At 39.2% G+C, this 72,089-nt stretch overlaps 1 protein-coding gene across 1 annotated transcript; it reads right to left on the bottom strand.

Moving 5' to 3' along the window:
- Positions 1–48,285: 48,285 nt before the first annotated feature.
- LOC306903024 (leukemia inhibitory factor receptor-like) lies at positions 48,286–58,328 on the bottom strand (the record flags this gene model as incomplete). The annotated part of the gene is made up of 17 exons (XM_079471943.1): positions 48,286–48,342; positions 49,974–50,270; positions 50,364–50,436; positions 50,564–50,645; positions 51,741–51,893; positions 52,035–52,193; positions 52,610–52,711; positions 53,136–53,312; positions 53,406–53,610; positions 53,685–53,761; positions 54,187–54,337; positions 54,549–54,682; positions 55,630–55,790; positions 56,099–56,228; positions 56,488–56,751; positions 58,008–58,146; positions 58,233–58,328. The coding sequence occupies 17 exons, from the start codon at positions 58,326–58,328 to the stop codon at positions 48,286–48,288; spliced, it is 2,457 nt and encodes an 818-aa protein (XP_079328069.1).
- Positions 58,329–72,089: the final 13,761 nt, after the last annotated feature.

Below are 72,089 nucleotides of genomic sequence, written 5' to 3'. Positions count from 1 at the left end.
GCATACAAAAGTAGACATTTTTGTTGTTGTATGGAGTGTGATTGTAATGGTTGCATGGTGTTTTCGTACGTGCTTGTAGGATTTACACATCCAGCTTGTAGCAGTGAGAAGACTCTTTAGAACCTTGTTTGTTGCAGTGGTGCTGTTTCTTATTATGCACTGGAACGCCTGCATCCAGTTTTTCCTCTCCGGGCTGGGTGAATTTCCACCTGATAGCTGGGTCACACAAGAACACCTCCTGGTAAATGGTACATGGTTTTTAATATGGTGAGAAGTCACGTGAATTGAATGCCTGTTTTATTCTTTTTTTGACACATTACGTAGAATGCCTCAATTGGAGAGAAGTACTCATCTTCTTTCTTTCGTGCATTCTGCCAAATGACCGGGACACTATGTGGAGCTTCTGACCCTCCGACACGTACGTCACACTTCCAACATGCATTCGAAATACTTAAATTCAGCGATGCTTGCATTTAGACGAACTCAGGGCTTTGACCAAATCCTTAACAATAAAACTTACCACAACCTAGTAAAAGCAAGCAGCACTCAAAAAGGATGTAAAAAGATGCAATAATGGCGTTTGCATGGATGTGTTTCTCTGATTTGTAGGTATTGAAGAACAATGGGCCGCCATCATAAGTACTGTGATTGGCCAATCGATGTTTATGGCACTTGTTGCATGGCAGATAGCAACATTTGCAGCTAGCAATGCGAACGTAAAAGAGGTGCTCTTTTGTAACATTTGCTCATTTTTATTAAATGAACTGAAGGTACGTCAGATAATATAATGGCATATTTGATATGTTACATCTGTAGCTGAAAAACTTCGAACATCTGCCCAAGGCATTGCGCAAGCGTGCCATTGCAGGCTACAGATGGCAACAGAAAAGGAGCTGTCTTGGCCTCCTGCAAGAATCGCTAAAAAAGGTTTGTCAAATTGAGAAAGTTAGATTTTTTAAAATATGAACTGATGTGTGCAGTTATACCATTTTGTCAAATGTTGTCACTGACCGATCAAAAGAGTGTAAATGTGTATACCTTCTAAACGTTTATTTTGTTCATGTGTAGGAGCAAATTAGCATATTCATGAGCTCAAAGCTAAAAGACATTCATGTTTCGTACTGTAGGATGTTATGAAAGTCATGTGCCCAAACTTGATGAAGGGATGGCTGTTTGCTAGTGGCGATGTCACGCTGATCGAGGCCGTTCTGATGAAGCTGGAGTGCGAAATCTTCCAGACAGGCGACATCATCATCCAACGGAACGGTCCTGCTGACAGGATGTTCTTCATCGAGCGTGGACGGGTACACGAGGAGATCAAGTCTTTCCAGCAGGAGCTCTTGTCTGGAGAGTACTTTGGAGGTGGTGTATGAGAAACTTGCTTTAATTCAGTTTGAACTTTACAGAGACACACATCATATCATTTTTACCAAGAACTTCCTACTTTTGACAGGAAGCTGGTAGAATGTGTGAAAGAATTCAGACATAATTCGGACAACTTGGAAAACGACCGAAAAACCTTTAAGTGTGCCATTGGTATATTTAAAAGAAAATATACATACAGTATATACTGTACCGCCAGTCTACTTTTTATGTTGACTTACTGTAGATCTACTTGTTTTCATCATTTGATGGAGAAATGCCGTACTCTATAAAAGTGTTATGACGTATTTGGCTTGTAGTTAAGTTTCTTGCTTATATATTGAATGTTTTTTCTATTTGGATTTCTCTGTTATGTCTTTGCAGAGATCAGTTTGCTCTTGGGAGGACAGCAGCCTGCTCAACTTCGTGCCTTAAGTTCCTGCACACTTTTTTCCTTGTCTGTGGACAAGCTGCAGGAACTTGAGAGGAGCTTTCCTGATGTGATCGCTGATCTGCGGGAAGCGGCTCATCAGCACCTTTCAGATATCGAGCGTACGAAGCCTTTTCAAAGCAGTCAGACTGGGTGTAGTGGCTTTAAAAAAAGTCTTTATGTTGAAAAAACAATGCGAGTGACGTTACAGTCCATTTAGCAATGCTCAAAACAAAGCTCAGAAGTTCAGCTTATGTTGGTGTATTATGTGTGCATTAACTCTCTGCTAAAGTGTTTTGTTTGTGTGCTTTACAGAAGGTGCTGCGGAGGATGAAAATGAAGATCAAGTGTGAAGAAGACGGAGTGCTTATTAATTAAAACTAAGAAACGTTCACACACTTGTCTCTGATTTTTTGGGCTTCGTTGGTTCTTGTCAATACTAGTGTTAACATATGGAAACATTTAGTGGTTTGCCCTTTAGTGCTCAAGTCACAGTTTTGGCCATCTTATCTTTTAATTTGACATTATTTGAAGATGAAAATACCTTTGCAGTAGTGTAATGCTATGGAGGAAGGAGAAAGTAAGCGGGATTATAAATCCACATTTGGTGGTTATGACCTAAATCAGCTTTAAAGAGATCCTGGTTAAGGCCTTTGGTCCTAAAGCGGCTTCTTCAAATGCTCCAGAGACTCAGCTTGAGGCCGGACCAAGGAGACCAGGTTGTCCAGCAACCTTTACCAGAATCATCTTCTCCACTGGGAGCCCACTCACAAGCCCCAGAAGCTTCTGAATATCAGAAGGCGTGAAATAAGATGCTGTTCTCAATGATGTTTATGAGTCTTTCGTGATTTTATTGCAATCAAAACATCTTGATGAATTATATGACAATACCTAAATGATTCTGTGAATCACAAACCTGAGGAAAAGAACTGTGATATAGAAAGGTCTCAGATTGAAAAAATACAGACTACTTATTTCCAGAGGTTCTTATAAATATATTTTACGGTAATACTTAGATTAAAACTAACATGTTTCTAAACTTCAATTTGATGATCCACTGATTCCGTCATACAGTAAGCATGCACAATAACTGTAACTGCAAAGTCATGGTCTTCAGTTTCAGGCACACCGTTGAATGAAAAAGATTCAACACTATTGCATATATCACACAAGCAGCCACACTAACACACAGATCAGTCCTTCATTGTCATATATTAATGTGCTTGGAAAACATGAAATAAATATTGAAAGGACCACAACATTTCTGATCTTCCAAAGCGACACACTAAGGCACTGCTGCTCCTTAAGGAAATGGGTGAACTTCAAGAAAAAAAACATGTCCAGGCCACCGTATACAACTTATATTTTTCTTAAATAAATAATTTTTGCGATTGTGACATTGTGACCTACTTTAAGTACATTAATCAAAAAAACTCATTGTTATGGGTCCTGTATAGGAGGTTTCAATAATTCTCATTATTCTAAATGGTGATTCTCATACTGTAATACAGTACGTAATATAAATAAAATAAGCATAAATTAAAGCCAGTACAACAAATTCTACAACATGGTACTTGTCAAATTAAGTATTACAAGAAAAAAATAAGCCTTATTTCCCCAATACAACACTGAGACATTGGGTAAATGTATGTGCTTACTTATAAAATAATGTCACAATGTAAAAATGTATTAAACATCAGCTCTCTTTGAGCGAAATATTGTCTTATTTCTGGTAGAGAGAAAGATGAGCACAACATGTCCTTTTTCTGAGTTTCACCCAGTTTAACTTTAAAAACTGTCCTAGTTACAACACCGCTGCAATCTGGTATGTTGTTGCACACATTTGATACTCTGCTTCCATTCCAATAACTGAACTTCTTTTTGTTTTAACAAGTCAGTCTGTAAATGTACTGAAATGTGCACCGCATATAAATTAATTAGGCTTTAAAATTAAAACATAAAATTGAAATGTAAAACATAAAAGAGAACTTTGGGTTTCTAGGCAGGATCGTGCACAGTGTCGCTGTTTAGACGGAGATAGAGCCCTCCCTGAAGTTGGTTTTCCCAATCAGAACGTTTAACAGAATGGCTTTTCGCTCTCTTCTTTCCTTCTGTGCCTTTTTAATGATGTCATCAAGTTGTGACTCATCCTGTCGCCCAACCAGGTAACCCTTGCCCCCATAGCCATCAGCTACGATGTGATAATCTGCAAGCAGAAAACAAGAAAAAAACGAATTCATACTTTTGTATCCAAATACAGTATAGAAGAAAGTCAAATGTCAGTGCTGCTGTATTCCTTGAGTGTACAACTGCTGGACACTATGCAATCCTATAATGTCACAGGTGCTACGGAAGACTCAACAATAAATTACTAAATAACAAAAATGGTAAATAACTGTGACCTAGACTTCTCTTTTAAAGCGATTTTACACGTAGTTGAACTGTACGGTACAACAACATTCAAGTAAATAATTTCCCTGGTTAGTAATATGACATCACAGGTCAAAGAACATACATGCAACAATATCCTTTTTCTGAAAAACATCTTGATCCACATATTTTTTTGAAGACTCGGGAGGTGTACTGTAAACTTCAAACTCGTGCTAAATCCTACATTTATGACAACATTTTGAAAATATTATTAGAGTAAACCATCTCACCTGTGAAGGCGAGACCACAGGCTACATTGCTCCCGAGCAAAGGCACTTGTTCTCTGGAGATCTGACTCCAGCAGGCATCATTTCCGACCAGAGCGATCACTGGTGTCTGACATGACGTGAAAAAACAGCTCATTTACAATCGTTCTGGCTTATATACTGCATTTATGCATTATGCACTTACAATATAAGTCTATGGGGACAATCACATAACATGCTTCATCTGCTGTTGATCGCATATGGAAAGGGTTAAAAATGTTATGATTTTTTAATTCATTTGTAAATAAATCAAATGTAATCCAAAACCCTATTACGCCCTGTCCTGTCTTTTAAATAGATATGTAAACTATTTATATGTGAGGTTTGGCCGTGTTTTCCCCACCTTGTGGCGTGTAAAGGTATCAAATTCAGCTACACTGTATCCAAGGGAACCATCACCGTAAATGATCCAAACCTGTAACACACACATCGCACCACGTGGGAAAAGCTGTTTCAATAACTGGGGCAAATGTCACTACAGTCAGGTCAGCTAGGTCCTCTGGTCAAACAGAGATCAATATCAAAGCATTCAATACAATTTAACTTCTTTACAGTCTTACCTCAGAGTCAGGTCGACAGAGCTTGGCCCCCAGAGCAAAACCTCCTCCAACACCCAGAGTCCCAAAAGCTCCTGGAGTGAATAGCAGAAAACAGAATCATCAATTCCTTCAAAACGGTGCTTTAGATGTTCACAAACAGGTCAAAAAATATCGATAGTCCTGCTAACCTGGGTCTAGCCAGCGCAGCGGGCCCCGCGGCCTCATGATATAAGCAGCACTGCCGACAAAATCTCCCCCGGCGGCCACTATGATGCTGTCCTCATTCAAAAGCTCATCCACCCGGTGCAGAACATTCAGAGGATTCAGATGCATCTCTGTCTTCTCATCTGCTTTGGCTCTGAGATAAACAAATAGGCAGCGAGATGAAACTGAAGGGAGTTATAGGTCATAGGTTTACACATTCAGTCTCCTGAGACAAAGCTGACATGCAAGCAAGAATAGAAAAGGTGGGGAAAGTTCACCTCTTAGTTTTCTCTTTGACGTAATCTCCTTCTTTCAGACTTTGAGGCCATTCCTCTGGGCATCTGTGTCCCTTGAGGGCTTTAGAGAGACGCAGGAGGAAAGAGCCAGCATCGCCTGAAACATTTGGAAAACAAATTGTCAGTGTAGAACCCCTTTTTTAGTAGTGTATATGTACTGTATGTATACACAGGTTATAACTTAAATTATACAAATATGATGTAGCTGTAATCCGCTGAGCGGCTAAACTGGGAGTGCTGTATTTGTGACGCATCAAAAAGGACATCATACATACAAAAAACAGAAAGCTTTCCAATACTCCAATTATTACTCCACAAACATGTTGCAAAAATAAATTGCTGGTCAACAAAGAGTACACTTACTCCCCATTCACCCCCTCCTGACCCACAACAGGTGAGCAGGTGCCCGATAACCACTTCCTACATATCTCACGACCCCTCCCAAATCATGTGACGCATTTACCATTTCATGTCCACTACAGATGGATTTTGATTCTAGTTTATTTAGTGCAGAGCTTTTTAAACTTCAAAAGGTCCCAAAAGATGTCCCATGTGCTTTAAGACCACACATTTTATATACATATAATATACACAATAAAGTACAGTCTCTTTACAAAACATTGATCACAAGATTGTAAGTGTGTAATGTAAATGATGTGCCCAAATGATAAAATACTGTAGTAGAGTATACTATAATATTTACTATAGTAAACTGTAGTAAAATGTCAAGATACTCCGGTATAGGGTGTTCAATTAAGTATAGGCCTATTACAGTTAATGAATTAAAACTAGTTAGATACTATAGTTAATACTATAGTACAGAGAATTTTATTTTCATTAATGTATTATACATTATGTATTCAGGAAAGAAATTAAACTGCACTTCTTCACCTTGAATGGCCACTGTTGGTTTCCAGAACATGTCCGAGTTCTTCAATAGCTGACTTCTGTCTCTGTTAACTGCAATGATTTTACTCCGTCGGTTCAGCACCCTTCCATAACCCAATCTGAAGTCACACACTGTGCCTACAAACCAAAACAAATCATGTATTGACATCTAGAAAAAGAATAGCTTAGTTTTCTAAGCATTCCGAACAGTATAAAACCATAGAAAATAAAAAGACACTAGATGGCGCTGTTACTCACCTGCCAGCAGCACAAGATCAGCATCTTTCAAGGCATCTCTCCTGTTCTGTCTGATGTGCAGTGGACTGTTCTTTCCCAGCATGCCCCGAGACATCCCACCCAGGAAGCAAGGAATGCCTAAAGACTCTAGGGCCTTTCTGTAAGACACACATCCAAAAAGAGAGTTCAAACTTCAACCATGAGTTACATGTCCGGGTGCTATAAATCAATAATTGTTGCCGTTTTTGGCTCATGCTTACACAACTAAAGCATTATTCTATATGATCAATTTATTCAATACATACAGTAACTGTGTTGGTTGCATATGGAGCATAAAAACACTTTGGACCTAAAGCAGTGGTTCTCGAACTGGGGGCCCCAAGATTGATCCAGGGGGACACGGAATTTGTATCATACTTTTCACGCAATCAAACACTAGAAAAATAACCAAAATTATTTATGTTTCAGCATTGTATAACTGAATATGTTTTTGGTTTCTTAAAATTCTAGTTTAGGATTATGCGACTTTATTTTGGGGAGGGTCGAAAATGCACTGTACAACAAGGAAAACGTTTGAGAACTACGGACCTAAAGGGATAGTTCACACCAAGATTTAAACTCTTTTTTTGTAAGAAAAATAAATATTTGTTCTGCAGAATACAAAAGAAGATATTTGTTGGTAGCCAAACAACACCGCCCCATTGACTTGGCCCCAAAATGATTTCTCAACATATTTTCTTTTCCACATAAAAATGAACCAGAAGTTTTGAACCACATGAGAATATAATTTTTTGAGAATTTTTTTTTTGAGTGTTATTTTATACTTCTAATGCCCTTTATTGCAAAGAAAAATAAATAGTAAGCAGGTCTAAAGTAGCAGAACGGGTTTTTTCACGATATGATTTAAAAAAATGTAAAGGTGTCAACCAGTATATGTCAATATTAAATGTTTAATGTTTACTGTTTAATGAAGGAGGGGTGTCTTTAAATATCTAGACTGGCACCACAAAGACAATAGGTTTAATATCCAGAAGGGGATTGATGAACTACTCCATGAACGAGTATGACACAAACTAGGTAAAGACAGAATGGCTAAATGACCTGACATCATCTGCAGGTGTAGGCGGCAAGGTTGCTTGGCTGCCCAACAGTATGACGGGTTTCTTGGCTCGGCTCACCAGTTCCACACATCTTTGAATCTGGAAATGAATGAAACAACTTGAATACCGAGTCATGTAAATAAGATCTAATCTGCCGTGTCTGAAGTAAAAGTCACAGCTTTCTAGATCATTTCATTCTGCCCTGTTATGGTTCATGTTAAAGATGATGAGAATCAAATGAGATCTAATGTGACGCAACCATAAAAGCAATTAATAATACATCTCAAATGGCCATTAAATGATTGACAGGTCTCACCTCATCCTCTGTGGCCTGCGGGATGTGAACGGGAAGTGGGGAGGGATCACGGTTTTCCCAAGCTCCAGCAAATAAGTTAGATAAGTGATTTTTAAGATACCTGGCGGATAACAAACAAAAACACTTTCAACGTAAAAGTGATTGCCTTTCCTTTAATAATGAAATAAAGCGTAAGAAAATTGGAGGAAATAAAAAGTGAGAAATGTTTGACCATGCAGTGATTTTGCCCATAAGACCTTTGGGAGTGTTTTTAGGGGCAAACTCTTTTTCCACCACATGGAAAGGGTACAGCGTGTCTATGGGAAGCTCGATAAACACTGGGCCTGTGAAATTGTTATACACATCAAACTGTACTTATGCACACAGAGTCAGGTCATGTACTCTCTAAAAAGTGTGATTCACTATATCTTAACTTAAAAGTGACATGTTTCAATCACTCACAAAAATGATAAATGATTAAATGAAAAAATGGTCATTCGCAGCATTACCTGGTGTGCCAGACTGTGCCACGGCCAATGCTTTTCTCACAGTAGGAACGATTTCTCTCACTGTTCTCACTGAAGCACAGAACTTACAGAGGGGTTTAAAGAGAGACATCTGGTCAATATCCTTCAGGGCTCCTCTACCCTAAAAAACACAAAAATCGAATGTCAAGAGGAAGAGTGGTGGGTTATTCTTGTACAAATTGTAGATTTTCATATTTATAACAGATCACAAAACCATCACATATATGACACACACTTAAAATATTACTGTTCGCTGTATTAACATAAACAATGAATGTCTTAAGCTAGGATCTCTTCTACGTTACACACACGACTCAACAGAATGTTCATATCAAATGTATTTTACAGTAAGATATACTATGTCTGCAACTTTTCAGCACCAATGAGAATTTATGGGATCAGATTGACAAAACATTCTTAGGAGGACAATACTCACATATTTATATCCACATCCTAATTTTATTTAAAAAAAGGAGTTTTATGTTCTTGCCATAAAGATCATCAGAAGTTAGAATAGCTTCACAGATGTTTTATACATGGGTCGAAATAAATTGATAAAGTGATTTTGTGTCCATAGAAAGCACATTAAATATAAGTAAAATGTCTTTTTACTTACAACGTAAAGTTTCTTGGACAATAAAGTCACAATTTGGTTGAAATACTGTTACATTGTCATTCAGCGTAACACAATATGTACAAATTCAGAATTTTACTTATTAAAATATATAAAATAATTAGGGGAGCATTTACATTTAATGTGCTTTAAATATGTAAAAAAGATTATTGACCATTGGCCGAATTTTTTTTTTTTACAAATCATTAGCATTTAGTGTGAAAGTAACTATTCTCTTTTTATATGTGATAAATAGATTTTTGTGATAAATAGACTTATTTATTTTATGCTTAAACCCTTTTTCGTCAAAAATATAAATTATTTTAGCAGTGCGGAATTTCATTTGAATATAATGATGATGATATAATGACATTCTTGTTCAGAGCAAGTCGAAACATTGAATGTCACAAGTATTCCGACAAATATAAAGTAACGACTTTATAATACAAGAATAAGTGTTCACAACATCATAATGCTAGCTAACAGTTTACTTTTAATAGCTTATTGTTTGGCATCATACGTCTTCCAGAAGGAAATATTATGCGCAAACAATGGTGTCAGAGACTCCTCTATATTAAATTATGAGCGAAAGAATCCCTCCACAATAATTGATCATTAATGTCACTCAACACTTCGTGTTAATATATACATGAGAATGCGATGTGCTTGTTACACTGAAAGGTTTGATAGATAAGTATACTGTAAGCTCTTGACCGGGCAAGTAGAAACAAAGCATGTCATTTTATTCTTAAGAAAAAATGAAGCAAACATTGAAGTTTCTTCTTTAGCTCCGTTCCTTAAGCTTCATCCCTGTACACCTGTTCTTCTGTTCATACTGAAATGAGATCATTTGCTTTGTTATTTTCTTTCTAGTGCGTTTCTTCTCTTCAACATGCTTCGTAAGATCCCGGGTAGAGCGGTTCAATAATAATATAAAAGTAATTGCTGACTTATTTGCTCTCTGTGTGTACACTTGTACTGGGCGGGAGGAACCAGGAGAGTTAAGATAAGCCTTGAGGTGAGGTGATGAATACACATCCAGTTTACTGTGTCAGAGATACATGGAGATAAAACCCTGTAATTTCATCACTACCACAATCTCATGAGTGCAGAGAAAGCATGTTAAGCATTCTTATACACACAGTTGTTGACAGACTCAATATTAAACTCACAACTTGCGCATGAAATGTTATATTCAAGTTTTAGAATTAAATTCATAAAATGATTTCTACTTTCAGAGCCTCACTGTTGCGGTCAGGGGGTTACCTCTGTGACGGACAGTTACCTGATATAATCTCACACCAATAGCGATATGAGGAACAGATAAGGCAGAGGTGTTCCAGCACGCCAGGCTGAGCAGAGAGTATGTAAAGTGCACCTTGAAGTAACTTTCTGACCTGCAGTAGAGTAGCAGCTGCACCACCGATAAGAAGCAGAGGAGATTCGGCCATCTGAGCGTTCTTCACCGCAGTGACAGTGTTGGTCAGTCCAGGTCCGGCCGTGACTGCAGCCACACCCACTGTGCCTACAGGGGCAAAACACTAGATTATCACCATCTAACATCCTCATGCAACACGAAGGACCCTCTTGCTTTCTTAGATTTGTTCTTACCGGAAAGTCTCGCCACGGCATCGGCTGCAAACACAGCCGTGGCCTCGTGCCGCGTGTCGACGATGCGGATGCCCAGTTTCTCACAGGCCACCAGGATGGGCGAGATGTGTCCTCCCACCAACGTAAAGACGAATTTGACCCCGTGAGCCCGCAGGACCTCCGCCACGCTCTCTCCTCCATGCCGGGGACTCTTACTTTCTGTCTGGGTGTCACAGACGTTGACAGTTAGAATAACATTCCCTGGTGTATAATGCAACAATCTTTGTCACTGCGAGGGGAGGAGAATACGCCTCAAGAGAATAGAATAATAGACACATTGTCGGATTGTGGGAGTGGTGTTTCCCTGTCCTGATTTATGGATATCTGCCAAAACAGGTGTTCTGCACGAACGTGTTTACATGCAATGTTGCAGTAAAAACTTGCAGTGTTGGCAATACAACAAGAATGCTTAAGTGTCAAATAGGCGCATGAGATCAAAGACAGCAAGGCTTGTGATGCAGTGAGCTGCGCGTGCACACCTTTCTGCCATCCCCTGGGATCCAACCCACAACCTTGCGATGTTTACACAATATCTTCCTCTTACCACTGAGATACAGGAAAGCTAGATGCAGCGAAACCAGTTTACCGGTTTAGTCACGTGACATTGGACATATACCCTAACATTAGAAAACCAAATGCCAAGTGCTGCTGTGAATAGAGATTTCCCTCTTCTCCCTAACTTTTGTCTGTCTATCACCATCTATGTTAGAAACTAAATGTTTAACCGGCTGACACGAGAGAGCGTGAATGGCTGAGGTACAGACTCAGGTTTACCGGGAATGTCTTGGCTTCTCTCATGATAGATCCGACTATATGCTTGCAGATCTTATAGATCCAAACTCCAGTTTGGCTAGTTCTCTCTTCGTCAGGAAATGACTAAATCAGAAAATATGAATACTGTGAACGAACCACCAGGTAGATACAGAGATGAAGGGAAGAACAGCAGGCAGGAGATAATGTGATGTGGAATAAAATGAAAATGATTTATTTAATAATCTCAGTTGTGCTCAGTCTCTGACTGCACAAAGATTCAATAGGTATTATTATATGAACCTAATGTATGTATGTTTCTACTCAGACCTGTCACTCACCTGAGCCAGAAGAGGAACTTCACACCATGGAAGCACATTCAGTTCCTAGACCATCACTACTGGCACCAAGTACAGGGGCAGCTACACCTCACTGAAAGACAAACCTGCTACTTCGTTGTGTGGACCACAAAAGACCACGTCATTATACCCGTAGCCCGAGATGACGCTTGGATGTCAAACCTGCAGGTCCTGGAAAACTTCTTTAAAACCAAGATGCTTCCAAAGATGATGTGAGAAAAGTCATTTTATAATAAATATATAGTTTAGAAAGAGTCCCCGTTATTAGAGAGTTGACTCAAATATGATTATCATAAAAATGTATGTAAGGTAATGTTATTTGGGATATAAGATGGTTATTGTTAATAGTTGGTGGGTGGAGTCTCCTGTTTGTGTTGTTGTGTAATCCATTTTGTTAAGATTAAAAAAAACATTTAAAAAAATCTGAATAAAAAAGCTGTTGAATGATAAATACACAATGTTTACTCCCCTGTTGAAAAATGGTGAAAAATAAAAGATGTGAAATCAGAATTCAGCTGTCAATCTCAATATTATAGTGGTTCAGTTGTGCAGTAATATGCTGTAAAGCATTTTCTTATATATTATCATGCAGTTTGATGACCAGTCACAAACCAAATCATAGTTTTTCTCTAAAATATTCATAATAACTTTTAACCTTAAACCTTGATGGAAAATACACATAGTGTTATGCTTTAGCTGGCCACGTGACATGCGTGTGAATTTCAGCGCTCAAGTGTGAACGGATCACATGTGTTTGGTGTTTGTCTTTAGTTCTGTTGTGTTTTAAGAGTTGACTGAGGTTCTGTAAGACTGAACCTCTCTTCACATGTTCTACAACATGACCTTTGACCTCACACACATACACCGGTTTCATGGTGTCTTTACGTAACCTTAGTTTTTATCATCATTAATAATCTTCAGAGAAAGTAAAATAAAGGTCCCCATCACATGCTTTTAACCATGATTTTTCCAATAGTACACAATGCACCAAAAAACATGGTTCATTTCCGTAAGGTTTTAAAACATTTAGTCATTCTCTTTCATAAAAACAGACCAAAAGGCTTCAATGCATCATCGCGCACAACACACATTTCTGCACCACAGAATGAAAATGTCCCTTATGAACGTCACGTACCTCTGAACAACCTCAACAGAGACATACGGAGACAACAGAGCATTAAGGTTCTGAGCTTCCGCTGCTGTAGTAAAACTACATTTATCACAGATGTTTCACAATCTCTGTATCCGTTGCCACTTGGTTGGAGATGCATTTGTGCTTGTGTTCTGTATTTTTATTGTTATGTGATTCACTACTATGGTCCGTCATGACTCTTATATCGTCCGTGTGATGGTTTCCAGCGCTATCTAGTGGTGTAGCTCATGATGGGCTGCGGTAACGTGTCTGAATCTGAACGTTTCTAAAAACAAACACAACATATGTGCTCGCTGTAGTGAAATATTCCCTAAAGTGGTACAAATGTTCAACCAATGTGTCATCTACAATACTGTATATTGACTGCGCACGTACGAGGTGTTTATCACTGTAAACACTTAGCAACTCAAACATGCACTGAATTTTTACAGATACTGAAACTATGTCAGAGATGTATAAACATGTAAATAGAGTCTTGACGATATTTCCAAATATATGAATGATCAATATACACTACCCGTCCAAAAAAAGTCTTATGACCACATCACCCCTATTATGAAGGCCCTTCACTGGCTGCCCATCCAACACCGAAGAGTTTTTTAAATCCCTTTATATGTCTATAAGCCCCCAGTTATTTGTCAGAGCCGCTGCATTCCTACATGCCTCAGGAACTTGAATCTCCTTACGGTCCCCCAGTCCAGACTTAAATGCAGAGGAGACCGAGCATCTTCTGTAGCTGGCCCTATGCTTTGGAACACTAGAGGTCAGAGTGACCCCCTCTTTTTTCATTTTCATATCACGTCTAAAAACGTATTTATTCGATCTGGCCCACCATTAAGGATGTTGATTTTTAGTTTTTTTATTGTATTTGCTTTTATTGCTGTTTTTTAGTCTGAGGTCTAGACTGACTTTGGTCAGTCGTGTGCTCTATAAATAAATGAACTGATAGAAATATATGAGTATACTCTTTATGCACATTGAGAATGTTTAAAAACACGTTTAGAAAAACAAAGATAACGTTATTGTTAGATTGAAGATTTCATAAAGCTTTGCAGAATGAATGGAGTATATGAGGCACCTCACAGAAACATGCAGCGCAGTGGCAGATATCACGAGGATCAAACTGAACATCTGATGGCATTACACATGTGCTGGACTGCTTTACATGTTAAACTAGTGCTGTTAATTCAATCTGTTTATGTAGTTTAGTATATTGATATATTTGTTCAAAACTACCACCTATAATGTCATAAAAATACTTTAAGTAAACAAACAATAAATTCTTCTTCTAAAGCAAATGTTATAATGCGATTATTTCATTGCCTCAGATTGAACTTTATGAAAGGTTTGTACAGCTCTGGTTGAAGTGATCACATTATAAATGTTTCAGAATGCTTCAGATGTGACGTAATCACTTATAAACACAGAGTTCTTGGCCTCCTGCACTTTTTCATCCGTCTCAAACATCTTATCAGATAAATCCTGCTGTTCAGAAGACACATAAGTGAAGTTTGTGAGATCTGTGTTCTGACTGTCCCATGTTCCTGTAGTGAGCTGGTGGGAGGACGTTACTGTGACTTTATGAGAAATGAACAGATGATTCAGATCCTCAGTGTCGGTCAGCCGTGTGTTCTGTATCATGGTGCTGTGATGGGCGTCTAAAACCTCAACATCACACCAATGACACTCCTCTATACTGAATGTACGGATCTTTTCACTCGCCTTGAAAAAAACAACAACATGGCAACAGCGACATTGAAGCTTAGAAATAACAAGCATGAGTTACATTAAAATATGTTTATAGTAATGAATTACGTCATAAAGATCTTCATCCAGGTCCAGCGCTTTTATGTGCAGAAATCTGAATTCTTCATGAATTTCTCTCAGTCTGGAAAAGATGAAACATTGAAACGTCAACATGATGAAGAGAAGAAAACAATAGTAAGTGCTGCATTCAATCGCAGGACATGTGATGATATTCAAATGATGTTCTTTAAATATATTAGAAGACTCACTTTTTCTGGCAATAACACAGACAAATGCAACAGCCGACCAACACCAGGAGCGAAACTAAAATCTTAGCTGACAGCAGATAATCTGTTGACAGAAGAATTATCACACAAATATAGACATATTTACACTAAACCAGGAGTCTCATTTATCAACAGTGAGTAGAAAAGGTTTTATATTTTGTCCTACGAATGAAAATTACAATGTGCCTACGTACAAAAAAAACTGTATTTATCAAATTTGCTTGCGTGGTTCTTACGCACACCCGTAATGAATCATTGATGATAAATCCCACATGTTCTTAAAGTCCCAGTGAAATAAAAAATGACAATTTCAATTTTCCACAAAATATTGCAGCTTTTATAGTAAAAGGTTTATCAATGTGGGTCATTCTCTTTTAAAATTCATCATCTTTCATCATCATCGTTCAATATCAAAATGCACTTCCGTCCTGTAGTGACTATTCATCTTAAATGACGTATGTTAGACTGCTTGGGTGGAGCATCCGTTAACTCCTCCCCTTTCACTGTCAATCTGCTGCCATTTCCAAATGCAAAGGCGGTTTTTAAACATCCAATGAAATCGCAGAGAAAGATAAAAGACGCAGACACTATTTTTCTTGTTTCTTGTGACAAAAATGTCAACATACGGAAGTAAAATGATCTCAACTTCTGGTTCACGGGGACTTTAAGCACCGTGCTCCTTCACGTTCATTTGCATTAGGAAACGGCTCCAATAAAGCTTATATGGTGATGACACCTCCCTTTATAAATCTCCATAACATGTTCTGTGCTCTCACCAAACAGATCAACTCGCTCTTTGAAAACTTTTTTGGCGCAATGCATGGTTTGCTCAGTTTGGTTTTTATTGTTTATTTCATAATATTTCATAATAATTCTCCAAAAAATAAAATGGTCGGAAAAGAAATCAAATAAGCAGTTATTTTGGTGGAATTGCAATGTTAATATGATTTTGGGCTTTATATCTGCGGAATGATGCAGGTGATAATTGTTAATGTAGTTTGTCTCGTGTCACACGAGACTTGAGATCAACGGTGTAGTTTAAAACTCAATATAGTCTGTCACCATTATAAACATTTTAAACCCAGACAGAATCTTTAAGTGTTCATCCGAAACCAGTTCATCAGATTGAATGTGATTTTTCTACAGAGGTTAAGCTCACAGTTTGTTCTGGTTGTGATGGTGGTGGAGGTCTCTGGTCCACAGCCCGCCGATGAACACGCAGACAGATGAAACGTGTACGACCGGTCTTCCTTAAGATCACTGAATGTAAAAGATTTACTGTGGGGTTTATTTATCATCTGTCTGTGAGAACCTGCGATAACACAAAACAGTAATATAACAACTTTGACAGCACAGTTGCATCAATCTTACCTATAAAGTTTCTATATATAATAGATCAGTTTATAAAGCTAAGAACATAACAGAAACTGGTTGAGTCATTTTGAACACTTACTCCGGGAAATATCACCATCTAACTCATCATGTACTGTAATCTCATATCCTGTGATGAATGCGGTGTGAGTCGGGTCGTCCTCATTGAAACTCCATCTTAGAGTCACAGAAGACCACGTTACGCTTGGATGAGGGTCCAGTGTGGGGCCCTGCGTGGGCTCTTCACCCGTCAGAAAGACAAATCACAGATTAATCTCTCGTTTATTTCTCCTGCAGAAATCCCTGAGATCAAATGGAGAGCAAACTTTTGTTAAGTCTCATCTGTGTCTCAGATATTTCTCTTGAAAAAAAGAGTCAGAATGTCTCTGTCATTAGAGTTTGAGAAGAGATGTCAAACTGAGCTCAGATTTGTCAAGTCTGTAACCCAAAGTCATTATTATTGAATATCTCAATATGAACTTAAACATTTCTCATCAGATTTACCCAAATCCAGATTTCATTCATTTTACACCTCTGAACTTTCTCTGGCCACCAAATAAAAAGCTTCTCTGAGGTCGCACATGTTGAGCAATGTTTCAGTGACATTTCTTAACACAATGTGCTGAACAGGAAAAGGAGGATGTGTGTGTTTCTTACTTTGTTCTTCCAAGTATCCGATGAGTTTCTCGTGAGGTCTGTGTCCTTCTGCGTTACACCAGTAGACAGTAAAAGCGTATCTAACACCGGGTCTGAAATACTCTAGAAAAACAATCTTATTGTACAGTCATCTTGAACAATCATGGAAATTAATAAACATTTAACATGTGATTTCAATGACTTGTAGTTGTGATGCCAAACTTTTATTTTGTCTTTCTTGCGTGAAGTTTAAATAAGGAGAATTTAGATTTGATGGCGGCAGAGGAAAGACAAAAATCTTAAAGGATTTCAAATGTATATTGGAGTCTAAAAACAAACCTCAGGTAGAAAACAAAAGTTAGAAAGGGCAGATGGATGGTGCCAAGTTTGGTGGAGACAGTTTGAAGAATCAAAAGATTTACGGTCATTTTACGGTACAAAAATGTCTGTAGACGTTGACAGAATGTTGAGATTGTGTTGTGACTTGTGTCGTGATGGTGTTCGTACGGATGTGTACTATGAGACATCACATGAAAACACATCTAACCTGCTTCGAGTGATAAGTAAGTCTGGTTAACCGGGACTTTTCTCCACTGTAAGGAGCAAGCGACTCCCAGCATGCACCACTCTACGATGTAGTCGCACGTGGAGGCCGATCTCCTCGTCCAGTAGAGCTGAAATCCCTCTGCGTTACCCACAATCCTCTTCTCATTCATCACAGCCTCTGCAGGAACAGCATGTTTGGGATGCACAAAATGAACTACAGATTGTACCTTAAACGCTGTATGATAACGTAAAGAAAGAAACGTATGTTTACCTGTATACGCTGAAGGAATAGTTATCTGTGATGGTACAGATAAACCCGTCTGAGAGACCGCCCGCACCGTGAGGTCACACACGTGGACATCAACGGGTAAATCCACACGTGTCTGTGTGACATTGATGCACTTATCGCTCTGTGGATCTGTGTGGTTTTCACAAACCTCATAGGCCTCAATATACACTTCTGGATTGCTTTGGACCTGAGAAACATGAAGTTGAGTGCGTGATAATGTCAGTGTATGTTGGGTTCAAAGGTTAAGAAACAGAAACATACAGTGCGCCAGAGAAGTGTGACGGTGCGAACCGGACCGTTTCTGATTTTCCTCCACACGTCCACCGTCACCAAAGGCCCTGTCCAGAAACTAGATTTACATGCTTGTGTAAAACATACAGCGCTGGTTCTTGAAGCGATGAGGTCATCATGTCGGAGGTCGGGTCAAGGTTTCACAATCTGGGATATTGTTTGGGTCGTTCAAGTTAACACATCAGTGGTTTTGATCCGTTTATGAACAGTAATAAAAGTAATGCCGAGTCAATATTATAAATGATAGAGACTCAGTGTTAATAATGTTTTTATTTCTGCTTTTTCAAATGTGTTTATAATGTTTTGGTCGTTTGAATGTCAATTCCATTCATATTTGTCTCTACAGGGCATCTTACAATTGTTATAAGTGGTGTGTTTCTATCATATTGTGACTCTAGTATTATATATTGTATTGAATTGTGACCGCAGTGTATTTTTACAGACCTAAGTAACAGTGCTTCATGACTTCTACCTGTAAGAAAGGCTCTGGAAGGTGTCCATCGGCCCCAGTCATTGTCCTGTGTGGCGCAGCGACCCCTAGCGTTGTATCTCACGCTGGGCTGCAGTTTCTGTATCTCGAATGTGAAATGCTGAAGCGAATCTGAACCTTTCATCTGTAACTCCTGTTGGTACAGAACAAAGAACACATCATTGGACCGCTGACACTGGACGTTACTAGAGACGTACAAAACAAACGGGGGGAAAAAGGTTCATTTTTGCTCTGAGGTTTGGTTTTCACAAGAGGTTTCACACGCTCAGCCGAACAGGAAACTGCTTCCTGTCGTAATTTTGATGAGAATGATATGACGGTCAACACACGATGAGATGTTTTACCTGTGTCATCCCTCCTGGCTCCACTTCAATCTGACAAGTAATGGAGAGACCTTTAAAGCTTCCGTTCAACTGTAAGTCCATCACAGCATCCAACACACCGGCCGTCACTTCAGAACGCTCAGGGAATGGAAAAACTGGAACACATTTATATTCATAAATTATATTTTTTGATACCTTTGATACTTCTCATATGAATAGAAACCTGCGTTCTTTCAAACTATCAAGCTAAACATGTTCCTTGATAAGAAACGAGGAGATTCATTCAACTGAGAAAAGCTGTGAAAACATCATTCTTTTACATTTTACATACACTGTGACTGTGAATAATATTATATTGTGTATGTCGGGGAGACTTTCCTGTATCTCAGTGGTCAGAGCATGGTGCTAAAGGTCATGGGTTCATCCCACGGATTGCACGTCCTCAGAAACACATGTATAGTATCATGCAATGTAAGTGGCTTTGGATAAAAGCGTCTGCCAAATGCATAAATGTAAATGTGATGTAAACGACAAGGGACGGTTACTGCACGGTTTATTCCTCCGGTCAGGAATGAGCTGGTGTATGATGCTCATGGTTTGTTACTCTTTACTTTATAGAGTCAATTGAACTCTTCACACACGAACAAAAAAACAGAGTTCAGTTCAGTGCGCACAAGTATTTCAGTACATTTTCAGTATCTTGTTCTTTTATTTAAAATATTTTGCCAGTTTCACTTTTTAAAGACCCTGTTTGTTCACAAATAAAATAAAGAAATATCAAAATGATGTTATACAATAGTTTTATTACATATTAATGAATGTTGCAACCGTCCCCTGTTATGGGTCAGTTGACTTTGTATAAAGTGTATAAAGTGTGCGTATATTATCCTACATACACATGTTACAGAAGTGTAGGCGGATAGCTGACAGATGTGGGTTTAACAAATGATCGGCTTTCTACTAAAAACAGTCTCATAGAAACTGAAGGAAATACAAACACGTCCCCGGTCCGATGTGTATCACAATATCCACATTTCATGAATTTATAAGAATATCAGTGCCGGATCATGAACAGTTTGGATGAAGTTAAAATCATATTCACCTGTGTCTGTGATGTTGAATATGTAGTGTTCACTCTCTCGCCCCAAACTGTTTGTGACACATAAAGTGATGCTGTAAGTGACCTGCTGTTGGATGACTGGAAAACTGCAGGAGACCAGAAGATGACTGTTCTCCAGACTACACGTGACAACCTCAGAGTCCCTGTTCTCAAAAACAAAGTCATAGATAATAACCATTATTGGACTGAAGCTCGAGCAGCATTAAGGTTGTGGGGTTGATTCACACACGTACTGATGAATATATAACTTACTCAGTCGTCACTTTAGGTAAAAGCGTTTGCCAAGTGCATACATGTAAAAGACTAACTCGAAATGATTCATTTTACAGCCTTGCACGCTCTTTTAAATGATTCATATCTATCATGATGAAAAACAACAGATAACTGGATCAGGGTGCGTTTCGTCTTTGCTAGAATGTGTTTTTGTGAACCGTGATGAAATCTGAGTCACCTGATAAGTAATCTGTACTTCCTTTTGCGGCTTCCGCCGAGGTTTGGAGCTCTGCGTACTTTCCATGTGCAGGTGATGTTTCTCATGTCTGTGGTCTCACATCGAATACGATGAGGTTTCTCAGGAGGGACTAAAGAAGGAAATAAAAGTCAAGTGAAGTGTTTCGTAAATGCAGTGAGCACAAAAGTTACTGCACATTCAGTGACACTTCAAAACGCATGAATGCTGTTGCATTAGATAAGAAATTATTAAACCAGTTGTTAAAAAAAGTGAAGACAAAACCTTTCTTACTGTAAAGGTAATGGTTAGATGTTAACGTGTCTACATATATTTAGGCGTTTACGAGGAATAATATCATTTTTATATGATTTATTTAAAAAGGTACTTACAGGTGACAAAGTTCAAAGCGACCCCAGAACTCTCTTTACTGCAGTTAAAACTGACACCGTACAGGTTTGTGGCGTTGATGTTTTCCACTCGAATGGCTTTGACCCGTGAGCTTATGTTGATGACTTTGTATTGGGTTTTGTTGAAAAAGATATCCGTGATGTGAGCATCTTCTGAATAAACACAGCAGAACAGCAAAGTGGATCCTTCTTTCAGCACCTGGTGCTTTGGATACATCTTGACATCTCGAGACAAGTTCTCATCCCCTACAACACAAGCCAATAGAAAAGAACTACTGTAGGATAAACCACAGACATGAACTCATCACATCTTTTTAATATCTCAATTCTTTCTCATTGATGTGAATAGGATTTAATGGAAAGCAAATGGAAAATGTTGCTTAAAACTCATCTGCATCTCATATGTTTCTCCTGAGAAAATCTCACAAATGTCTCCATCAGAAGAGATCTCAATAATGTCTCAAACTGAGCTCAATAGTACTATTGAAGTTTTACTAAACTGACTCTCAATAGGCCTGTTAGGAGCTCAAGGTGTATCTGATAGCTCACGGGATCATTGTGTGATTCTAACAATCTAAAAAGACAACCAGCTTAGTTTTGTGTGAGGCGGGTCGACAAAAAAAGCTTATTCATCCCTGACAGTTGAGAGGCTCACAACAGACATGAACCATGTAAATGACAAAAAGAAGAAGTTCATATCCTACAACGTTACATCAGAAGTCAAATATGGTTTAGTGCTAAAAAAGTCTGGTTTGTTTGAACCCTTTGGGTAAAATATGGTTTATGGACATTTACATTTAGCCGACGCTTTTATCCAAAGCGACTTACAGACGGGTAAACAACGGAAGCAATTGGAACAAAATAAGGAAAACAAAAAGCACAAGTGCAATATAAAAGCTGGTCTCGCCTACCACAGTATACAGAGAAAAGACAGAAGTATTATTGTTTTTGTTTTAAAGAGTAAAAAAGAGATTGAAGTCAGAACTGATCGGTCAGGTGTTGGTGGAAGAGAATCTACAGATCTTGTAGCAGCGGGCAGATCCGATCCAGAGAAGGTACGTGAGAGAGATTAGAAAATGAACATTGAAAATGTCTGTATTTGACCCAAACTCGGTTTGAAACAACCCAACCTTTTTTTAAGCGTATTAATAATACTAAAAATATATTATTTATATACAATATATACAAAAACATATCAAATGTAGTTAACACGGATTCCATTTCAAACACCATTATGAACCATCAGTTGTTTACCATTAAAACCAGAACAACATTTCTTAATGTAATATGTGTTTTATTCCTGTAGGATTCAATGGTGTTGATAGGTTCTCATCCACCCAATAAAATCCCACCAATAGAACACAACACACTACCAGTAGAGACCCCCAGATACCATTAAAGCTTCCTTTAAAACCAATACAGCTCTCACTGTGAACATTTTTTTCAGCTGGGATGTGACGCACATTATTATCAGCACAGAAAACTGATTTTAAATTCCCCACCATAGTGAGTTTTCCATGCGCTCCAGGATCCAAGTGTTGAGTTATCAGAGATGCGTCTTATTCTCACAGAATGATCTGTGCAGTTCAGCGGTATCTGTGACGTCCAGATCACTGTGTCAGCAACAGCATTCAATGACATCTGTCAATGCACAGAAAATCATTACTGTCCATACGAATAAAAACACAAAACTCTGTGTCAGGAGGCAGTGGGACGGTTAAACTCACTCTGTCGATAGTTTCCATGTTTTTTGTGCGACCAACTTGTATTTTATACGTCTGATTTCTATGTTCTTCACTCGTCTTCATCTCCAGTCTCCACATGTCCAAAGCCCGAAGTTTGATGATGTTCGGCACAGTGATGTCATCTACAAGAATATCATCGAAATATGTAACATAAATAATGCTTTACATCGCTAGTCCTGGGTGCTTTACATATTTAGTGTGAATGTAAACATTAATACAAACAATGTTTGAAGAAAAGCAACTTGACAACAGAACTAAAATGAGTATTTTTTAAGCAGAATGGACATAAGAAAAACAAATGATATAAAACAGCAATAAATTCATCTGACCTGAAGAATCACATCTCTTAACATGTTGAAAGATGATGATGAACATAAGTATGTTTGTCCAAGAGTAAATCATCTCGGTGGATGTACAAGACCTCATGTTGGATTCATCTCTGCTCTTCTGTTCAATGTGTCACTTTCTCCGCCTCCTGCTGTCTGCTCTTTACATTAAAGCCATAATGCCTGTGGAATCACATTGATATCACTTTGTATGAGTCAGAAAGTGTTTCAATGATGTTTATTGTTTGGTGTTGAATGTTATTATATTCTGGTGTCGATCATTGATATGCTTTTAAACTCAACGCTATTATATGGATCCTTTATATAAACGAAGAGCTCCATCCACCGGTCATTAATGGAAATGCGTTTGAAGAATATTAATACATCATCCATTAAACTCATGAAAATACCAACAAACAACCCACAGATCTCACGAATGAACAAAGTTAAAGGTTTACATTTTACCTTAATTATTAAATCAATTATTTGATCATTCATAATGTATCTAATTGTTTAATTATACGTTTAGATTTGAATGTGTCACTAAATATGTTTGAATAAAAAACATAGTTTATAAAACTAAATACATAAAACATGTAAATACTTATTAGGTAAATTCGGCGAAATAGCAAAGGCTCATAAACATGCTCATCCCATTCTTCTGTTATGTACTCGATACTGGTGACACAAACATTATAAATTGTTATTATTATTTTTGTTTGTCTGTATTGAATTTTTTAACTTAACTTTAAACGCTTTATTTTCTTTAACCTTTATTTTGATGTCGGAAGAAACGTCAATGGCGTCGGTCACGTGATTTTCGGCGCCATGTTTGAATATGCGCATGCGCGACCAATTTGAGCTTCATCGCTTAACGTCAAAAGTGTGTCTGGTTAAACTGAAAGTGGCCATTATAAGAGACATTACAGATACTTAGCCGATTGCAGAGACTTTAGTATGACCCGGGTCAGATAACATCCTCCCAGAACACCTTAGCAACGCCTTAGCAACACTCTGCAGGTGCGGGCGGATTATTGTAGGGGTTTCTATTAATAACACAATAAATGATGATCATATTTATTAATAAACTTTTTTAGTACCAAACCAGCGATTCTCTCCAGTTAACTAAAGCCTCACATCTTCCACCTGTTTTTTTAACAGGGCCTAAAACACTCTTAGCTGTTATAAATACACTTGTAGCCCACTGCTTCTTAGGGCTTATTGCAAAGAAGCGGTTATTCCATATGCTTAGCAAGGTTTCATGAAATAAAGTAAATAAGTGATATTTAGGCTATGTAATGCAGCCAGCATTTATTAATCTGGATATTTTATAACAGCTCATAACACTCTGCTCAGCCAATCAGAATAAAGGACCAGAACTGACCGTTTTATCATTTTGTTTTAGAAGCCCCTAATGGACAAAACACTGGACACAGTTCCCCCCAAAATTTATCTCATATTGGGAATAGCCTTCGTTCAATGTAGACTGTTTTACAAAAACTTTTCAAGTGTGCATCTTGTAACAAATCAATGGCTCTGGTATATTTTAAGATATATTATTTTAAGGTAAGGTTTGTCATGTGTATCTATATGATTGTGTGTGTTAGACTTTGGTTCTCTTGTTCTTTGTGTCAGAACACATTACATGTTTCCTAACCATGTGTTCACATCTATCACCATCTATAACCAAGTCAACACACACACACACACACACACACACACACACACACACACACACACACGACACAGGACAATTCTGAAAATAGACTCAATGTCATGAAACCTGAGGAAAAACACCCCAAAAGAAATTATGTAAATATGTTTTTGTTTTACAGAAAACTGAATCAAATTGTATACGGTATACGACTTAATGATCTGTATGTGAAATAAAACATCTAAACAACGGAAACAGGAAGTGCTTTGGTACTAGTGTTGTTTACGTCTTGTGAAATGCTCTATAGGAATGAAGAAGCTGTTTTTTGGTTGGAGGGGGCTTTGCGTTTTTAATAATAAAGTATATTTCAAAACGGTAAAGAAAAACTTGTTCTATTAAAAGCAACTTCATCTCTTTAAGTGGAATGACCTTTAGTGATAACACGTCATCAAAATGATTGTGGATTGAAGGAGAAATGCAGCTCATGTTTGTGTTCAGTCATTCTGTTTGTTCAACCATCATATTTAGAGAACAGATGTGACCCATTGATCTAAACACACACGGCTCTGAGAGGATATTGATTTGTTGACCTCTTTTAGTGGATTTATTTGCATTTTGGATTCTTTTCTCCCGCAGAAGTATTGTGGATGATGCACGATTGTAAATTAAATGCGTTTCTTTGACTGTAAACAACACTATTATCATGACCATCAGAGAGCATTTCAGGATTTATTGCTGTGAGACTGTCAGATTGTAAGTCAGCGTAGTATGACGTATCCAACACGAGGAAAGTGAATATGCCTTTATGGGAAAAGGACTCAAGTAACAGTTTTAAAGTTGCTGATGTACTTCATGTACAGTGTTATTTGAAGCACGGTGAAGTGAACAGTATAAATGATTATAGTGATGGTAATGGCAGGGTGCAGGTCTTTTAGCGTGCCGATATGACTACAGGTAGGAATTCTGGTCCATAGCCTTTGACTTCAATAATCAAATGTAATCTTTTAGCCTTTATCTTGTTCAGATGTCGTGTGTGGGATGGGTTCTCCTCCGCAGTAGATATTTCTCATTTGATAGGAAACATCTACTGGTTTAAACTTTTGCTTTACCTTTTCAGGAGTGACATGCCAAGTCTGTTCGCCGTTGAACATGGTGAACCTCAGGACTTCTCGCCCGAGGCTTTATAATATCTGCTGTGAGAGTTTGAGACAGGAATGAGTTTGTCTAGTGTTGAATGAGATAAGAGACGGACAGAGATAACACTTTCATCAGGAGACAAGATGACTTTGAAGAAAAGAGTCTAATGTGGGCCAATCTGAATCTAGGAGTTGCTCTCAGTTCATGCACATCTCAGCTTCCATCGGAGTTATTTCTTTGTGATTTGATGACAGAACAGTGATATTGAGTATAGATTGTGAAAATCAGTGATGAATCAGATTCTGTGTGTTTTGATTGTCATGTCATGAGTGTTTGTAGGTAAAGCTGGTACAGAACACGCACTTGTGTCTCTTTTGCACTCTTCTGTGAAATAACCTCAAAAACTAGCGAGACGTTTGTAATGTTTCTAAACTCACACGCTATGTCTGGTCTCTTCTGTGCACCGGAAACAACAACTTTTTCTGCCACGATATGGCACGACACGGATAATTCACAACACGGCAACAATGAGAACACTGCTTTTCTGTCTGATGTAATCCACAGATATCTGTGTAATGATGTTTTATTGGATTCTTGGACTTGTGGTTTTTGGAACAGCATTAAATGGTCAGAATGAATAAGTGCCATCATTTTCCTTTTTTACAGAATACACGGTTTCACTTTTTTGTAACTACGTCACATGTTCGATGGTACAATAGCTTGATCCTGAACAATGAGAAAGGGATTTGTTGAGATACAACATGGCTTTTGAAACACTTTAAACTTGAGAACCGCTTTGCATTGCCTGATGGGTCATTTTTGTTATTTCCATGGTGTTGATGGAGAACTTTTATTAAAAGCCCATAAATGTGATCTATAGTTATTTGTTCTGTAACAAAGGGGCTAAATTTAGCCATTTAGTGAATAACTGTTGTAAAGAAATCACACTGTACAAGTTCAATCCAATGAGTTAAATTAAAACAAATATGTGTTTAACAGCCATCTGTGTCCGGGAGTGATAACATACATCCAAACTGTGTTTAAAGAGATTTTCAATTTGTTATATTTATTTATTATATTGTTGAGAAGCAGATTTACAGGAAACATATATGAGAGAACCGTATGCATAAAATTAAAAATACAAAAATGTAACTAAATATGTTTAATATATGAAGAGTTTCATTCATAACTTTCATTCACAAATTTCAAACATGTATTTTTTTATTATTGTGCATTCCAATGAATATCATTCAAACTGCAGTTGGTTTGTTAAGCCATAATAAATAAAGAGATTCAGCCAACTACACAATAAAACAATAAAAACACAACAATAATGAAAAACAATGAGTTTTCTCATTATGAAACCAAACTCATCGTAGATACATATATTGCACATAAAACACATTTTTGCTCTCTAAGGATTTACCATAAACTAGTATATTATTAGCCGACCAACGTTACCATAGTTACCAGCTGTCACCCGTTTGTCGCTTCATAAGCCTTCGTGCGGGTAAAGTAATTCCACATCATAATAGCAAACGTGAACTAAAACATCATAACTCGAAAACCATAAAAATAAACACTTAGTTTTACAGCGTCTATGAAAAAAACAACCCCTGTTTCTTTAAGAGCTCGTGACTCGCGCTTGTTACATTTCGTTATGACGTCATCAGAGGCATTTATATAGACGCGCTGAGCTTCGACTCTTCAGTTCTTAGCAGCGCTCGAGACGAGATCTCTACTGGTGACAAATGGTGTGTGACAGCACGTTCAACCGTTGCATCGCTGGTTCGAGGAGAAAAGGAAAATCATCCTGGTGTATGAAAATCCATCCACGAGCTTGAAGAAACACCTAAAGAACAGCGGGGGATTTCTGCATGAAGCGGAAGCACGTCTCTTATTAAAGCAGGCAGCTGTAGGTGTAAAACACACCCTGGACCACAGCGTTTTTCACCAGCAGATCTGGTCCAGAAAATTCTATATAGACAAGAGGACAAAGCTGCTCAAATTAAACCTCTTTGGCCGTAAGGAATTCCTCCCCTCCCTCGAAGAAATCCGCGCATTCAAGGGTAAGTGTGAAACAAAGTTTTGAACATCATGTACATCACATCCAAGCTTAGTGCTGCAACAATAACACTGTTGGAATTGACTGTGGGTTGGGTGCCATGACATATCCAATAGATATTCTCTAATCCAACAAGAGACTGATATCTCACTGTTGGCTGTCGGGCTAAACTGTGAAAATCTCTTAACTATGTTAACAGGTCGAGACATCGAGCTCGGCCACATGGAGGCCGAGAGACTCGATGCAGAAACATTAACAGTTTGGTGTCTTGGCAAACTGGCCTATGAAATGATGCATGGGCACGAGCCCTATAAAACCAAGAAGGGGAAAAAGACCAAGACACTAGACCTGGACTCCAGTTTATCCAGAGGTGAGAAACATACATGACAACATTAATGTGCCACATGAAGAGAACATGAGACGCATAACTAATGATCTTTTGTAAATTCTTTCACAGAGTGCCGTGATTTCCTCACCAAGTGCCTGAAGAAAAATCCAGTGTGCAGAATGGATCTGCAGGAGATGATGGCACACGAGTGGATGAATGAAGTACAGGAAGGTAAAGAAATATTGGGAGTGTAATATACAGTTTAACATTCAACCAGTGGCGGCTGGTGAAAAATATTTTAGGTGGGGCTGTTTGTGTGTGTGTGTGGGCATCTGGGGGGATCCTCGCTCTATAGCACTAATTAATAAAATCACAAATGTGAAAAAAAGTAGATAGATATGTCTAATAATGACAATTCAGAATACAAAAATGTGCAAACAAACACAAATACATATAGGCTATAGAATACAGAAACAGAATTTCTGTTACTGCTTACCTCTATTGCCAGATGCTGTTGCGTTTCTTCTCCCATTGCCCTCCGTCTCTTCGGGGGTGGTTCCTGTACGGGTCCCCTATACTCCTCATCCTCAACTAGAGAAGGAACGGAGTCCCTGATCCAAAATAAGTTTCACAAGTCACTGTCCACCCTGAAATTACTGTATCAGAAACCAACTTGCTGGAGATATAAACATAATTTTAATAAATCTGTATTAAAATATGTGCTATTGTTGTGTTGGGCCTAGTCAATGTTATCTAGATTCATCACAAATAAATTCACTAGTCTAACATGGTGGCGAAATTGTAATATTTATGATAGGTTCTGTTGTGCTAAGCCATGTGGATTTATGTTTTTATTCTTTAGGCTGCATAAGCATGTTTTTAGCCAATATGCAAAATCATAGCCTACCTGATCACCTGTATGCTGTGAGTGAACCTCTGGGTGATCCCTGCGATGAAGACAGAGTCTATGTTCCTCTTCTGCAGATGGTTAAACAGCATGTCTACATGTGGCATGATTTTGTGGAATAACGCCAGGATGAAACAGAAAACCTCATCTTCCAACATTCTCATACAACCCCCGGCCTCTCTCTTCGATATGGCATCAAAGTCTCCTCTGTCTCGAATGGTTTGGAAGCACTTAACCAGTTCATCTTTGTGCTCGTAAACTGTGTTAACAGCACGACTGTGGAAGTTCCATCGCGTTGTTGAAGCACCTGGAAGTCTGTGTGCCACCACTTCATCCAGCACTGCTGTTCGTTTGAATGACTTGGAAAAAAATGTAGAAAACCCCCCAATGTCTGAAAAAAACTGCCCGATCTTTGGGATGTTGCCTGCTGCATAATGAGGTTCAACTGATGCGCATAACAGTGAACGTAGTATGCACTCCCGTAGACGTCTTGCACTATACGCTGCACTCCACCTGTAGCACCCCTCATCACTGCGGCACCATCATAGGCCTGGGCAATTAATTTTCTCTCTTGTCCCGCAGGAAGGATGGTGCTCAGCCTTTCCAATAATGCAGTGGCAATCGTATCAGCGGTCGCATTTGGAAGCGCGATAAACTCAAAAAAACGTTGTTGAATGTTGTTGTGGCCATCTATGTACCGTAGCACAAGCACAAGCTGACAATGAGTGCAGATGTCGGTTGTCTCGTCTGCCTGAATGGCAATATAGTCCGACTGTTTCACCTCTTCCAGAATGCGGTCTCTGAGAACTGACAACATGCGCAGTCTAACAGTTCATTTTGCACGGTCTTCGAAGTGCCTTTAAAAACAGTGGCGTTCTCCAGGTGCACCTCCAACTCACAGTCGATTGAGGCCATAAGATCAATTAGACCCAGGAAAATGCCAGGGTTTTCTGATGCGTCACTCTCATCGTGACCACGCAAAGCAAGTTCAAAGGCACCACAACATTTCACGGCATCAATGATCTTTGACAAAATATGCCGATTCCTGTCCACCTCCTCGTTGTGCCTTCTTATGGCAATGCGGTGTCCCTCATCTAGCTGTGTGGCTATACTAATTCGGCCTAGCATGGCTAGCTTCACAGAGTTGTACATATGCACTCTTGCCCGTTCATGTTTCTTAATGCGTTCTGACATATGTTCAGGTCTGTCACCCCTGTCTGTGTCCACCAGCTATCACAAGCACTTGTTTTAAACAGTAAGCAAGGGAAGCAAAAGATTGCATTGGCGTAACCACAGCTAGTAAGCCAAACCTTTCGATCGAACCAACCTCGGGAAAAGGTTCTCTTGTAGGTTTTCTCCTTTTCTCGCGCCTTTTGCGTTATATTCACTTCTGGCTTGTCTGGTCCGAGTTCTTTTACAATTAGTTTTTCCGCTAATGTTCTTCTTTCGAATGGATACAGGTGTAGAGATTTTACTGAATTTGGGGCAAGATTAACTCCCACGACTACATTATTGATATTCAACGTCGCCGGCGCCGCCATACTGCACTCGCACTCCGCTCTGAGGTAAAAGGTAAAAAGTGGTGCACTGCTCTAATCTTGGTTAGGGATGTGCACATCGATGCTATAGTATCGATATATCGATACTCGAAAGCTACTGTTTAGGTATCGATATTTCATATAAAGTATCGATATCTTAATTAAGGCATGACTAAATGTTATCAAAGCTGTGCAGTGTTTATGTCAATCGGTGACGGTGTTTATAATGTTAAAACTTTCCAGCCGGCTGTGCGTGCGTGCGTGCAGTCTGTAGCGCGATGACGTAGTGGACTTTACCCATACGTAATTGATGTCATACCCGCATGCACTGCGGGTGTATTTTGATGGTGCAGCGCGAGTTGTGTGGTCACGTGGACGACGCATTCATTTTAAACAGAGCGGCACGATGGCAGAGAGGAAAAGTAGCATGGTGTGGTGCTATTTTTCTACAATATTGCACGATGCAATATATGTGATAAAAAAGTGGCACACAGCAATAATACTAGCAACCTTTTTAAACATTTACAAACGACACACCCTGAAACTTATAAAGAGGTTGAACGAAACCAAGCTGCCCGTGCCCAGTCTTCCTCTGCCCAGTCTTCATCTGTCCGACAAAAGACGTTACAGGAGACTTTCCAGGGAGGCAAAAAGTATCCAGGTACAAAGAGCTGGTCATTAGTTAACCTATTACGTGTAATCCCTTGTCACTTGGTACAAATAGGCAAATAAAAATAAGTGTGTTTGTGCGCGCACACAAATGAAAGTTTGCGATAGGAAACTTCAGTACAGTTCAGTAATAGTTCTGTACAGTAAGTGTAACAGTTTGTCATGAAACTGCTCCGAGACTTAGAGGTGAGATCCACTTGCAGCTTTATTAGGGGGTAATCCGAAGGCGTAATCCAAATAACGGGCAGGGGTCATACACAGGCAGGCAGTTCAAACAAAGCAACAAACCAAACAAAGAGACAAACCAAAACAAGCAGGGACCAGAGGCAAAAGGGTAATCAGGGAACAAGGCACAAATCCAGAAGACAGGGAATAGACACAGGTAACGCTCAGAAATGCAGACAGGCTAACAAGACTTCGCAGTGAGTGAATAAGTGCACATGGTATATATAGAGTGAATGTGAATGATATGCAGGTGTGTGTGAAATCAGTGCTGATGAGTCCGGGTAGTGCGTTATGGGAAATGTAGTCTGTGAGTGAATGATAAGTTTGATGTGGAGTGCCCTCTGGTGGTTTTCAAGGGCACTCCAGCTGGTGACCGTTACACAGTTCAAGAAAAATGGCCTGTTTAAAATGACAGTGAAAAAATGCACAGTTAATGTTTTTAGGATTTACGTTATTTCATCATAATTTTTGGAAGAATGTGGTTTAAACATTTAAATTTTTTGTTAAATTAACCTTTTATAATAAATATGTTATTAATGGCCAGTACAAGTCGTAATTTGTCTTTAATTGTAATTATATTCTATTATAAAAATGAAAAATTCTCATACACTTTAAAAATGATAGCAGTATCGGTATCGGTATCAGTATCGCTTAAATTTAAAGAAAAAATATCGGTATCGTATCGCATCAAAAAAATGTGGTATCGCCCATCACTAATCTTGGTACTACAGGCGATATTTTCAGAGCCCCTAAACCTTAAAATTACACGACGATGATTGGCGAAATATAAACTTTTTTGCGTAGCAACCGGGGAACCATTGGCTTAAATTCCAGCACTGTAGGGCTGAGCGAACTGGAGCCCAGGGAAGACAGCCTATTGGCTACTACTACTACACCAACATCCAAATATCATTCTGGAGAGTTCTAAACACATTCTAGAGTAAAACCATTAATATCATGTAATTAACACAGATTATTTTTCAAAATGAGAGATTATTAAAAGATTTTTTTTTTTAAATACAAATAAAAAACTGGCAGGGAGGTCGGCACCCCAGCGCCCTCTATGGGCGAGCCTCTGCTGGTGGAGCGGCATGAATATGACGATGATCTGCATCATTCAAATTCACTCGATGCAATTTAAAAAACAACGGAAGCAACGGTCAACTGTACACTTCGCTTCACGACCAGCATCAGAAGAGATCGTCTTTCACCTTTCGCTGAAACTTGTTTACAGGAAGGATGCCATTGAAATGCAAAGAACCGTCTGACAAAGAGACTTGTATAATAAATCCGCGGAGTCGGCTCAGGTAACCTGAAAAATCTCATTTTATTAATAATGCACCACCACATTTAACCAAAATCTTGTGTTTTTTGGGGTCGGGGTACAAATCATTTGTATTAATGCTTATTTGAGGAGGTTAAATCATGAAAGGCATTCATTCCTTCCACTGGAAAAGGGCCCTGGACTTTTTGTTACTAGAAATATCTTTGCATATGAAGGAAAATGTGAAAACAAAATCATAAAGGAATTTAATTTGAGTTAAACTCCCTCTTTTGAACAATCGATTAATCGATAATCGTGTTTTTATATACGCTTTAAGATAAACCGTGTGCAATTTCAATACTTGAATCCATTGTAGAGTATTTTCTCCATATATTTACCAAAGACGGTTTAAAAAATGCTGTTTGAAACTGCCTCTGTTTACAACTTCATGTGAGGCATAGATGTGGATGGTGCATATACTACATACAGTATATAACCATCACTGATGTTTCAGCTCTGCTTCTGCAACACCAGCACACGCTGCTCACACGTCAAATGAAGCATCTATGTATACAGTACAAATGTTACATTTCAGCCTTTTTAAGGCATGAATAAATCATAATCACAGCAAAAAACCTTTTACAGATGCTATTTCAGTGCTAAAAGATGAGTGACACAACGACACATTATTGAATGCGGTGGGACTTTGAGTGAATTAGCTAACCAAGCAACATACAATAGATTTTGTGTTTCAAAGCCTTTTTTTTTTCCGCAGAAATGTATACCTGCTGTTCATGATCATCCTTACATCTTTCAACTTGTTTGCCATCCCTTTGGACATGGCCTTTTCTGAGGATATCCACAAAAGCTCACACAAGATTTGGTTATCTTTAAATGTCATCTCAGACATAGTGTTCTGTTTTGACATCTTGATAAACTTTCGAATGGGATTCTTCAAGGAACATGGTCAGGTAGGAAACCAGCCGTAACAGCGTTCTGGGTGAAAAACAAGAAACGAAATGAAAACTAAACCTTTGCATTAGCCAGATTACTGATGAACGCCTTAATAATGCCAATCACACATTTTTAGAAATAGTCCAGTTTAACTGATGACAACAACGTAAATATGATTATCTTACTTAGCTGCACCTGTCTATGTTTTTATATTCAAAACAGATTTTCAGTCCGCACTTTTTTGTTCCGTCTAGGTGCTCGTTCTTGATCCTCAGCTGATAAAGAAAGACTATCTAAGCTCGTGGTTTGTTCCAGACCTGCTGGCTGCGTTTCCGGCTGATGTCTTCATCATAATTTTGGTGAGTTTGCTTATTCTGCCTTATTAATATCAGTCACATTGATGATATCAACTATTCGACGTCTTACTATAAAACCATATTTGATTTGTTTCAGGAAAACTATCACGTTGACACGAGCTCGCTGATGGCCTCAAAGATCATGAGGATCCTCATGTTTGTGAGGATTCTGAGCATGATACGTCTGCTCCGTGTCCAGAAACTCACCAGGTTTTTCTTGGAACTTGAAGAAGTAAGGAATAGCCAGTTTCTTGCATACAAAAGTAGACATTTTTGTTGTTGTATGGAGTGTGATTGTAATGGTTGCATGGTGTTTTCGTACGTGCTTGTAGGATTTACACATCCAGCTTGTAGCAGTGAGAAGACTCTTTAGAACCTTGTTTGTTGCAGTGGTGCTGTTTCTTATTATGCACTGGAACGCCTGCATCCAGTTTTTCCTCTCCGGGCTGGGTGAATTTCCACCTGATAGCTGGGTCACACAAGAACACCTCCTGGTAAATGGTACATGGTTTTTAATATGGTGAGAAGTAACGTGAATTGAATGCCTGTTTTATTCTTTTTTTGACACATTACGTAGAATGCCTCAATTGGAGAGAAGTACTCATCTTCTTTCTTTCGTGCATTCTGCCAAATGACCGGGACACTATGTGGAGCTTCTGACCCTCCGACACGTACGTCACACTTCCAACATGCATTCGAAATACTTAAATTCAGCGATGCTTGCATTTAGACGAACTCAGGGCTTTGACCAAATCCTTAACAATAAAACTTACCACAACCTAGTAAAAGCAAGCAGCACTCAAAAAGGATGTAAAAAGATGCAATAATGGCGTTTGCATGGATGTGGTTCTCTGATTTGTAGGTATTGAAGAACAATGGGCCGCCATCATAAGTATTGTGATTGGCCGATCGATGTTTATTGCACTTGTTGCATGGCAGATAGCAACATTTGCAGCTAGCAATGCGAACGTAAAAGAGGTGCTCTTTTGTAACATTTGCTCATTTTTATTAAATGAACTGAAGGTACGTCAGATAATATAATGGCATATTTGATATGTTACATCTGTAGCTGAAAAACTTCGAACATCTGCCCAAGGCATTGCGCAAGCGTGCCATTGCAGGCTACAGATGGCAACAGAAAAGGAGCTGTCTTGGCCTCCTGCAAGAATCGCTAAAAAAGGTTTGTCAAATTGAGAAAGTTAGATTTTTTAAAATATGAACTGATGTGTGCAGTTATACCATTTTGTCAAATGTTGTCACTGACCGATCAAAAGAGTGTAAATGTGTATACCTTCTAAACGTTTATTTTGTTCATGTGTAGGAGCAAATTAGCATATTCATGAGCTCAAAGCTAAAAGACATTCATGTTTCGTACTGTAGGATGTTATGAAAGTCATGTGCCCAAACTTGATGAAGGGATGGCTGTTTGCTAGTGGCGATGTCACGCTGATCGAGGCCGTTCTGATGAAGCTGGAGTGCGAAATCTTCCAGACAGGCGACATCATCATCCAACGGAACGGTCCTGCTGACAGGATGTTCTTCATCGAGCGTGGACGGGTACACGAGGAGATCAAGTCTTTCCAGCAGGAGCTCTTGTCTGGAGAGTACTTTGGAGGTGGTGTATGAGAAACTTGCTTTAATTCAGTTTGAACTTTACAGAGACACACATCATATCATTTTTACCAAGAACTTCCTACTTTTGACAGGAAGCTGGTAGAATGTGTGAAAGAATTCAGACATAATTCGGACAACTTGGAAAACGACCGAAAAACCTTTAAGTGTGCCATTGGTATATTTAAAAGAAAATATACATACAGTATATACTGTACCGCCAGTCTACTTTTTATGTTGACTTACTGTAGATCTACTTGTTTTCATCATTTGCTGGAGAAATGCCGTACTCTATTAAAGTGTTATGACGTATTTGGCTTGTAGTTAAGTTTCTTGCTTATATATTGAATGTTTTTTCTATTTGGATTTCTCTGTTATGTCTTTGCAGAGATCAGTTTGCTCTTGGGAGGACAGCAGCCTGCTCAACTTCGTGCCTTAAGTTCCTGCACACTTTTTTCCTTGTCTGTGGACAAGCTGCAGGAACTTGAGAGGAGCTTTCCTGATGTGATCGCTGATCTGCGGGAAGCGGCTCATCAGCACCTTTCAGATATCGAGCGTACGAAGCCTTTTCAAAGCAGTCAGACTGGGTGTAGTGGCTTTAAAAAAAGTCTTTATGCTGAAAAAACAATGCGAGTGACGTTACAGTCCATTTAGCAATGCTCAAAACAAAGCTCAGAAGTTCAGCTTATGTTGGTGTATTATGTGTGCATTAACTCTCTGCTAAAGTGTTTTGTTTGTGTGCTTTACAGAAGGTGCTGCGGAGGATGAAAATGAAGATCAAGTGTGAAGAAGACGGAGTGCTTATTAATTAAAACTAAGAAACGTTCACACACTTGTCTCTGATTTTTTGGGCTTCGTTGGTTCTTGTCAATACTAGTGTTAACATATGGAAACATTTAGTGGTTTGCCCTTTAGTGCTCAAGTCACAGTTTTGGCCATCTTATCTTTTAATTTGACATTATTTGAAGATGAAAATACCTTTGCAGTAGTGTAATGCTATGGAGGAAGGAGAAAGTAAGCGGGATTATAAATCCACATTTGGTGGTTATGACCTAAATCAGCTTTAAAGCGATCCTGGTTAAGGCCTTTGGTCCTAAAGCGGCTTCTTCAAATGCTCCAGAGACTCAGCTTGAGGCCGGACCAAGGAGACCAGGTTGTCCAGCAACCTTTACCAGAATCATCTTCTCCACTGGGAGCCCACTCACAAGCCCCAGAAGCTTCTGAATATCAGAAGGCGTGAAATAAGATGCTGTTCTCAATGATGTTTATGAGTCTTTCGTGATTTTATTGCAATCAAAACATCTTGATGAATTATATGACAATACCTAAATGATTCTGTGAATCACAAACCTGAGGAAAAGAACTGTGATATAGAAAGGTCTCAGATTGAAAAAATACAGACTACTTATTTCCAGAGGTTCTTATAAATATATTTTACGGTAATACTTAGATTAAAACTAACATGTTTCTAAACTTCAATTTGATGATCCACTGATTCCGTCATACAGTAAGCATGCACAATAACTGTAACTGCAAAGTCATGGTCTTCAGTTTCAGGCACACCGTTGAATGAAAAAGATTCAACACTATTGCATATATCACACAAGCAGCCACACTAACACACAGATCAGTCCTTCATTGTCATATATTAATGTGCTTGGAAAACATGAAATAAATATTGAAAGGACCACAACATTTCTGATCTTCCAAAGCGACACACTAAGGCACTGCTGCTCCTTAAGGAAATGGGTGAACTTCAAGAAAAAAAACATGTCCAGGCCACCGTATACAACTTATATTTTTCTTAAATAAATAATTTTTGCGATTGTGACATTGTGACCTACTTTAAGTACATTAATCAAAAAAACTCATTGTTATGGGTCCTGTATAGGAGGTTTCAATAATTCTCATTATTCTAAATGGTGATTCTCATACTGTAATACAGTACGTAATATAAATAAAATAAGCATAAATTAAAGCCAGTACAACAAATTCTACAACATGGTACTTGTCAAATTAAGTATTACAAGAAAAAAATAAGCCTTATTTCCCCAATACAACACTGAGACATTGGGTAAATGTATGTGCTTACTTATAAAATAATGTCACAATGTAAAAATGTATTAAACATCAGCTCTCTTTGAGCGAAATATTGTCTTATTTCTGGTGGAGAGAAAGATGACCACAACATGTCCTTTTTCTGAGTTTCACCCAATTTAACTTTAAAAACTGTCCTAGTTACAACACCGCTGCAATCTGGTATGTTGTTGAACACATTTGATACTCTGCTTCCATTCCAATAACTTAACTTCTTTTTGTTTTAACAAAAGAAATTGTCAGTGTAGAACCCTTTTTTAGTAGTGTATATGTACTGTATGTATACACAGATTATAACTTAAGTTATACAAATATGATGTAGCTGTAATCCGCTGAGCGGCTAAACTGGGAGTGCTGTATTTGTGACACATCAAAAAGGACATCATACATACAAAAAACAGAAAGCTTTCCAATACTCCAATTATTACTCCACAAACATGTTGCAAAAATAAATTGCTGGTCAACAAAGAGTACACTTACTCCCCATTCACCCCCTCCTGACCCACAACAGGTGAGCAGGTGCCCGATAACCACTTCCTACATATCTCACGACCCCTCCCAAATCATGTGACGCATTTACCATTTCATGTCCACTACAGATGGATTTTGATTCTATATTATTTAGTGCAGAGCTTTTTAAACTTCAAAAGGTCCCAAAAGATATACACATTTTATATACATATAATATACACAATAAAGTACTGTCAGGAACGCGGAAAGAGAACCCAAGTGCAGGCAGCGAAACAGGGTTTAAACAGGATTTTAATAAATAATAAACAGGAACAAAACAAAAACCCACGAGGAGGTAAACAGGGAACACAATAAACTGAAGACTAACACTTGACAAGAACTACAACTACAAAAACACCTAGACTAACAAAACACTCACACTGACTTGACTAGACTATCAATGACAAAGACTCCAAGACATGGCATGGCAAAAAGCATGAAACATGTACAACGAACGAGCACAAGACAATAGACAAGAGGGTATTATATAGGGAGACTAACAAAGGGGATAACGATAGGCAGGTGTGGGTAATGCGACACAGGAGGAGAGCAATACTAGAAACGAGAGGGGCAGGGCCAAATGACGAGACAGGAGAGAACGCATATTATATCCTGATTGACCATAATATGATCCTCTCCACATAAAACACGTGGGTCTGTCATGATTCTGCCCCTAGACCAGAAAATCAAGACAAGAGCAGGCAGAATCATGACAGGACCCCCCCCTTTAATGAACGCCCCCTGGCGTTCACCAAAGGAGCAGACTAACGAGACAAGACTGACTGGGAAACGGACAACATCCAACAAAACATGGTAAAAAACAACAAGGGCAGACAGGCAAGAATAATCAATGGGTTGGGGTGACATAATAAAAATAACAAACAGGGGAGGGGGGGTGGGGGAACACAAGAGTTCATTGGGGGAACACAAGAGTCCGGGGGGGTAAATCCGTAGGGATTGGAATAAGGGGGAACAGTTCTTGTCCCTGGCGCTCGGAAGCGCGGAGTCCCAGGGGACTTAGGGGACACCCTGGGGGGCGGCGCTCGAGAGCGCGAAGTCCCAGGGGCTGTAGGAGTCCCCGGCTGAGGAACATGGCTTGAGGCCGGCTGGAAGGCCGGCTGAGGAACATGGCTTGAGGCCGGCTGGAAGGCCGGCTGAGGAACATGGCTTGAGGCCGGCTGGAAGGCCGGCTGAGGAACATGGCTTGAGGCCGGCTGGAAGGCCGGCTGAGGAACATGGCTTGAGGCCGGCTGGAAGGCCGGCTGAGGAACATGGCTTGAGGCCGGCTGGAAGGCCGGCTGAGGAACATGGCTTGAGGCCGGCTGGAAGGCCGGCTGAGGAACATGGCTTGAGGCCGGCTGGAAGGCCGCCTTCGGGACCACCGGACTCGGGACCACCGGACTTGACGGGACCACCGGGACCACCGGACTTGACGGGACCACCGGGACCACCGGACTTGACGGGACCACCGGGACCACCGGACTTGACGGGACCACCGGGACCACCGGACTTGACGGGACCACCGGGACCACCGGACTTGACGGGACCACCGGGACCACCGGACTTGACGGGACCACCGGGACCACCGGACTTGACGGGACCACCGGGACCACCGGACTTGACGGGACCACCGGGACCACCGGACTTGACGGGACCACCGGGACCACCGGACTTGACGGGACCACCGGGACCACCGGACTTGACGGGACCACCGGACTCCGAGCCGCCCTCCGTTGCCTCTTCTTCTTCTGCCGAGCCACCCGCCTGGTGGTCGGCTGCAGGAACGAAGTGAATGGGATGGGCGGCTCGGGATTGGAGGCCTCGGACGAGGACCCCCAGGATTCCCGTCTCCCCCGCTTGCCAGTGAGACTGGGCGGTTGTGGAGAGGCTGCCGAGGCTGGAGAGTGGTGCGTGGCAATGCCCACAACACCCATCTGCAGAGGACCACTCTCGGGTATCGCTACCAGCGGAGATGAGCAAAATGGGTTCGATGAGGTCGCGGACTCCGAACGCTCTGCGGCAGTTACCCACACGGCGTCGAAATCCAACGGCCTCATCGCCCTCATCTCGGAGCGAGAGAGTGGCTCTCTGAGACCGGCGTTGAAAAGCACCGCCAGCTCCCCCTCTCCGAACGCACCTTGTTCCGCGATGTCCAGGAACCTCCCCACATACTCATCCACAGTCTCATTCCCCTGGCGAAGACTGCAGAGGCGACGGGCCAAGCTGGACCGGTCAGTGTCCATGCTGCCGCTGGGTTCTGTAGTGGCTCGTTCGTTCTGTCAGGAACGCGGAAAGAGAACCCAAGTGCAGGCAGCGAAACAGGGTTTAAACAGGATTTTAATAAATAATAAACAGGAACAAAACAAAAACCCACGAGGAGGTAAACAGGGAACACAATAAACTGAAGACTAACACTTGACAAGAACTACAACTACAAAAACACCTAGACTAACAAAACACTCACACTGACTTGACTAGACTAGACTATCAATGACAAAGACTCCAAGACATGGCATGGCAAAAAGCATGAAACATGTACAACGAACGAGCACAAGACAATAGACAAGAGGGTATTATATAGGGAGACTAACAAAGGGGATAACGATAGGCAGGTGTGGGTAATGCGACACAGGAGGAGAGCAATACTAGAAACGAGAGGGGCAGGGCCAAATGACGAGACAGGAGAGAACGCATATTATATCCTGATTGACCATAATATGATCCTCTCCACATAAAACACGTGGGTCTGTCATGATTCTGCCCCTAGACCAGAAAATCAAGACAAGAGCAGGCAGAATCATGACAAGTACAGTCTCTTTACAAAACATTGATCACAAGATTGTAAGTGTGTAATGTAAATGATGTGCCCAAATGATAAAATACTGTAGTAGAGTATACTATAATATTTACTATAGTAAACTGTAGTAAAATGTCAAGATACTCCGGTATAGGGTGTTCAATTAAGTATAGGCCTATTACAGTTAATGAATTAAAACTAGTTAGATACTATAGTTAATACTATAGTACAGAGAATTTTATTTTCATTAATGTATTATACATTATGTATTCAGGAAAGAAATTAAACTGCACTTCTTCACCTTGAATGGCCACTGTTGGTTTCCAGAACATGTCCGAGTTCTTCAATAGCTGACTTCTGTCTCTGTTAACTGCAATGATTTTACTCCGTCGGTTCAGCACCCTTCCATAACCCAATCTGAAGTCACACACTGTGCCTACAAACCAAAACAAATCATGTATTGACATCTAGAAAAAGAATAGCTTAGTTTTCTAAGCATTCCGAACAGTATAAAACCATAGAAAATAAAAAGACACTAGATGGCGCTGTTACTCACCTGCCAGCAGCACAAGATCAGCATCTTTCAAGGCATCTCTCCTGTTCTGTCTGATGTGCAGTGGACTGTTCTTTCCCAGCATGCCCCGAGACATCCCACCCAGGAAGCAAGGAATGCCTAAAGACTCTAGGGCCTTTCTGTAAGACACACATCCAAAAAGAGAGTTCAAACTTCAACCATGAGTTACATGTCCGGGTGCTATAAATCAATAATTGTTGCCGTTTTTGGCTCATGCTTACACAACTAAAGCATTATTCTATATGATCAATTTATTCAATACATACAGTAACTGTGTTGGTTGCATATGGAGCATAAAAACCCTTTGGACCTAAAGCAGTGGTTCTCGAACTGGGGGCCCCAAGATTGATCCAGGGGGACACAGAATTTGTGTTTCATTTTATGAAATATAAAAATGTATCATACTTTTCACGCAATCAAACACTAGAAAAATAACCAAAATTATTTATGTTTCAGCATTGTATAACTGAATATGTTTTTGGTTTCTTAAAATTCTAGTTTAGGATTATGCGACTTTATTTTGGGGAGGGTCGAAAATGCACTGTACAACAAGGAAAACGTTTGAGAACTACGGACCTAAAGGGATAGTTCACACCAAGATTTAAACTCTTTTTTTGTAAGAAAAATAAATATTTGTTCTGCAGAATACAAAAGAAGATATTTGTTGGTAGCCAAACAACACCGCCCCATTGACTTGGCCCCAAAATGATTTCTCAACATATTTTCTTTTCCACATAAAAATGAACCAGAAGTTTTGAACCACATGAGAATATAATTTTTTGAGAAATTTTTTTTTGAGTGTTATTTTATACTTCTAATGCCCTTTATTGCAAAGAAAAATAAATAGTAAGCAGGTCTAAAGTAGCAGAACGGGTTTTTTCACGATATGATTTAAAAAAATGTAAAGGTGTCAACCAGTATATGTCAATATTAAATGTTTAGTGTTTACTGTTTAATGAAGGAGGGGTGTCTTTAAATATCTAGACTGGCACCACAAAGACAATAGGTTTAATATCCAGAAGGGGATTGATGAACTACTCCATGAACGAGTATGACACAAACTGGGTAAAGACAGAATGGCTAAATGACCTGACATCATCTGCAGGTGTAGGCGGCAAGGTTGCTTGGCTGCCCAACAGTATGACGGGTTTCTTGGCTCGGCTCACCAGTTCCACACATCTTTGAATCTGGAAATGAATGAAACAACTTGAATACCGAGTCATGTAAATAAGATCTAATCTGCCATGTCTGAAGTAAAAGTCACAGCTTTCTAGATCGTTTCATTCTGCCCTGTTATGGTTCATGTTAAAGATGATGAGAATCAAATGAGATCTAATGTGACGCAACCATAAAAGCAATTAATAATACATCTCAAATGGCCATTAAACGATTGACAGGTCTCACCTCATCCTCTGTGGCCTGCGGGATGTGAACGGGAAGTGGGGAGGGATCACGGTTTTCCCAAGCTCCAGCAAATAAGTTAGATAAGTGATTTTTAAGATACCTGGCGGATAACAAACAAAAACACTTTCAACGTAAAAGTGATTGCCTTTCCTTTAATAATGAAATAAAGCGTAAGAAAATTGGAGGAAATAAAAAGTGAGAAATGTTTTACCATGCAGTGATTTTGCCCATAAGACCTTTGGGAGTGTTTTTAGGGGCAAACTCTTTTTCCACCACATGGAAAGGGTACAGCGTGTCTATGGGAAGCTCGATAAACACTGGGCCTGTGAAATTGTTATACACATCAAACTGTACTTATGCACACAGAGTCAGGTCATGTACTCTCTAAAAAGTGTGATTCACTATATCTTAACTTAAAAGTGACATGTTTCAATCACTCACAAAAATGATAAATGATTAAATGAAAAAATGGTCATTCGCAGCATTACCTGGTGTGCCAGACTGTGCCACGGCCAATGCTTTTCTCACAGTAGGAACGATTTCTCTCACTGTTCTCACTGAAGCACAGAACTTACAGAGGGGTTTAAAGAGAGACATCTGGTCAATATCCTTCAGGGCTCCTCTACCCTAAAAAACACAAAAATCGAATGTCAAGAGGAAGAGTGGTGGGTTATTCTTGTACAAATTGTAACAGTAAGATATACTATGTCTGCAACTTTTCAGCACCAATGAGAATTTATGGGATCAGATTGACAAAACATTCTTAGGAGGACAATACTCACATATTTATATCCACATCCTAATTTTATTTAAAAAAAGGAGTTTTATGTTCTTGCCATAAAGATCATCAGAAGTTAGAATAGCTTCACAGATGGGTCGACATAAATTGATAAAGTGATTTTGTGTCCATAGAAAGCACATTAAATATAAGTAAAATGTCTTTTTACTTACAACGTAAAGTTTCTTGGACAATAAAGTCACAATTTGGTTGAAATACTGTTACATTGTCATTCAGCGTAACACAATATGTACAAATTCAGAATTTTACTTAATTAAAATATATAAAATAATTAGGGGAGCATTTACATTTTATTGTGCTTTAAATATGTAAAAAAGATTATTGACCATTGGCCGAATTTTTTTTTTTTACAAATCATTAGCATTTAGTGTGAAAGTAACTATTCTCTTTTTATATGTGATAAATAGATTTTTGTGATAAATAGACTTATTTATTTTATGCTTAAACCCTTTTTCGTCAAAAATATAAATTATTTTAGCAGTGCGGAATTTCATTTGAATATAATGATGATGATATAATGACATTCTTGTTCAGAGCAAGTCGAAACATTGAATGTCACAAGTATTCCGACAAATATAAAGTAACGACTTTATAATACAAGAATAAGTGTTCACAACATCATAATGCTAGCTAACAGTTTACTTTTAATAGCTTATTGTTTGGCATCATACGTCTTCCAGAAGGAAATATTATGCGCAAACAATGGTGTCAGAGACTCCTCTATATTAAATTATGAGCGAAAGAATCCCTCCACAATAATTGATCATTAATGTCACTCAACACTTCGTGTTAATATATACATGAGAATGCGATGTGCTTGTTACACTGAAAGGTTTGATAGATAAGTATACTGTAAGCTCTTGACCGGGCAAGTAGAAACAAAGCATGTCATTTTATTCTTAAGAAAAAATGAAGCAAACATTGAAGTTTCTTCTTTAGCTCCGTTCCTTAAGCTTCATCCCTGTACACCTGTTCTTCTGTTCATACTGAAATGAGATCATTTGCTTTGTTATTTTCTTTCTAGTGCGTTTCTTCTCTTCAACATGCTTCGTAAGATCCCGGGTAGAGCGGTTCAATAATAATATAAAAGTAATTGCTGACTTATTTGCTCTCTGTGTGTACACTTGTACTGGGCGGGAGGAACCAGGAGAGTTAAGATAAGCCTTGAGGTGAGGTGATGAATACACATCCAGTTTACTGTGTCAGAGATACATGGAGATAAAACCCTGTAATTTCATCACTACCACAATCTCATGAGTGCAGAGAAAGCATGTTAAGCATTCTTATACACACAGTTGTTGACAGACTCAATATTAAACTCACAACTTGCGCATGAAATGTTATATTCAAGTTTTAGAATTAAATTCATAAAATGATTTCTACTTTCAGAGCCTCACTGTTGCGGTCAGGGGGTTACCTCTGTGACGGACAGTTACCTGATATAATCTCACACCAATAGCGATATGAGGAACAGATAAGGCAGAGGTGTTCCAGCACGCCAGGCTGAGCAGAGAGTATGTAAAGTGCACCTTGAAGTAACTTTCTGACCTGCAGTAGAGTAGCAGCTGCACCACCGATGAGAAGCAGAGGAGATTCGGCCATCTGAGCGTTCTTCACCACAGTGACAGTGTTGGTCAGTCCAGGTCCGGCCGTGACTGCAGCCACACCCACTGTGCCTACAGGGGCAAAACACTAGATTATCACCATCTAACATCCTCATGCAACACGAAGGACCCTCTTGCTTTCTTAGATTTGTTCTTACCGGAAAGTCTCGCCACGGCATCGGCTGCAAACACAGCTGTGGCCTTGTGCCGCGTGTCGACGATGCGGATGCCCAGTTTCTCACAGGCCACCAGGATGGGCGAGATGTGTCCTCCCACCAACGTAAAGACGAATTTGACCCCGTGAGCCCGCAGGACCTCCGCCACGTTCTCTCCTCCATGCCGGGGACTCTTACTTTCTGTCTGGGTGTCACAGACGTTGACAGTTAGAATAACATTCCCTGGTGTATAATGCAACAATCTTTGTCACTGCGAGGGGAGGAGAATACGCCTCAAGAGAATAGAATAATAGACACATTGTCGGATTGTGGGAGTGGTGTTTCCCTGTCCTGATTTATGGATATCTGCCAAAACAGGTGTTCTGCACGAACGTGTTTACATGCAATGTTGCAGTAAAAACTTGCATTTTTGGCAATACAACAAGAATGCTTAAGTGTCAAATAGGCGCATGAGATCAAAGACAGCAAGGCTTGTGATGCAGTGAGCTGCGCGTGCACACCTGTCTGCCATCCCCTGGGATCCAACCCACAACCTTGCGATGTTAACACAATATCTTCCTCTTACCACTGAGATACAGGAAAGCTAGATGCAACGAGACCAGTTTACCGGTTTAGTCACGTGACATTGGACATATACCCTAACATTAGAAAACCAAATGCCAAGTGCTGCTGTGAATAGAGATTTCCCTCTTCTCCCTAACTTTTGCCTGTCTATCACCATCTATGTTAGAAACTAAATGTATAACCGGCTGACACGAGAGCGTGAATGGCTGAGGTACAGACTCAGGTTTACCGGGAATGTCTTTGCTTCTCTCATGATAGATCCGACTATATGCTTGCAGATCTTATAAATCCAAACTCCAGTTTGGCTAGTTCTCTCTTCGTCAGGAAATGACTAAATCAGAAAATATGAATACTGTGAACGAACCACCAGGTAGATACAGAGATGAAGGGAAGAACAGCAGGCAGGAGATGATGTGATGTTGAATAAAATGAAAATGATTTATTTAATAATCTCAGTTGTGCTCAGTCTCTGACTGCACAAAGATTCAATAGTTATTATTATATGAACCTAATGTATGTATGTTTCTACTCAGACCTGTCACTCACCTGAGCCAGAAGAGGAACCTCACACCATGGAAGCACATTCAGTTCCTAGACCATCACTACTGGCACCAAGTACAGGGGCAGCTACACCTCACTGAAAGACAAACCTGCTACTTCGTTGTGTGGACCACAAAAGACCACGTCATTATACCCGTAGCCCGAGATGACGCTTGGATGTCAAACCTGCAGGTCCTGGAAAACTTCTTTAAAACCAAGATGCTTCCAAAGATGATGTGAGAAAAGTCATTTTATAATAAATATATAGTTTAGAAAGAGTCCCCGTTTTTAGAGAGTTGACTCAAATATGATTATCATAAAAATGTATGTAAGGTAATGTTATTTGGGATATAAGATGGTTATTGTTAATAGTTGGTGGGTGGAGTCTCCTGTTTGTGTTGTTGTGTAATCCATTTTGTTAAGATTAAAAAAAACATTTAAAAAAAGCTGAATAAAAAAGCTGTTGAATGATAAATACACAATGTTTACTCCCCTGTTGAAAAATGGTGAAAAATAAAAGATGTGAAATCAGAATTCAGCTGTCAATCTCAATATTATAGTGGTTCAGTTGTGCAGTAATATGCTGTAAAGCATTTTCTTATATATTATCATGCAGTTTGATGACCAGTCACAAACCAAATCATAGTTTTTCTCTAAAATATTCATAATAACTTTTAACCTTAAACCTTGATGGAAAATACACATAGTGTTATGCTTTAGCTGGCCACGTGACATGCGTGTGAATTTCAGCGCTCAAGTGTGAACGGATCACATGTGTTTGGTGTTTGTCTTTAGTTCTGTTGTGTTTTAAGAGTTGACTGAGGTTCTGTAAGACTGAACCTCTCTTCACATGTTCTACAACATGACCTTTGACCTCACACACATACACCGGTTTCATGGTGTCTTTACGTAACCTTAGTTTTTATCATCATTAATAATCTTCAGAGAAAGTAAAATAAAGGTCCCCATCACATGCTTTTAACCATGATTTTTCCAATAGTACACAATGCACCAAAAAACATGGTTCATTTCCGTAAGGTTTTAAAACATTTAGTCATTCTCTTTCATAAAAACAGACCAAAAGGCTTCAATGCATCATCGCGCACAACACACATTTCTGCACCACAGAATGAAAATGTCCCTTATGAACGTCACGTACCTCTGAACAACCTCAACAGAGACATACGGAGACAACAGAGCATTAAGGTTCTGAGCTTCCGCTGCTGTAGTAAAACTACATTTATCACAGATGTTTCACAATCTCTGTATCCGTTGCCATTTGGTTGGAGATGCATTTGTGCTTGTGTTCTGTATTTTTATTGTTATGTGATTCACTACTATGGTCCGTCATGACTCTTATATCGTCCGTGTGATGGTTTCCAGCGCTATCTAGTGGTGTAGCTCATGATGGGCTGCGGTAACGTGTCTGAATCTGAACGTTTCTAAAAACAAACACAACATATGTGCTCGCTGTAGTGAAATATTCCCTAAAGTGGTACAAATGTTCAACCAATGTGTCATCTACAATACTGTATATTGACTGCGCACGTACGAGGTGTTTATCACTGTAAACACTTAGCAACTCAAACATGCACTGAATTTTTACAGATACTGAAACTATGTCAGAGATGTATAAACATGTAAATAGAGTCTTGACGATATTTCCAAATATATGAATGATCAATATACACTACCCGTCCAAAAAAAGTCTTATGACCACATCACCCCTATTATGAAGGCCCTTCACTGGCTGCCCATCCAACACCGAAGAGTTTTTTAAATCCCTTTATATGTCTATAAGCCCCCAGTTATTTGTCAGAGCCGCTGCATTCCTACATGCCTCAGGAACTTGAATCTCCTTACGGTCCCCCAGTCCAGACTTAAATGCAGAGGAGACCGAGCATCTTCTGTAGCTGGCCCTATGCTTTGGAACACTAGAGGTCAGAGTGACCCCCTCTTTTTTCATTTTCATATCACGTCTAAAAACGTATTTATTCGATCTGGCCCACCATTAAGGATGTTGATTTTCAGTTTTTTTATTGTATTTGCTTTTATTGCTGTTTTTTAGTCTGAGGTCCAGACTGACTTTGGTCAGTCGTGTGCTCTATAAATAAATGAACTGATAGAAATATATGAGTATACTCTTTATGCACATTGAGAATGTTTAAAAACACGTTTAGAAAAACAAAGATAACGTTATTGTTAGATTGAAGATTTCATAAAGCTTTGCAGAATGAATGGAGTATATGAGGCACCTCACAGAAACATGCAGCGCAGTGGCAGATATCACGAGGATCAAACTGAACATCTGATGGCATTACACATGTGTTGTGTCATGATTCTGCTGCATCATGTCATGTTTCTCTTGGTTTAGTGGCAGGATCATGACATAACCTCATGTTAAATGTGGAGAGAGACAATTATTGTTCTTATGGCCTTCCATACTCTCTCCGGTCTCGTCATTGTTCCCATCCTCTTGTTACCTCGTTATTGATTATTGCCTACACCTGTTTCCCTCTTGATTTGCTCCCTTATTTAATGCCCTTGTGTCTTCTGTCTTGTGCTGGTTCATTGTGGTTTGTGTGGTGAGTTCACGTGTCTTGTTAGTTTAGTCTAGTGTAGTTTTGATGTTCATGTTCGTAGTTTATTTTAGTCTTGTTTTGTTATTGTACCCATGTTCTGTTCTTTTACCTCCACGTGGGTCTTTGTTTTATTATTTATTAAATATATGTTAACCCCTTACCCGCTGTCTGCACCTGGGTCCTCTCTCTGTGTCTCACCACTCGAGAATCATGACAGATGGGCTGCTTTACATGTTAAACTAGTGCTGTTAATTCAATCTGTTTATGTAGTTTAGAATATTGATATATTTGTTCAAAACTACCACCTATAATGTCATAAAAATACTTTAAGTAAACAAACAATAAATTCTTCTTCTAAAGCAAATGTTATAATGCGATTATTTCATTACCTCAGATTGAACTTTATGAAAGGTTTGTACAGCTCTGGTTGAAGTGATCACATTATAAATGTTTCAGAATGCTTGAGATGTGACGTAATCACTTATAAACACAGAGTTCTTGGCCTCCTGCACTTTTTCATCCGTCTCAAACATCTTATCAGATAAATCCTGCTGTTCAGAAGACACATAAGTGAAGTTTGTGAGATCTGTGTTCTGACTGTCCCATGTTCCTGTAGTGAGCTGGTGGGAGGACGTTACTGTGACTTTATGAGAAATGAACAGATGATTCAGATCCTCAGTGTCGGTCAGCCGTGTGTTCTGTATCATGGTGCTGTGATGGGCGTCTAAAACCTCAACATCACACCAATGACACTCCTCTATACTGAATGTACGGATCTTTTCACTCGCCTTGAAAAAAACAACAACATGGCAACAGTGACATTGAAGCTTAGAAATAACAAGCATGAGTTACATTAAAATATGTTTATAGTTATGAATTACGTCATAAAGATCTTCATCCAGGTCCAGCGCTTTTATGTGCAGAAATCTGAATTCTTCATGAATTTCTCTCAGTCTGGAAAAGATGAAACATTGAAACGTCAACATGATGAAGAGAAGAAAACAATAGTAAGTGCTGCATTCAATCGCAGGACATGTGATGATATTCAAATTATGTTCTTTAAATATATTAGAAGACTCACTTTTTCTGGCAATAACACAGACAAATGCAACAGCCGACCAACACCAGGAGCGAAACTAAAATCTTAGCTGACAGCAGATAATCTGTTGACAGAAGAATTATCACACAAATATAGACATATTTACACTAAACCAGGAGTCTCATTTATCAACAGTGAGTAGAAAAGGTTTTATATTTTGTCCTACGAATGAAAATTACAATGTGCCTACGTACAAAAAAAACTGTATTTATCAAATTTGCTTGCGTGGTTCTTACGCACACCCGTAATGAATCATTGATGATAAATCCCACATGTTCTTAAAGTCCCAGTGAAATAAAAAATGACAATTTCAATTTTCCACAAAATATTGCAGCTTTTATAGTAAAAGGTTTATCAATGTGGGTCATTCTCTTTTAAAATTCATCATCTTTCATCATCATCGTTCAATATCAAAATGCACTTCCGTCCTGTAGTGACTATTCATCTTAAATGACGTATGTTAGACTGCTTGGGTGGAGCATCCGTTAACTCCTCCCCTTCCACTGTCAATCTGCTGCCATTTCCAAATGCAAAGGCGGTTTTTAAACATCCAATGAAATCGCAGAGAAAGATAAATGACGCAGACACTATTTTTCTTGTTTCTTGTGACAAAAATGTCAACATACGGAAGTAAAATGATCTCAACTTCTGGTTCACGGGGACTTAAAGCACCGTGCTCGTTCACGTTCATTTGCATTAGGAAACGGCTCCAATAAAGCTTATATGGTGATGACACCTCCCTTTATAAATCTCCATAACATGTTCTGTGCTCTCACCAAACAGATCAACTCGCTCTTTGAAAACTTTTTTGGCGCAATGCATGGTTTGCTCAGTTTGGTTTTTATTGTTTATTTCATAATATTTCATAATAATTCTCCAAAAAATAAAATGGTCGGAAAAGAAATCAAATAAGCAGTTATTTTGGTGGAATTGCAATGTTAATATGATTTTGGGCTTTATATCTGCGGAATGATGCAGGTGATAATTGTTAATGTAGTTTGTCTCGTGTCACACGAGACTTGAGATGAACGGTGTAGTTTAAAACTCAATATAGTCTGTCACCATTATAAACATTTTAAACCCAGACAGAATCTTTAAGTGTTCATCTGAAACCAGTTCATCAGATTGAATGTGATTTTTCTACAGGGGTTAAGCTCACAGTTTGTTCTGGTTGTGATGGTGGTGGAGGTCTCTGGTCCACAGCCCGCCGATGAACACGCAGACAGATGAAACGTGTACGACCGGTCTTCCTTAAGATCACTGAATGTAAAAGATTTACTGTGGGGTTTATTTATCATCTGTCTGTGAGAACCTGCGATAACACAAAACAGTAATATAACAACTTTGACAGCACAGTTGCATCAATCTTACCTATAAAGTTTCTATATATAATAGATCAGTTTATAAAGCTAAGAACATAACAGAAACTGGTTGAGTCATTTTGAACACTTACTCCGGGAAATATCACCATCTAACTCATCATGTACTGTAATCTCATATCCTGTGATGAATGCGGTGTGAGTCGGGTCGTCCTCATTGAAACTCCATCTTAGAGTCACAGAAGACCACGTTACGCTTGGATGAGGGTCCAGTGTGGGGCCCTGCGTGGGCTCTTCACCCGTCAGAAAGACAAATCACAGATTAATCTCTCGTTTATTTCTCCTGCAGAAATCCCTGAGATCAAATGGAGAGCAAACTTTTGTTAAGTCTCATCTGTGTCTCAGATATTTCTCTTGAAAAAAAGAGTCAGAATGTCTCTGTCATTAGAGTTTGAGAAGAGATGTCAAACTGAGCTCAGATTTGTCAAGTCTGTAACCCAAAGTCATTATTATTGAATATCTCAATATGAACTTAAACATTTCTCATCAGATTTACCCAAATCCAGATTTCATTCATTTTACACCTCTGAACTTTCTCTGGCCACCAAATAAAAAGCTTCTCTGAGGTCGCACATGTTGAGCAATGTTTCAGTGACATTTCTTAACACAATGTGTAGAGCAGGAAAAGGAGGATGTGTGTGTTTCTTACTTTGTTCTTCCAAGTATCCGATGAGTTTCTCGTGAGGTCTGTGTCCTTCTGCGTTACACCAGTAGACAGTAAAAGCGTATCTAACACCGGGTCTGAAATACTCTAGAAAAACAATCTTATTGTACAGTCATCTTGAACAATCATGGAAATTAATAAACATTTAACATGTGATTTCAATGACTTGTAGTTGTGATGCCAAACTTTTATTTTGTCTTTCTTGCGTGAAGTTTAAATAAGGAGAATTTAGATTTGATGGCGGCAGAGGAAAGACAAAAATCTTAAAGGATTTCAAATGTATATTGGAGTCTAAAAACAAACCTCAGGTAGAAAACAAAAGTTAGAAAGGGCAGATGGATGGTGCCAAGTTTGGTGGAGACAGTTTGAAGAATCAAAAGATTTACGGTCATTTTACGGTACAAAAATGTCTGTAGACGTTGACAGAATGTTGAGATTGTGTTGTGACTTGTGTCGTGATGGTGTTCGTACGGATGTGTACTATGAGACATCACATGAAAACACATCTAACCTGCTTCGAGTGATAAGTAAGTCTGGTTAACCGGGACTTTTCTCCACTGTAAGGAGCAAGCGACTCCCAGCATGCACCACTCTACGATGTAGTCGCACGTGGAGGCCGATCTCCTCGTCCAGTAGAGCTGAAATCCCTCTGCGTTACCCACAATCCTCTTCTCATTCATCACAGCCTCTGCAGGAACAGCATGTTTGGGATGCACAAAATGAACTACAGATTGTACCTTAAACGCTGTATGATAACGTAAAGAAAGAAACGTATGTTTACCTGTATACGCTGAAGGAATAGTTATCTGTGATGGTACAGATAAACCCGTCTGAGAGACCGCCCGCACCGTGAGGTCACACACGTGGACATCAACGGGTAAATCCACACGTGTCTGTGTGACATTGATGCACTTATCGCTCTGTGGATCTGTGTGGTTTTCACAAACCTCATAGGCCTCAATAGACACTTCTGGATGGCTTTGGACCTGAGAAACATGAAGTTGAGTGCGTGATAATGTCAGTGTATGTTGGGTTCAAAGGTTAAGAAACAGAAACATACAGTGCGCCAGAGAAGTGTGACGGTGCGAACCGGACCGTTTCTGATTTTCCTCCACACGTCCACCGTCACCAAAGGCCCTGTCCAGAAACTAGATTTACATGCTTGTGTAAAACATACAGCGCTGGTTCTTGAAGCGATGAGGTCATCATGTCGGAGGTCGGGTCAAGGTTTCACAATCTGGGATATTGTTTGGGTCGTTCAAGTTAACACATCAGTGGTTTTGATCCGTTTATGAACAGTAATAAAAGTAATGCCGAGTCAATATTATAAATGATAGAGACTCAGTGTTAATAATGTTTTTATTTCTGCTTTTTCAAATGTGTTTATAATGTTTTGGTCGTTTGAATGTCAATTCCATTCATATTTGTCTCTACAGGGCATCTTACAATTGTTATAAGTGGTGTGTTTCTATCATATTGTGACTCTAGGATTATATATTGTATTGAATTGTGAGCGGAGTGTATTTTTACAGACCTAAGTAACAGTGCTTCATGACTTCTACCTGTAAGAAAGGCTCTGGAAGGTGTCCATCGGCCCCAGTCATTGTCCTGTGTGGCGCAGCGACCCCTAGCGGTGTATCTCACGCTGGGCTGCAGTTTCTGTATCTCGAATGTGAAATGCTGAAGCGAATCTGAACCTTTCATCTGTAACTCCTGTTGGTACAGAACAAAGAACACATCATTGGACCGCTGACACTGGACGTTACTAGAGACGTACAAAACAAACGGGGGGAAAAAGGTTCATTTTTGCTCTGAGGTTTGGTTTTCACAAGAGGTTTCACACGCTCAGCCGAACAGGAAACTGCTTCCTGTCGTAATTTTGATGAGAATGATATGACGGTCAACACACGATGAGATGTTTTACCTGTGTCATCCCTCCTGGCTCCACTTCAATCTGACAAGTAATGGAGAGACCTTTAAAGCTTCCGTTCAACTGTAAGTCCATCACAGCATCCAACACACCGGCCGTCACTTCAGAACGCTCAGGGAATGGAAAAACTGGAACACATTTATATTCATAAATTATATTTTTTGATACCTTTGATACTTCTCATATGAATAGAAACCTGCGTTCTTTCAAACTATCAAGCTAAACATGTTCCTTGATAAGAAACGAGGAGATTCATTCAACTGAGAAAAGCTGTGAAAACATCATTCTTTTACATTTTACATACACTGTGACTGTGAATAATATTATATTGTGTATGTCGGGGAGACTTTCCTGTATCTCAGAGGTCAGAGCATGGTGCTAAAGGTCATGGGTTCATCCCACGGATTGCACGTCCTCAGAAACACATGTATAGTATCATGCAATGTAAGTGGCTTTGGATAAAAGCGTCTGCCAAATGCATAAATGTAAATGTGATGTAAACGACAAGGGACGGTTACTGCACGGTTTATTCCTCCGGTCAGGAATGAGCTGGTGTATGATGCTCATGGTTTGTTACTCTTTACTTTATAGAGTCAATTGAACTCTTCACACACGAACAAAAAAACTGAGTTCAGTTCAGTGCGCACAAGTATTTCAGTACATTTTCAGTATCTTGTTCTTTTATTTAAAATATTTTGCCAGTTTCACTTTTTAAAGACCCTGTTTGTTCACAAATAAAATAAAGAAATATCAAAATGATGTTATACAATAGTTTTATTACATATTAATGAATGTTGCAACCGTCCCCTGTTATGGGTCAGTTGACTTTGTATAAAGTGTATAAAGTGTGCGTATATTATCCTACATACACATGTTACAGAAGTGTAGGCGGATAGCTGACAGATGTGGGTTTAACAAATGATCGGCTTTCTACTAAAAACAGTCTCATAGAAACTGAAGGAAATACAAACACGTCCCCGGTCCGATGTGTATCACAATATCCACATTTCATGAATTTATAAGAATATCAGTGCCGGATCATGAACAGTTTGGATGAAGTTAAAATCATATTCACCTGTGTCTGTGATGTTGAATATGTAGTGTTCACTCTCTCGCCCCAAACTGTTTGTGACACATAAAGTGATGCTGTAAGTGACCTGCTGTTGGATGACTGGAAAACTGCAGGAGACCAGAAGATGACTGTTCTCCAGACTACACGTGACAACCTCAGAGTCCCTGTTCTCAAAAACAAAGTCATAGATAATAACCATTATTGGACTGAAGCTCGAGCAGCATTAAGGTTGTGGGGTTGATTCACACACGTACTGATGAATATATAACTTACTCAGTCGTCACTTTAGGTAAAAGCGTTTGCCAAGTGCATACATGTAAAAGACTAACTCGAAATGATTCATTTTACAGCCTTGCACGCTCTTTTAAATGATTCATATCTATCATGATGAAAAACAACAGATAACTGGATCAGGGTGCGTTTCGTCTTTGCTAGAATGTGTTTTTGTGAACCGTGATGAAATCTGAGTCACCTGATAAGTAATCTGTACTTCCTTTTGCGGCTTCCGCCGAGGTTTGGAGCTCTGCGTACTTTCCATGTGCAGGTGATGTTTCTCATGTCTGTGGTCTCACATCGAATACGATGAGGTTTCTCAGGAGGGACTAAAGAAGGAAATAAAAGTCAAGTGAAGTGTTTCGTAAATGCAGTGAGCACAAAAGTTACTGCACATTCAGTGACACTTCAAAACGCATGAATGCTGTTGCATTAGATAAGAAATTATTAAACCAGTTGTTAAAAAAAGTGAAGACAAAACCTTTCTTACTGTAAAGGTAATGGTTAGATGTTAACGTGTCTACATATATTTAGGCGTTTACGAGGAATAATATCATTTTTATATGATTTATTTAAAAAGGTACTTACAGGTGACAAAGTTCAAAGCGACCCCAGAACTCTCTTTACTGCAGTTAAAACTGACACCGTACAGGTTTGTGGCGTTGATGTTTTCCACTCGAATGGCTTTGACCCGTGAGCTTATGTTGATGACTTTGTATTGGGTTTTGTTGAAAAAGATATCCGTGATGTGAGCATCTTCTGAATAAACACAGCAGAACAGCAAAGTGGATCCTTCTTTCAGCACCTGGTGCTTTGGATACATCTTGACATCTCGAGACAAGTTCTCATCCCCTACAACACAAGCCAATAGAAAAGAACTACTGTAGGATAAACCACAGACATGAACTCATCACATCTTTTTAATATCTCAATTCTTTCTCATTGATGTGAATAGGATTTAATGGAAAGCAAATGGAAAATGTTGCTTAAAACTCATCTGCATCTCATATGTTTCTCCTGAGAAAATCTCACAAATGTCTCCATCAGAAGAGATCTCAATAATGTCTCAAACTGAGCTCAATAGTACTATTGAAGTTTTACTAAACTGACTCTCAATAGGCCTGTTAGGAGCTCAAGGTGTATCTGATAGCTCACGGGATCATTGTGTGATTCTAACAATCTAAAAAGACAACCAGCTTAGTTTTGTGTGAGGCGGGTCGACAAAAAAAGCTTATTCATCCCTGACAGTTGAGAGGCTCACAACAGACATGAACCATGTAAATGACAAAAAGAAGAAGTTCATATCCTACAACGTTACATCAGAAGTCAAATATGGTTTAGTGCTAAAAAAGTCTGGTTTGTTTGAACCCTTTGGGTAAAATATGGTTTATGGACATTTACATTTAGCCGACGCTTTTATCCAAAGCGACTTACAGACGGGTAAACAACGGAAGCAATTGGAACAAAATAAGGAAAACAAAAAGCACAAGTGCAATATAAAAGCTGGTCTCGCCTACCACAGTATACAGAGAAAAGACAGAAGTATTATTGTTTTTGTTTTAAAGAGTAAAAAAGAGATTGAAGTCAGAACTGATCGGTCAGGTGTTGGTGGAAGAGAATCTACAGATCTTGTAGCAGCGGGCAGATCCGATCCAGAGAAGGTACGTGAGAGAGATTAGAAAATGAACATTGAAAATGTCTGTATTTGACCCAAACTCGGTTTGAAACAACCCAACCTTTTTTTAAGCGTATTAATAATACTAAAAATATATTATTTATATACAATATATACAAAAACATATCAAATGTAGTTAACACGGATTCCATTTCAAACACCATTATGAACCATCAGTTGTTTACCATTAAAACCAGAACAACATTTCTTAATGTAATATGTGTTTTATTCCTGTAGGATTCAATGGTGTTGATAGGTTCTCATCCACCCAATAAAATCCCACCAATAGAACACAACACACTACCAGTAGAGACCCCCAGATACCATTAAAGCTTCCTTTAAAACCAATACAGCTCTCACTGTGAACATTTTTTTCAGCTGGGATGTGACGCACATTATTATCAGCACAGAAAACTGATTTTAAATTCCCCACCATAGTGAGTTTTCCATGCGCTCCAGGATCCAAGTGTTGAGTTATCAGAGATGCGTCTTATTCTCACAGAATGATCTGTGCAGTTCAGCGGTATCTGTGACGTCCAGATCACTGTGTCAGCAACAGCATTCAATGACATCTGTCAATGCACAGAAAATCATTACTGTCCATACGAATAAAAACACAAAACTCTGTGTCAGGAGGCAGTGGGACGGTTAAACTCACTCTGTCGATAGTTTCCATGTTTTTTGTGCGACCAACTTGTATTTTATACGTCTGATTTCTATGTTCTTCACTCGTCTTCATCTCCAGTCTCCACATGTCCAAAGCCCGAAGTTTGATGATGTTCGGCACAGTGATGTCATCTACAAGAATATCATCGAAATATGTAACATAAATAATGCTTTACATCGCTAGTCCTGGGTGCTTTACATATTTAGTGTGAATGTAAACATTAATACAAACAATGTTTGAAGAAAAGCAACTTGACAACAGAACTAAAATGAGTATTTTTTAAGCAGAATGGACATAAGAAAAACAAATGATATAAAACAGCAATAAATTCATCTGACCTGAAGAATCACATCTCTTAACATGTTGAAAGATGATGATGAACATAAGTATGTTTGTCCAAGAGTAAATCATCTCGGTGGATGTACAAGACCTCATGTTGGATTCATCTCTGCTCTTCTGTTCAATGTGTCACTTTCTCCGCCTCCTGCTGTCTGCTCTTTACATTAAAGCCATAATGCCTGTGGAATCACATTGATATCACTTTGTATGAGTCAGAAAGTGTTTCAATGATGTTTATTGTTTGGTGTTGAATGTTATTATATTCTGGTGTCGATCATTGATATGCTTTTAAACTCAACGCTATTATATGGATCCTTTATATAAACGAAGAGCTCCATCCACCGGTCATTAATGGAAATGCGTTTGAAGAATATTAATACATCATCCATTAAACTCATGAAAATACCAACAAACAACCCACAGATCTCACGAATGAACAAAGTTAAAGGTTTACATTTTACCTTAATTATTAAATCAATTATTTGATCATTCATAATGTATCTAATTGTTTAATTATACGTTTAGATTTGAATGTGTCACTAAATATGTTTGAATAAAAAACATAGTTTATAAAACTAAATACATAAAACATGTAAATACTTATTAGGTAAATTCGGCGAAATAGCAAAGGCTCATAAACATGCTCATCCCATTCTTCTGTTATGTACTCGATACTGGTGACACAAACATTATAAATTGTTATTATTATTTTTGTTTGTCTGTATTGAATTTTTTAACTTAACTTTAAACGCTTTATTTTCTTTAACCTTTATTTTGATGTCGGAAGAAACGTCAATGGCGTCGGTCACGTGATTTTCGGCGCCATGTTTGAATATGCGCATGCGCGACCAATTTGAGCTTCATCGCTTAACGTCAAAAGTGTGTCTGGTTAAACTGAAAGTGGCCATTATAAGAGACATTACAGATACTTAGCCGATTGCAGAGACTTTAGTATGACCCGGGTCAGATAACATCCTCCCAGAACACCTTAGCAACGCCTTAGCAACACTCTGCAGGTGCGGGCGGATTATTGTAGGGGTTTCTATTAATAACACAATAAATGATGATCATATTTATTAATAAACTTTTTTAGTACCAAACCAGCGATTCTCTCCAGTTAACTAAAGCCTCACATCTTCCACCTGTTTTTTTAACAGGGCCTAAAACACTCTTAGCTGTTATAAATACACTTGTAGCCCACTGCTTCTTAGGGCTTATTGCAAAGAAGCGGTTATTCCATATGCTTAGCAAGGTTTCATGAAATAAAGTAAATAAGTGATATTTAGGCTATGTAATGCAGCCAGCATTTATTAATCTGGATATTTTATAACAGCTCATAACACTCTGCTCAGCCAATCAGAATAAAGGACCAGAACTGACCGTTTTATCATTTTGTTTTAGAAGCCCCTAATGGACAAAACACTGGACACAGTTCCCCCCAAAATTTATCTCATATTGGGAATAGCCTTCGTTCAATCTAGACTGTTTTACAAAAACTTTTCAAGTGTGCATCTTGTAACAAATCAATGGCTCTGGTATATTTTAAGATATATTATTTTAAGGTAAGGTTTGTCATGTGTATCTATATGATTGTGTGTGTTAGACTTTGGTTCTCTTGTTCTTTGTGTCAGAACACATTACATGTTTCCTAACCATGTGTTCACATCTATCACCATCTATAACCAAGTCAACACTCACACACACACACACACACACACACACACACACACACACACACACACACACGACACAGGACAATTCTGAAAATAGACTCAATGTCATGAAACCTGAGGAAAAACACCCCAAAAGAAATTATGTAAAGTTGTTTTTGTTTTACAGAAAACTGAATCAAATTGTATACGGTATACGACTTAATGATCTGTATGTGAAATAAAACATCTAAACAACGGAAACAGGAAGTGCTTTGGTACTAGTGTTGTTTACGTCTTGTGAAATGCTCTATAGGAATGAAGAAGCTGTTTTTTGGTTGGAGGGGGCTTTGCGTTTTTAATAATAAAGTATATTTCAAAACGGTAAAGAAAAACTTGTTCTATTAAAAGCAACTTCATCTCTTTAAGTGGAATGACCTTTAGTGATAACACGTCATCAAAATGATTGTGGATTGAAGGAGAAATGCAGCTCATGTTTGTGTTCAGTCATTCTGTTTGTTCAACCATCATATTTAGAGAACAGATGTGACCCATTGATCTAAACACACACGGCTCTGAGAGGATATTGATTTGTTGACCTCTTTTAGTGGATTTATTTGCATTTTGGATTCTTTTCTCCCGCAGAAGTATTGTGGATGATGCACGATTGTAAATTAAATGCGTTTCTTTGACTGTAAACAACACTATTATCATGACCATCAGAGAGCATTTCAGGATTTATTGCTGTGAGACTGTCAGATTGTAAGTCAGCGTAGTATGACGTATCCAACACGAGGAAAGTGAATATGCCTTTATGGGAAAAGGACTCAAGTAACAGTTTTAAAGTTGCTGATGTACTTCATGTACAGTGTTATTTGAAGCACGGTGAAGTGAACAGTATAAATGATTATAGTGATGGTAATGGCAGGGTGCAGGTCTTTTAGCGTGCCGATATGACTACAGGTAGGAATTCTGGTCCATAGCCTTTGACTTCAATAATCAAATGTAATCTTTTAGCCTTTATCTTGTTCAGATGTCGTGTGTGGGATGGGTTCTCCTCCGCAGTAGATATTTCTCATTTGATAGGAAACATCTACTGGTTTAAACTTTTGCTTTACCTTTTCAGGAGTGACATGCCAAGTCTGTTCGCCGTTGAACATGGTGAACCTCAGGACTTCTCGCCCGAGGCTTTATAATATCTGCTGTGAGAGTTTGAGACAGGAATGAGTTTGTCTAGTGTTGAATGAGATAAGAGACGGACAGAGATAACACTTTCATCAGGAGACAAGATGACTTTGAAGAAAAGAGTCTAATGTGGGCCAATCTGAATCTAGGAGTTGCTCTCAGTTCATGCACATCTCAGCTTCCATCGGAGTTATTTCTTTGTGATTTGATGACAGAACAGTGATATTGAGTATAGATTGTGAAAATCAGTGATGAATCAGATTCTGTGTCTTTTGATTGTCATGTCATGAGTGTTTGTAGGTAAAGCTGGTACAGAACACGCACTTGTGTCTCTTTTGCACTCTTCTGTGAAATAACCTCAAAAACTAGCGAGACGTTTGTAATGTTTCTAAACTCACACGCTATGTCTGGTCTCTTCTGTGCACCGGAAACAACAACTTTTTCTGCCACGATATGGCACGACACGGATAATTCACAACACGGCAACAATGAGAACACTGCTTTTCTGTCTGATGTAATCCACAGATATCTGTGTAATGATGTTTTATTGGATTCTTGGACTTGTGGTTTTTGGAACAGCATTAAATGGTCAGAATGAATAAGTGCCATCATTTTCCTTTTTTACAGAATACACGGTTTCACTTTTTTGTAACTACGTCACATGTTCGATGGTACAATAGCTTGATCCTGAACAATGAGAAAGGGATTTGTTGAGATACAACATGGCTTTTGAAACACTTTAAACTTGAGAACCGCTTTGCATTGCCTGATGGGTCATTTTTGTTATTTCCATGGTGTTGATGGAGAACTTTTATTAAAAGCCCATAAATGTGATCTATAGTTATTTGTTCTGTAACAAAGGGGCTAAATTTAGCCATTTAGTGAATAACTGTTGTAAAGAAATCACACTGTACAAGTTCAATCCAATGAGTTAAATTAAAACAAATATGTGTTTAACAGCCATCTGTGTCCGGGAGTGATAACATACATCCAAACTGTGTTTAAAGACATTTTCAATTTGTTATATTTATTTATTATATTGTTGAGAAGCAGATTTACAGGAAACATATATGAGAGAACCGTATGCATAAAATTAAAAATACAAAAATGTAACTAAATATGTTTAATATATGAAGAGTTTCATTCATAACTTTCATTCACAAATTTCAAACATGTATTTTTTTATTATTGTGCATTCCAATGAATATCATTCAAACTGCAGTTGGTTTGTTAAGCCATAATAAATAAAGAGATTCAGCCAACTACACAATAAAACAATAAAAACACAACAATAATGAAAAACAATGAGTTTTCTCATTATGAAACCAAACTCATCGTAGATACATATATTGCACATAAAACACATTTTTGCTCTCTAAGGATTTACCATAAACTAGTATATTATTAGCCGACCAACGTTACCATAGTTACCAGCTGTCACCCGTTTGTCGCTTCATAAGCCTTCGTGCGGGTAAAGTAATTCCACATCATAATAGCAAACGTGAACTAAAACATCATAACTCGAAAACCATAAAAATAAACACTTAGTTTTACAGCGTCTATGAAAAAAACAACCCCTGTTTCTTTAAGAGCTCGTGACTCGCGCTTGTTACATTTCGTTATGACGTCATCAGAGGCATTTATATAGACGCGCTGAGCTTCGACTCTTCAGTTCTTAGCAGCGCTCGAGACGAGATCTCTACTGGTGACAAATGGTGTGTGACAGCACGTTCAACCGTTGCATCGCTGGTTCGAGGAGAAAAGGAAAATCATCCTGGTGTATGAAAATCCATCCACGAGCTTGAAGAAACACCTAAAGAACAGCGGGGGATTTCTGCATGAAGCGGAAGCACGTCTCTTATTAAAGCAGGCAGCTGTAGGTGTAAAACACACCCTGGACCACAGCGTTTTTCACCAGCAGATCTGGTCCAGAAAATTCTATATAGACAAGAGGACAAAGCTGCTCAAATTAAACCTCTTTGGCCGTAAGGAATTCCTCCCCTCCCTCGAAGAAATCCGCGCATTCAAGGGTAAGTGTGAAACAAAGTTTTGAACATCATGTACATCACATCCAAGCTTAGTGCTGCAACAATAACACTGTTGGAATTGACTGTGGGTTGGGTGCCATGACATATCCAATAGATATTCTCTAATCCAACAAGAGACTGATATCTCACTGTTGGCTGTCGGGCTAAACTGTGAAAATCTCTTAACTATGTTAACAGGTCGAGACATCGAGCTCGGCCACATGGAGGCCGAGAGACTCGATGCAGAAACATTAACAGTTTGGTGTCTTGGCAAACTGGCCTATGAAATGATGCATGGGCACGAGCCCTATAAAACCAAGAAGGGGAAAAAGACCAAGACACTAGACCTGGACTCCAGTTTATCCAGAGGTGAGAAACATACATGACAACATTAATGTGCCACATGAAGAGAACATGAGACGCATAACTAATGATCTTTTGTAAATTCTTTCACAGAGTGCCGTGATTTCCTCACCAAGTGCCTGAAGAAAAATCCAGTGTGCAGAATGGATCTGCAGGAGATGATGGCACACGAGTGGATGAATGAAGTACAGGAAGGTAAAGAAATATTGGGAGTGTAATATACAGTTTAACATTCAACCAGTGGCGGCTGGTGAAAAATATTTTAGGTGGGGCTGTTTGTGTGTGTGTGTGGGCATCTGGGGGGATCCTCGCTCTATAGCACTAATTAATAAAATCACAAATGTGAAAAAAAGTAGATAGATATGTCTAATAATGACAATTCAGAATACAAAAATGTGCAAACAAACACAAATACATATAGGCTATAGAATACAGAAACAGAATTTCTGTTACTGCTTACCTCTATTGCCAGATGCTGTTGCGTTTCTTCTCCCATTGCCCTCCGTCTCTTCGGGGGTGGTTCCTGTACGGGTCCCCTATACTCCTCATCCTCAACTAGAGAAGGAACGGAGTCCCTGATCCAAAATAAGTTTCACAAGTCACTGTCCACCCTGAAATTACTGTATCAGAAACCAACTTGCTGGAGATATAAACATAATTTTAATAAATCTGTATTAAAATATGTGCTATTGTTGTGTTGGGCCTAGTCAATGTTATCTAGATTCATCACAAATAAATTCACTAGTCTAACATGGTGGCGAAATTGTAATATTTATGATAGGTTCTGTTGTGCTAAGCCATGTGGATTTATGTTTTTATTCTTTAGGCTGCATAAGCATGTTTTTAGCCAATATGCAAAATCATAGCCTACCTGATCACCTGTATGCTGTGAGTGAACCTCTGGGTGATCCCTGCGATGAAGACAGAGTCTATGTTCCTCTTCTGCAGATGGTTAAACAGCATGTCTACATGTGGCATGATTTTGTGGAATAACGCCAGGATGAAACAGAAAACCTCATCTTCCAACATTCTCATACAACCCCCGGCCTCTCTCTTCGATATGGCATCAAAGTCTCCTCTGTCTCGAATGGTTTGGAAGCACTTAACCAGTTCATCTTTGTGCTCGTAAACTGTGTTAACAGCACGACTGTGGAAGTTCCATCGCGTTGTTGAAGCACCTGGAAGTCTGTGTGCCACCACTTCATCCAGCACTGCTGTTCGTTTGAATGACTTGGAAAAAAATGTAGAAAACCCCCCAATGTCTGAAAAAAACTGCCCGATCTTTGGGATGTTGCCTGCTGCATAATGAGGTTCAACTGATGCGCATAACAGTGAACGTAGTATGCACTCCCGTAGACGTCTTGCACTATACGCTGCACTCCACCTGTAGCACCCCTCATCACTGCGGCACCATCATAGGCCTGGGCAATTAATTTTCTCTCTTGTCCCGCAGGAAGGATGGTGCTCAGCCTTTCCAATAATGCAGTGGCAATCGTATCAGCGGTCGCATTTGGAAGCGCGATAAACTCAAAAAAACGTTGTTGAATGTTGTTGTGGCCATCTATGTACCGTAGCACAAGCACAAGCTGACAATGAGTGCAGATGTCGGTTGTCTCGTCTGCCTGAATGGCAATATAGTCCGACTGTTTCACCTCTTCCAGAATGCGGTCTCTGAGAACTGACAACATGCGCAGTCTAACAGTTCATTTTGCACGGTCTTCGAAGTGCCTTTAAAAACAGTGGCGTTCTCCAGGTGCACCTCCAACTCACAGTCGATTGAGGCCATAAGATCAATTAGACCCAGGAAAATGCCAGGGTTTTCTGATGCGTCACTCTCATCGTGACCACGCAAAGCAAGTTCAAAGGCACCACAACATTTCACGGCATCAATGATCTTTGACAAAATATGCCGATTCCTGTCCACCTCCTCGTTGTGCCTTCTTATGGCAATGCGGTGTCCCTCATCTAGCTGTGTGGCTATACTAATTCGGCCTAGCATGGCTAGCTTCACAGAGTTGTACATATGCACTCTTGCCCGTTCATGTTTCTTAATGCGTTCTGACATATGTTCAGGTCTGTCACCCCTGTCTGTGTCCACCAGCTATCACAAGCACTTGTTTTAAACAGTAAGCAAGGGAAGCAAAAGATTGCATTGGCGTAACCACAGCTAGTAAGCCAAACCTTTCGATCGAACCAACCTCGGGAAAAGGTTCTCTTGTAGGTTTTCTCCTTTTCTCGCGCCTTTTGCGTTATATTCACTTCTGGCTTGTCTGGTCCGAGTTCTTTTACAATTAGTTTTTCCGCTAATGTTCTTCTTTCGAATGGATACAGGTGTAGAGATTTTACTGAATTTGGGGCAAGATTAACTCCCACGACTACATTATTGATATTCAACGTCGCCGGCGCCGCCATACTGCACTCGCACTCCGCTCTGAGGTAAAAGGTAAAAAGTGGTGCACTGCTCTAATCTTGGTTAGGGATGTGCACATCGATGCTATAGTATCGATATATCGATACTCGAAAGCTACTGTTTAGGTATCGATATTTCATATAAAGTATCGATATCTTAATTAAGGCATGACTAAATGTTATCAAAGCTGTGCAGTGTTTATGTCAATCGGTGACGGTGTTTATAATGTTAAAACTTTCCAGCCGGCTGTGCGTGCGTGCGTGCAGTCTGTAGCGCGATGACGTAGTGGACTTTACCCATACGTAATTGATGTCATACCCGCATGCACTGCGGGTGTATTTTGATGGTGCAGCGCGAGTTGTGTGGTCACGTGGACGACGCATTCATTTTAAACAGAGCGGCACGATGGCAGAGAGGAAAAGTAGCATGGTGTGGTGCTATTTTTCTACAATATTGCACGATGCAATATATGTGATAAAAAAGTGGCACACAGCAATAATACTAGCAACCTTTTTAAACATTTACAAACGACACACCCTGAAACTTATAAAGAGGTTGAACGAAACCAAGCTGCCCGTGCCCAGTCTTCCTCTGCCCAGTCTTCATCTGTCCGACAAAAGACGTTACAGGAGACTTTCCAGGGAGGCAAAAAGTATCCAGGTACAAAGAGCTGGTCATTAGTTAACCTATTACGTGTAATCCCTTGTCACTTGGTACAAATAGGCAAATAAAAATAAGTGTGTTTGTGCGCGCACACAAATGAAAGTTTGCGATAGGAAACTTCAGTACAGTTCAGTAATAGTTCTGTACAGTAAGTGTAACAGTTTGTCATGAAACTGCTCCGAGACTTAGAGGTGAGATCCACTTGCAGCTTTATTAGGGGGTAATCCGAAGGCGTAATCCAAATAACGGGCAGGGGTCATACACAGGCAGGCAGTTCAAACAAAGCAACAAACCAAACAAAGAGACAAACCAAAACAAGCAGGGACCAGAGGCAAAAGGGTAATCAGGGAACAAGGCACAAATCCAGAAGACAGGGAATAGACACAGGTAACGCTCAGAAATGCAGACAGGCTAACAAGACTTCGCAGTGAGTGAATAAGTGCACATGGTATATATAGAGTGAATGTGAATGATATGCAGGTGTGTGTGAAATCAGTGCTGATGAGTCCGGGTAGTGCGTTATGGGAAATGTAGTCTGTGAGTGAATGATAAGTTTGATGTGGAGTGCCCTCTGGTGGTTTTCAAGGGCACTCCAGCTGGTGACCGTTACACAGTTCAAGAAAAATGGCCTGTTTAAAATGACAGTGAAAAAATGCACAGTTAATGTTTTTAGGATTTACGTTATTTCATCATAATTTTTGGAAGAATGTGGTTTAAACATTTAAATTTTTTGTTAAATTAACCTTTTATAATAAATATGTTATTAATGGCCAGTACAAGTCGTAATTTGTCTTTAATTGTAATTATATTCTATTATAAAAATGAAAAATTCTCATACACTTTAAAAATGATAGCAGTATCGGTATCGGTATCAGTATCGCTTAAATTTAAAGAAAAAATATCGGTATCGTATCGCATCAAAAAAATGTGGTATCGCCCATCACTAATCTTGGTACTACAGGCGATATTTTCAGAGCCCCTAAACCTTAAAATTACACGACGATGATTGGCGAAATATAAACTTTTTTGCGTAGCAACCGGGGAACCATTGGCTTAAATTCCAGCACTGTAGGGCTGAGCGAACTGGAGCCCAGGGAAGACAGCCTATTGGCTACTACTACTACACCAACATCCAAATATCATTCTGGAGAGTTCTAAACACATTCTAGATTAAAACCATTAATATCATGTAATTAACACAGATTATTTTTCAAAATGAGAGATTATTAAAAGATTTTTTTTTTTAAATACAAATAAAAAACTGGCAGGGAGGTCGGCACCCCAGCGCCCTCTATGGGCGAGTCGCTGCTGGTGGAGCGGCATGAATATGACGATGATCTGCATCATTCAAATTCACTCGATGCAATTTAAAAAACAACGGAAGCAACGGTCAACTGTACACTTCGCTTCACGACCAGCATCAGAAGAGATCGTCTTTCACCTTTCGCTGAAACTTGTTTACAGGAAGGATGCCATTGAAATGCAAAGAACCGTCTGACAAAGAGACTTGTATAATAAATCCGCGGAGTCGGCTCAGGTAACCTGAAAAATCTCATTTTATTAATAATGCACCACCACATTTAACCAAAATCTTGTGTTTTTTGGGGTCGGGGTACAAATCATTTGTATTAATGCTTATTTGAGGAGGTTAAATCATGAAAGGCATTCATTCCTTCCACTGGAAAAGGGCCCTGGACTTTTTGTTACTAGAAATATCTTTGCATATGAAGGAAAATGTGAAAACAAAATCATAAAGGAATTTAATTTGAGTTAAACTCCCTCTTTTGAACAATCGATTAATCGATAATCGTGTTTTTATATACGCTTTAAGATAAACCGTGTGCAATTTCAATACTTGAATCCATTGTAGAGTATTTTCTCCATATATTTACCAAAGACGGTTTAAAAAATGCTGTTTGAAACTGCCTCTGTTTACAACTTCATGTGAGGCATAGATGTGGATGGTGCATATACTACATACAGTATATAACCATCACTGATGTTTCAGCTCTGCTTCTGCAACACCAGCACACGCTGCTCACACGTCAAATGAAGCATCTATGTATACAGTACAAATGTTACATTTCAGCCTTTTTAAGGCATGAATAAATCATAATCACAGCAAAAAACCTTTTACAGATGCTATTTCAGTGCTAAAAGATGAGTGACACAACGACACATTATTGAATGCGGTGGGACTTTGAGTGAATTAGCTAACCAAGCAACATACAATAGATTTTGTGTTTCAAAGCCTTTTTTTTTTCCGCAGAAATGTATACCTGCTGTTCATGATCATCCTTACATCTTTCAACTTGTTTGCCATCCCTTTGGACATGGCCTTTTCTGAGGATATCCACAAAAGCTCACACAAGATTTGGTTATCTTTAAATGTCATCTCAGACATAGTGTTCTGTTTTGACATCTTGATAAACTTTCGAATGGGATTCTTCAAGGAACATGGTCAGGTAGGAAACCAGCCGTAACAGCGTTCTGGGTGAAAAACAAGAAACGAAATGAAAACTAAACCTTTGCATTAGCCAGATTACTGATGAACGCCTTAATAATGCCAATCACACATTTTTAGAAATAGTCCAGTTTAACTGATGACAACAACGTAAATATGATTATCTTACTTAGCTGCACCTGTCTATGTTTTTATATTCAAAACAGATTTTCAGTCCGCACTTTTTTGTTCCGTCTAGGTGCTCGTTCTTGATCCTCAGCTGATAAAGAAAGACTATCTAAGCTCGTGGTTTGTTCCAGACCTGCTGGCTGCGTTTCCGGCTGATGTCTTCATCATAATTTTGGTGAGTTTGCTTATTCTGCCTTATTAATATCAGTCACATTGATGATATCAACTATTCGACGTCTTACTATAAAACCATATTTGATTTGTTTCAGGAAAACTATCACGTTGACACGAGCTCGCTGATGGCCTCAAAGATCATGAGGATCCTCATGTTTGTGAGGATTCTGAGCATGATACGTCTGCTCCGTGTCCCGAAACTCACCAGGTTTTTCTTGGAACTTGAAGAAGTAAGGAATAGCCAGTTTCTTGCATACAAAAGTAGACATTTTTGTTGTTGTATGGAGTGTGATTGTAATGGTTGCATGGTGTTTTCGTACGTGCTTGTAGGATTTACACATCCAGCTTGTAGCAGTGAGAAGACTCTTTAGAACCTTGTTTGTTGCAGTGGTGCTGTTTCTTATTATGCACTGGAACGCCTGCATCCAGTTTTTCCTCTCCGGGCTGGGTGAATTTCCACCTGATAGCTGGGTCACACAAGAACACCTCCTGGTAAATGGTACATGGTTTTTAATATGGTGAGAAGTAACGTGAATTGAATGCCTGTTTTATTCTTTTTTTGACACATTACGTAGAATGCCTCAATTGGAGAGAAGTACTCATCTTCTTTCTTTCGTGCATTCTGCCAAATGACCGGGACACTATGTGGAGCTTCTGACCCTCCGACACGTACGTCACACTTCCAACATGCATTCGAAATACTTAAATTCAGCGATGCTTGCATTTAGACGAACTCAGGGCTTTGACCAAATCCTTAACAATAAAACTTACCACAACCTAGTAAAAGCAAGCAGCACTCAAAAAGGATGTAAAAAGATGCAATAATGGCGTTTGCATGGATGTGGTTCTCTGATTTGTAGGTATTGAAGAACAATGGGCCGCCATCATAAGTATTGTGATTGGCCGATCGATGTTTATTGCACTTGTTGCATGGCAGATAGCAACATTTGCAGCTAGCAATGCGAACGTAAAAGAGGTGCTCTTTTGTAACATTTGCTCATTTTTATTAAATGAACTGAAGGTACGTCAGATAATATAATGGCATATTTGATATGTTACATCTGTAGCTGAAAAACTTCGAACATCTGCCCAAGGCATTGCGCAAGCGTGCCATTGCAGGCTACAGATGGCAACAGAAAAGGAGCTGTCTTGGCCTCCTGCAAGAATCGCTAAAAAAGGTTTGTCAAATTGAGAAAGTTAGATTTTTTAAAATATGAACTGATGTGTGCAGTTATACCATTTTGTCAAATGTTGTCACTGACCGATCAAAAGAGTGTAAATGTGTATACCTTCTAAACGTTTATTTTGTTCATGTGTAGGAGCAAATTAGCATATTCATGAGCTCAAAGCTAAAAGACATTCATGTTTCGTACTGTAGGATGTTATGAAAGTCATGTGCCCAAACTTGATGAAGGGATGGCTGTTTGCTAGTGGCGATGTCACGCTGATCGAGGCCGTTCTGATGAAGCTGGAGTGCGAAATCTTCCAGACAGGCGACATCATCATCCAACGGAACGGTCCTGCTGACAGGATGTTCTTCATCGAGCGTGGACGGGTACACGAGGAGATCAAGTCTTTCCAGCAGGAGCTCTTGTCTGGAGAGTACTTTGGAGGTGGTGTATGAGAAACTTGCTTTAATTCAGTTTGAACTTTACAGAGACACACATCATATCATTTTTACCAAGAACTTCCTACTTTTGACAGGAAGCTGGTAGAATGTGTGAAAGAATTCAGACATAATTCGGACAACTTGGAAAACGACCGAAAAACCTTTAAGTGTGCCATTGGTATATTTAAAAGAAAATATACATACAGTATATACTGTACCGCCAGTCTACTTTTTATGTTGACTTACTGTAGATCTACTTGTTTTCATCATTTGATGGAGAAATGCCTTACTCTATTAAAGTGTTATGACGTATTTGGCTTGTAGTTAAGTTTCTTGCTTATATATTGAATGTTTTTTCTATTTGGATTTCTCTGTTATGTCTTTGCAGAGATCAGTTTGCTCTTGGGAGGACAGCAGCCTGCTCAACTTCGTGCCTTAAGTTCCTGCACACTTTTTTCCTTGTCTGTGGACAAGCTGCAGGAACTTGAGAGGAGCTTTCCTGATGTGATCGCTGATCTGCGGGAAGCGGCTCATCAGCACCTTTCAGATATCGAGCGTACGAAGCCTTTTCAAAGCAGTCAGACTGGGTGTAGTGGCTTTAAAAAAAGTCTTTATGCTGAAAAAACAATGCGAGTGACGTTACAGTCCATTTAGCAATGCTCAAAACAAAGCTCAGAAGTTCAGCTTATGTTGGTGTATTATGTGTGCATTAACTCTCTGCTAAAGTGTTTTGTTTGTGTGCTTTACAGAAGGTGCTGCGGAGGATGAAAATGAAGATCAAGTGTGAAGAAGATGGA

Source organism: Barbatula barbatula, assembly GCF_947034865.1.
Source record: "Barbatula barbatula genome assembly, chromosome: 2".
Taxonomy (NCBI): Eukaryota; Metazoa; Chordata; class Actinopteri; order Cypriniformes; family Nemacheilidae; genus Barbatula; species Barbatula barbatula.
This window is presented reverse-complemented; position numbering and strand designations above follow the sequence as displayed.